Here is a 71,225-nt window from a genome sequence, read left to right as displayed (position 1 = left end):
TCAGCTCTGAACCCCACCATCGCCGCAAAACCCCATCGTGACGACATTGCATTCAGTCCTCGGGTCTTGTTAGCCTCCTCCAACCCATAACAGTTCCCCATTCTTTCCTTGATTTCATGACCTTGACACTTTTGAAGAATTCCAGTCAGTTATTTGGTAGAATGCCCCATTTCTTAGCTTGGGCTGCTGTAACAGAGTCCCATAGACTGAGTGGCTTAAACAACAAACACTTACTTCTCCCGGTTCTGGAAGCTAGAATTTGTTGGCCAGGACCCTCTAGCTGCTATTGTCTGTGCTTTCTACAGACACCACCTTGCTGTATTCTTACACGTGGAGAGATCATCTCTCTCCCGTTTCTCCTATGAGGGCACTAATCCCATTTCTGAGAGCTCCACCTTCGGGTGGACCAACTTACCTGCCCCAAGTCCCACCTCCTAACACCATCACGTCGGGAATTAGAGCTGCAGCATATGAACCGGGTGGTGGGGAGACACAAACATTCAGTCCGCAGCATGCCTCGGTTTGGGTTGATCTGATGTGTTCTCAGGATTAGATTGGAATCGTGCCTCATAGGGAGGGAAAGCTCGAGTTGATTGACACGTCCTCCTCAGTTCACCTCGTCTATCTACCTTGATCACTATCTGCCGGGCTTTCCAGCGTAGACTTACGATTTTTCCGTTCGTGATTATTAAATCCTTTGAGCCTAGGCAAAGTTCTTATTTCTGCTTGACTATTCACAGCAGTGCTTTTCGTCCTCCAAAGCAATAGTTTATCCTCAGCGAAATGCCAAGAAGACGTCCATAGAGGACCTTGGAGTTCGTGGAGGGCTCTGGGGCGTCACAGCCACTCGCCTCCCCACCCCCGGAAACCCAGCATCCCAGGACAAGGTCGGCACACCTCCCGCTTTGCTCCACCAGCTGTCTGACAACTGGACACCAAGCCCTGGCCAGAAGTGGGACCCTGTTTCCTATCATAGCCTGACAGCGCTCTCCCCAGACCCATAGCCATGTTTCACGTGATTTAGGAACAGCATATAACTGCAGGAGAGAAAGAGGTGGGTCTAAGTAACGAAATGAACAGTGTTCAAAAATCTGAGATCGCTGCCTCTCTTCGACAGTCACAGATACTGATGTCCCCAGATGTGCCCTGTAAAGCAGGTAAATCTGCTGCTCAAAAAACATGGCGGTTGGGGATTTCCACTCCCTAAATATATTTTCCCCTTTGGTGGTTTCCTTTTAAAAATAAGCGTAGGTTCAATGGATTAGAATTAGAAATCAAGGACGAGGGAAATTAAGCCAAACTGGGAAAGTCAGGACCCAATTTTGCCAGTGAATATTCAACTGGTGGCCGCTGGTGCCAGGCCCGGGAATCTCCTCGTCTGAGATCCACATAGAAGGAAAATGGGAAAGATGTTTTTTCCCTCTCTCTCCCTCGTTCTTGTTTCTCTTTGGTGACTACATAATTCTCTTTCTCAAGGTCTTTCAGAGTTATCCTTGTCTCCTGCCTATAAAAGGAGGACATTAGTCTCTTCTGTTTAGCCTCAGAATTGATTCCTGCGGGTCTGTTTATGTGATCATATCCTTATTCACAAGGGGTACCCAGGTAGAATCTGATGACAAGGTGGAGAAGGAAGTAGAGGGAGAGGAGAGGACGGACCCAACCCAGAAAAAATTAATGGATATTTGCACACAAGGTGGCACTACCTAAATCCTATATACGTCATCATCTTGCTAAAACCTCTTCGTGGTCTCACTCTCTGATATCTGCCTTTTCCTTGTGCCCAGCCCAGCTTTACCACGTATCAGGTAGACATGTCTCTGCTCAGAAATAAAACATGCATTCCAGAAGGTGGGCCAGGCGGTAGCATTGAACAAGTGTTGTTGGCTGGCTGAGCTAACCTGTAACGGGTTCTCCTGGCCTTCAAGCAGGGGGTCCCGCTATGACCTCCCAGCCAATCCATCCCGGGGAGTTCAAGGTCATATTCGACTTCTGCATGTTCTATCTATGGTTAAGAGCTTACATTATATCCGAGTCTTTGACTTATGGATTCAATAAACTTTGCTGCTTTTGAGTAAATAAAAGACACAGCTTTTCTTCTGAAAATATAAAGGGGACAGCCCAGAAGAGATAGTTGATAATGAGAGAGGGCAGCATTAAATAGAAAAAAAAAAAAAAAAAAAGAATGCTTTCATAAAACAAAAATTCGGCTATTCACACATGAACAAGTAAGTTTAGAATTCTAGTGAAAAACATCAAGAAAAGTTCAATCTGTGTTTATAAAACTCTGTTTAGGAGGCAGAGACATGTGCAAACTTTGAAAAGTAGTTTTTGCTTACAACTGTTCGCTTCAAAGCAAATTTTGGCCCCATAGGAAAGAAGTGAATTAGTCATTTAGAAATGTCATTAACACGAAACTTCTTTTGCTTTATTATGCCAGTTCATCAGGCATTATTCTGGGTTCCCCGCAAAGTCTGTGTAAATAGCCCTGCTTCGCTACTTATCGGAGCAAATTTGGGGAAGTTCTTTTTCTGCGGTCGGGCGAGTTGGAAAGCACACTGTCGGCAGAGGCTCCCAGGAGCATCTTGCCCCACCCCCACCACGAGCACATCTGTGCCCCCCACTTTGCGGGCACCCACACAGCCATCTCCACAGCAGCTGGTGGGCTGGATCCAATCGGCTAGTGTGGGCCAAACAGAATGCGTGATTGATGAAGAACCCTCGAGAACAGACCTCGAGTCTGGGAGCCAAACGGTTCCTTGCACCGACCCAAAGGATAAAGGTGGCCAATCAGTTTTGGGGGCAGAGGCAGCATCCCACCAACATGCAACGCCTTTTCTTTCTCGACACAGCCCCGGTATTGTCCGTGATATAAAGCTGTTCAGTGTCCCGCCCTGCCACATACAAGGCCCGGCCCTGTCCTCTGTGAGCGAGTCCCATATTAATTTTGAGAGCAGGAGGTGCCATGTGCACGCGGACTGAACGCACTCCCCATCCAACGTGCGGAGGAAGGCATGGAGAGAAGTATCCCGATGGTTTGTGTTTGTTTTAAATTTGACGGCTGGCTCTTCTTGCTCTCGGAGAAAGCTTATTTGGGAATAACAGCCCCTCTCCTGGGTCACGTGAGCCAGTCTGAGAAGTCATACGGGTCAGGATCGTCACTGTCTGGGTTGAGAAGCGGGACTGGCGGCGGGTGGTTTTTCACTCACTTGACCTGAGTTTATGGCCCTTCCGTATCAAGAGGAGCTATTTTTGTACATACTTTCACCCCTACTTTGTTCTGATTGGAGTCTCTTCACTTCACTTCAATGAGTGAATTAGAATTATTTCACTTAAAGTTAGTAACCCAAGTAATATAACAAAGTATAAAGATTACGTTCAACAGATAGATGAGTGAACAAGGTAATAGAAAAATCTTAATACTGGCATAGAGCCATAGTAGCTGCCTTCCAAATTAAAGCCATCACTTGTTGGGGCGCCTCGGTGGCTCGGTTGGTTAAGCGTCTGGCTTAGCTCTCGTCCCGATCTCACAGTTTGTGGGTTTGAGCCCCGCGTCGGGCTCTGTGCTGCCAGCTCGGAGCATGGAGCCTGCTTTGGATTCTGTGTCCCTCTCTCTCTCTGCCCCTCACCCATTCTCTCGAAAATAAATAAACATTAAAAAAAATGTTCAAAGCTATCATTTGTCAGCCAAAGTTAAAACATAAAAGATGGCCATTCTCAATGTAAACAAATTTTGCCCCCCATTTCTCCTCTCCTGATTTCGCCACGTTCCCACTAGATTTCTATGTACATTTGCAACGTCCTGACATCATGTTAACAATTCCGTGGAGATGACATTGCATTCTTTTCCATGTTCCTAATGACTCGTCCCCTTTAGGAAATAGGTAATGTCCCGTTATACCGACATTTCATTAGTTCGTCCACTGCAGTCGCTAAACCTTCAGGTTATTTGCAGCTTTTCACCACCATAAATGACACTGCTCTAAATATATCAATACATACACCATTTCTTTTTCTTTTTCTTTTTTTAAATTACTTCCTTGAAATAAATTCCAAAGAATGAGATTACGGGGTCAAAGAGTACAAGCATTTTTATGACCTTTGACCTGCATTGATTGTCAAATGCCCTCAAAAGGCATTGTACCAGTTTTCAAAGAATGAAATATCTCCTCCCCACCTCCCCCCCCCCCCCCGGGGGTCTCATCAGCGTTGAGTTATAGGATTTCCCTGTATTTTTTTTTTTATTTCTTCCATCTCAATTGACTGAGATTAAATAACATACCCAGGGGAGTACTGTCATAAGCAGCCATGTAAGTCGCTGATTGCTTAATAATGCTTAGGACACGACAGAAAGGAAAAGAACACAGAAAACACAGGCTAAATCAAATGCTTAGTTGTGCCGAATGCCTTTGTATATTGAATATCTGTGGGCCCGGCTAAGCTTCAATACTGACAACAACAAAGAAATCAGTCCTGAGATAGTTAGAGTCCCATCGGCACACCGGAGGCAGATAACTCAGTTTTCGTTTCATAAACACGTTCACCCACTCACAAAGCTCTAAACTTTGCTTCCGAGTAAGACTGAGGGCAACGAACACTCACTTATTTTATCGATGCCTAACGCCCTGATGTCGAGCAGCAGAGATGTGACTCCGTGTGACCTCTTGCAAAGACTTCCAATTATTTCACCGTGGTTTTCTGCTTTTCCTGTGTCTCAAGCTATCTTGAATAGGGAGAGAAAAGAGAGATGAGGAGTGAAAGCAGAATAACAGGGACAAGAGTCTCTCTTCCTTTCTAAATTCTGCGTGAGGCCTGGCTCCGTTTTATGGAAACACTGTGCAAACAGAGAAATGAGCGGCTTGTCCGTGTCAGGGCACTTTCGCATGGTTAAGAGAAAAATCCCCAACTAGCCCGGAATTCTTGGTGACCAACCCAGCTGAATCTCGTTCCTGCTTAAAAATATGCCTTGGGATTTCTGTGACACGGTGGCTCTTACAGAGTAAGCGTACTATTAAAATCCACGACTGAGGGGCGCCTGGATGGCTCAGTCTGTTAAGCGTCCGACTTCTGCTCAGGTCATGATCTCACAGTTTGTGAGTTTAAGCCCCATGTCGGGCTCTCTGCTGTCAGTATGGAGCCCACTTCTTTTTTTTTTTTTTTAATGTTTATTTATTCTTGAGCGAGAGAGAGAGAGAGAGAGAGAGCATGAGTGGGAGAGGGGCAGAGCGAGAGAGGGATACGGAATCTGAAGCAGGCTCCAGGCTCTGAGCTGTCAGCACAGAGCCCGATGCGAGGCTGGAAACCAGGAGCCACGAGATCATGACCCAAGCTGGGATTAAATGCTGAGTCGGACACTCAACCGACTGAGGCACCCAGGCGCCCCGATAAATGAAAACATTTTCCAAAAGTCCTTGATTGACTGGAATGTGACCATGTACTTACTGCCTGTGTTGGAGGGTCTAAATGCACCAGCCTCGTGGGAAGCATACGCCTTGTTATCTGGGGAACAAATCTGCTTCAGCTGGGCGGGCTTCCCTTCTCTCCTCAGCTCCACCACATGAGAGAAACTTGGCGTTTTGTAGCTGGGAGGGCACGAGAGGCAAGAACATGCCGATTCAACATTTTAAGGCTCCACTCACCTGGATCGTGGAAAAGTAGCAACCAGGAAGAGGAAGTGTGAGCGCATCTAACATTAGTCAGTTACATCCAGTCCCACCTCCCAGCTCCCATCACTGCCACTCCGGAGGAAGAGAAGAGCCAGGATGGGGACTGGAGTCATCGATCGGAAGGGCAGAGGGCGGAGGGCGGGGAGGAGGAGAGCATTTGGACTCCCCCGCAGATGTGAGGGCGAATGGATCAGCATGAACTCTCGTGACCGGACCAGCACACTGCCGACGGCCACACGGCTATGGATTGCCACGGTCTTGCATGCTGCTGGGCGATGCCATTGATGGTGACCCCCAGGTGGGGACACACTGGGATCCAGCTGGTGTCCTCTAGCTCTCTGCTTGGGAGTTGTGTCTTTCCAGGCACACCAGGGCTGAGTTAGGGGAAGAGTGGGAAGGTCAAGTACCGAGAAGGATGAACTAGAGAAAGGCATGGTAATTTGCTAGAGTGGACCCTTCATTTAGAGTGAGGAATTGTGTGAGCGAGGGCCTGCGGGCTGGTAAATAGCTTGTTCAACTCCAAGGAGAAGATCCATCAGTGTCAGTGGCCAATTCAGAACATGGCAGCCAGATGATTTCCATTTCCCCCCTCCCCAGCCCTCCCCATCTTTCTCTCTCTCTCTCTCTCTCTCTCTTTCTCTCTCCCCACAAAACTTTTTCATTCCCAGCCCTCTCCCATCTCCTGTTACCTTGAATAATAAAATCCAGGAAAAATGAATGCCGAAGCAGCCTGGCCTATAGAGAGATCACCACGTTGGCAGGCAAGGCTAAGTTTCCAAGTGCTTCTTTTCCAAACTGTGTTGGAATACATGTGAATCTGACACGTACAATCGGCTGGAAAGTCATCCAGCCCTGAAGCTATGGCCCTGGGTAAGGAGGAGGCTGAAGGAGAAGAGAAGTGCCCACCCCACGCCCCCAAATCCACTCTTCCCACCCTCCCTAGTAGACGCAGATACGCCTTCCTCTATCCCCAGACAGCACATGCACACATCTGCTGAGGGCTCACCCCCACCGTATACTAATTCGTTTCTGTGCCGTCTTCCCAGCTGGGCAGTGAGTTTATTAGTGTATTCAGGCAAATCTGGGTTCGCACACCAAGTCCGGTCTCCTCAAAGCTATGGGACATTGGGCCAGCCACCTCGCTTTTCCGAGACCTTTGTTTCCTCATCCGTAATGAGCCTGCCTCAATCGGGTTGTTGTGTGGACCGTATGAGCTTCTACAAAATGCTTGGCCCAAACGTCTTCCTTCATTCACCGTGTAATTCCCAGCCCTTTGCACAGGAACGAACAGATAACACGCTCGTCAAAATACATCTCTGTCTACCCAGTGCTTCTCAGGCACCGTGTGGACGGACAGGGGAATTTTTTTTCTTGACCTTGAGAAATGCCATGGTTCTCTGGCCACAGCAGCTTGTCCGTGTCTGGTAGTGACTCCTTATTCCAAGTCCCTTTCACGTGGCACCCCGAAGCAGGGTGGGGACGTGCCAACCCTCTCCGGGTAAGCCAGCTAACCTCGGGGTTTCCCCTGGTGTCATTCATTTGTTCTCTTATTGTCTCAGCATGCATCTATTGAGACCCACATGCTGTGGTTGCTGCCTCGGGTGCTCGTGTGGGCACCAGACACGGTCCGTGTTTTGTAGCAAGTTATGGTTCCTGGGATCCCAGTAAGGATGAGCGGTGTCGAAGGTTAAAGTATCCTAGTGTGATTCAGGGGTTTCTCTCTGTGCCTATCAGGGAAGGCTTCACGGAGGAGGTGTACCTTGCGCACAAACCCGGTTCTGTAGGTACTGTCATTGACCAAGTAACCCATTGGGGCAGAGGCCGCTCTAGGCGGAAGCTAATCAAACTTGAGCGTACGGGACCCTCACTGGCACGGTCCTTTCCAAGGCTTGGGAAGGGTCCTACCAGCTCGTTCATGTGGTCATGCGTTTGCACGTGCACGTTAGATGTTTCAACCACAGTCGATCAAGAACACCGTCTCTGTCCACGCCGACTGCTCCCCGTGTCTGTGGGTGCTGGAGTGGCCGCGAGCATTTTGGGGATGCAGCTCAGGGGCAGTTTCATGGGGTGGGGGTTATGTGTAGTCTAGTGGGATTTACCTGTGTGCTTTGCAGTCACTTCTCTGTCGTGATGGTACAGCAAAGACTCGGTGCCCCGGAAGAGACAAGCCCCACGCGCTCGGGGAATCCAAAAAGGCTGTTTATTACGCACCGGTGCCGGCCCAGGGGAGTCACCTCCAAAGGCTGAGGCCCGAACCTTGGCATCAGCCTCCTTTTATGGCTGGGAGGGTAGGGGGCTAAGAGGCAAAAGGAAAAGGTGGAGGGGGGCCCTTATCAGAGGTGCTCTCCGGGCTTTTTGTGGCCACAGCAGGCAAACGAGATTACAGAAGCCAAAAGGCTGGAGTCTCCAGCCCGGACATCTGGCCGGCCCTTTTATCTTGTTTCTACCAGCTTTTCTTCTCAGTGATGCTGCTGCTAGTCGCCTGGGTGAAAAAATGGAGTCCAGGAATACCCTTGCTGCATACCAGGTGGGGCTTCCGGCGGGGTACAAGAGGTCACAAGACTTGCAGGTCAGAAATCAGAAGGCCGGGGCGCCTGGGTGGCTCAGTCGGGGCAGCATCCGACTCTTGGTTTCAGCTCAGGTCACGATCTCACGGTTTGTGAGATTGAGCCCCGCGGAGCCTGCTTGGGATTCTCTCTCTCTCTGTCTCTGTCTGTCTCTCTCCAAATAAATAAATAAACTTAAAAAAAAAAAAGGCAAGAAATCATAAGACGATACAGACACATGCGTTGGTGCCCGGCCCCAGCACCGGGTGGTTGGTGGAGGAAAGACAAGGGTTGAAATGGGTAAGGTGAGAAGCAGTCTGTGCAGAAGTATCACAGAGTTGTGTCCAGCAGTTAATTTTTTTTAAAAATAAATATATACAGGGGCGCCTGGGTGGCGCAGTCGGTTAAGCGTCCGACTTCAGCCAGGTCACGATCTCGCGGTCCGTGAGTTCGAGCCCCGCGTCGGGCTCTGGGCTGATGGCTCGGAGCCTGGAGCCTGTTTCAGATTCTGTGTCTCCCTCTCTCTCTGCCCCTCCCCCGTTCATGCTCTGTCTCTCTCTGTCCCAAAAATAAATAAACGTTGAAAAAAAAAATTTAAAAATAAATATATACGTATCTATACAGACAGAGAGATCATAGTCTGTTTCTGGATCGTGCGATGTTGATGGTATTTATCAGCCTTTAACTTTTGTAGTTTGCTGTGATTTCCCAGGCGACGCAAATAATCTCAGTCACGTCTGATTTCGTATTCCTATGTTTACAGTCCTTTTCTGATCTCTGGAAGCTGGATGAGCCAAGCCTGCAGTCATGGCTCATCCTGGGGGGGGTTGGGGGGTTTGGGGGGGGTAGGGTGCACAGCAGAATTCCACCTTTGTACTTCATCCCAAAATGCTCTCATACAGACTCACCCCCGGGGCCGCCGGGGTCCTGGCTCAGGCCCCAGGCCTCCTGGCGGGAGCCGGTCCCAGAACCCCTGTTCCCAGGGGGCAGCAGCTGCTGGGTCCTTGGAGGCGCTGGGATCCGACAGCCCGGTACCTGGGAACCGGGGCCTGCCCAGCGGCCTTCCTTCCTGGCCGCATGGCTGCCTTTGGCCAACAGCTGCCTGTGTGCGGCCCCTCTCCGGAGGATCTGTGCGCCCATTCATCACAGGCCTCCTCTTGGAAAGGCAAAGAAGGTTGCATTATACGAGGTAAAGCTTATCGTTTGTATCTGCCAAGACTCCCGCATTTCCCCTGCCTCCCGCCTCCAGCGCCTCCCCCTCCCCTCTTCCTTCACCCTCTCTGGTGGGTTTTCAATAGCGTGTGCTTTTTTTTTTTCTTTCCCCTTTCTTTCTGGGCAAGACAGGGTTGTCTCTCTGGGTGGAAAAAGGCAGTGTGTTCGTGGAGTGCAGCTGCATTTCAAAGGTACTTTGTTGGCCAGTTATGAATTTGCCTTTGCTAATGTGGGGAAACAGGGAGATTCTTTGGCTTTTTTTCCCCCCCAAACTGAAATTGATGTTATTTCTTTGCCAGTGGTACCCAAGGATATGTTTTGTTTCATTTCCTCCCCTTTCAGACTGAGCCCTATTTATGTTTGGAGCTGGGGCAGTGCCACTGAGAATCATTGTCATTACCACCAGCGTCTGAGGCTGGCCAAATTCAGCAGCTGTGGTTCCATGCCTACCCTCACCAAGGTTTATTTCCTTGACAACATGTTCTTGTTTGGACCAACTTTCTGAGTCTTTCTCTCCGTGTGTGTGTGTGTGTGTGTGTGTGTGTGTGTGTGTTTCCCCTCCTTTCTGAAATCCCCCTTACAGTGCATGGGGCTTAAAATTAAAAAGGAAAAGTGTGTGTGTGTGTGTGTGTGTGTGTGTGTGTGTGTGTGAGAGAGAGAGAGAGAGAGAGTTAGTTGGGGGCAGTGAGCAGGGGATTGGAAAAAAGATAAAGACTCTAGGAATTGGAAGATGGGTGCAGGGGCTGGAGTAAGGGGCAGGTGGTGGGAAGTTTTCCACATCAACAACAGCATCAGAGTCGTTATGATTTGGATGGCCAACAGTCTTCTCCACCCCCAAGCTACGCAAGACTCACCCTCGGCCTTACCCACCCTCTAGCGTTCCAATGGAATTCCTAGGTGGCCCAGTGGGACCCCTGACCCCTATATCCTGTTCCTTTCTCCCTGCTTTGCTACTTTTCTCCTCGATAAAAGGAGAGAGTGAGAGATAATTAACAAAAAACATGGCCCCAGAACAATGACACAACTGGCCTTGGCCGGCCAGAAATTCATCCTGGTTTTCTAGGTGAACTTTCTCCCATCAATCTTCCCTTTAACCTCCATGTTAGTAGAAGCAACAGGAACCCCCCTCCCCTCCCCCGAGCAAATGCTCTCTTTTGACTGGGAACAAAAAAGGGGCTCGGCACAGGCTGAGGTGAAATCTGGGTGGTATGGGGCACCGCACAATGGGGCCGCTGTTCCTTGGCCGGGCTGGTGTTTTACAACAGGGGAGGGACAGGCGTGAATGGTCTGATGATGGAAACAATCCCCCTGATTCAGGCCTACAAACGCATCTTCTGTTCCACACGGAGCCGGACAGAAAAGAGAAAAGCCCACAAAGAAAAGGGGTGGGGGGAGAATTCAAACAAAACGCGTCAGGCTAAAACTCTCTCCTATCCTACATATCCTAGAAAGGAAATCCACCGCCGGGGCCCTCAGGATTTCTCGGCCGCGTCTGAGTAGCTATAGCTGGGCTCTGATTTATTGACGAAGCTTAAGCGACTCACTGGAGAAAGGCTTGGGGGTCCTTTGTCCTCGAGAGAAAGTACAATAGGCCACAAGGGCCAAGATCTCTGGGGATGCTCTTAGGCCCTGCCTTCCTCTTGCCCTCTCCTCCCTGCAAACGCCAGCAGCAGTAAAAACGGTCGGTGGTGTGCCTAGAAGAGCTGGTGACAAGGCCAGGCCACTTGAGATCTCCTTAAGAGGGTATTATGGTCGGGGAAAATATTTGTGCTGTGAAGATGGCACACTCCATTTGGCTAATGGCTCTCATCTGGGCCGGCTAATCGCCCCCTGCCCGGCTGTCGGGGGCACAGCCGCGGCCAATTCATGGCACCCTCGGAGAAAGCCCCCTTTCTGCGGCGACCAAGGCGGAGACATTGTGTTCACCTACTTGAGCAGAGGGGAAGGTGACCACGAGGGCAGGCCCAGTTGTAAATTACCATTAAGACAAAAACGGGGCCCGCTCTGCTCCGGGACCCCTCCGATAAATTATGGCTGGACTGTGAGGGTGAGCAGGTCCCCTGAGGGACTGGGTGCTGGAGGGTCCCTCCCCTTCAGAGCTAGGAATGGCTGTGGGGAATCGGGAGTCTGAGCCCATGCGCTGGAGCCCCCAGGAGGTTCCATGGTTTGCCTTCCGGGAGAGGCAAGAGAAAGACACTCACACCGCTGCTGAGCCACTTAGCTCAGATCCTGTGTGGCTTCATGGCCACCTCTTTCTGCCCTTGTCCAATTGCCAGGCCCCAGCCTTAGCGTCCACCAAATGGAGATGAAAGGAAAGGAGAGAGGGAGGGAGATGGTGAGAGAAGGTGAGAGAAGAGAGAAGGAAAGAGAAAAAAGGAAGGGAAGGGAAGGGAAGGGAAGGGAAGGGAAGGGAAGGAAGGCAAGGGAAGACAAGGGAAGGGAAGGGAGGGAAGGAAGGCAAGGGAAGGCAAGGGAAGGGCAGGGAGGGAAAGTGAAGGGAAGGGAAGGGAAGGCAAGGGAAGGCAAGGGAAGGGAGGGGAGGGGAGGGGAGGGGAGGGAAAGGGAAGGGAAGGGAAAGGAGGGGAGGGAAGGGAAGGGAAGGGAAGGCAAAGGAAGGCAAGGCAAGGCAAGGCAAGGCAAGGGAAGGGAAGGGAGGGGAAGGGAAGGGAAGGGAAGGCAAGGGAAGGGAAGGGAAGGGAGGGGAGGGGAGGGAAAGGGAAGGGAAGGGAAGGGAAGGCAAGGCAAGGCAAGGCAAGGGAAGGGAAGGGAAGGCAACGGAAGGGAAGGGAAGGGAAGGGAAGGGAAGGGAAGGCAACGGAAGGGAAGGGAAGGGAAGGGAAGGGAAGGCAAGGGAAGGGAAGGCAAGGGAAGGGAAGGGAAGGGAAGGGAAGGGAAGGGAAGGGAAGGCAAGGGAAGGCAAGGGAAGGGAACAGGGAGGGGCAGAGTGATTTTCATGAAAAATGAGTTCGTCACCCTTGATTTGAAGTCTGAAGAAGGGAGTTTTATATAAAACACGGAAACCTCAAATCGGTGCTTAGCCATCAAGCCAGAATGATGCCTCCTTATGGGCGTCAGGCACTTTATAACCTGGCTCGTTATGCTATTGACCTCAGTTAACTTTCAAAGTAATAGATAGATTTTTTTTTTTTGCAAGTTTTCAAAAATGGGAATCTCTCTTCCTCAGTTGTGTTGCACATAACGTTGTCTTTAAAATTTTTTTAATGCTTATTTATTTATTTATTTTTGAGACAGCGCACTCGAGTGGGGGAGGGGCAGACAGAGAGGGAGACACAGAGTCTGAAGCAGGCTCCAGGCTCCGAGCTGTCAGCGCAGAGCTCGTCGCGGGGCTCGAACTCACAGACCGCGAGATCACGACCTGAGCCGGACCCTTAATTGACTGAGCCACCTAGACGCCGCACAACCTTGGTGTTAAGCAGAAGATACCACATTGGATTGGACTTTCTTTTTTGACTCAGGGTCAAGTGAAACAGAACGTGCGTGCAAGTGCTCCGCGAACCCTTAGGACAATGCCGCTGTGGGCCATTCCTCCACCTCCCCCCCACACCCCCTGCACACTCCGGGGCCACGGTGATGGGGAAGTTTCGTGTCTGCTCTTTATAGCTTTAGCTTCTCTGTGCCCCTTAGGTGGCCCTTTTGCTTGCCGGGAGCACCTTGCCTTCATTCTACTTTGCATTCTCTACTGGCTTGTGAAATCAGATAACCATGTCTGTCCACAGGCCCCTGAGTTAAGTGTCAAAACTCTGGCTTTGGGACCCCTGGACAAATTATTTCACTTCTCTGCACCTCGATTTCCTCATCTGTAAGGCGGAAATGGAAACAGCACTCACTCTGGGGCACTGCTGAGAGGAGTACACGGAGTAACACAAAGCAAATGCTCAGGGCAGGGCCTGGAGTATAGTAAATACACAATAATTATTGGTTGTTGTTAAAATGATAATTTAAGGGGCGCCTGGGTGGCTCAGCCGGTTGAGCGCCCGACCTCGGCTCAGGTCATGATCTCGTAGTTGTGGGTTCGAGCCCCACAACCCCAGAGCGTCGGGTTCTGTGCTGATGGCTCGGAGCCTGGAACCTGCTTCGGATTCTGTGTCTTCCTCTCTCTCCACCCCTCCCCTGCTCGCGCTCTCTCTCTCTCTCTCTCAAAAACAAGTGAACATTAAAAAATTTTTGAAAAAAACACACACGATAATTTAATATTATGAAGCATGAAAGCACTTTCCTCTGAATAGCAGGCATGCATTTCAGTGCTCGTGTTTTGTACAACAGGAAGGTTTTAAAAGTTTTGCCGGCTTATTTCCCATTTCCTGGTGTGGTTCCGCGTGGTAAAGTGCCTAGAGAGTGAGCTCCAGAAAACTCAGATCCTGAGTCTCAGCCCTCGGGAGCCAGACCAGCCTTACTAGCTGAGAACATTTTAAGCGCACACATTGCAGATCTCTCTCTCTCCTGGGTTTCACCTTCCCTCATCCTCTTTCTGCATTTCACTGACAGGTAAGAGCAGGGACAATGACAACGACTGTCCCTCATTTAGCACTTAACCGACATGGAGCATGGCGTTTCATGTTTTGTCTACATACTGGTTTTTGCAGCCTCACCGGTGAGGTTTTTTGTTTTTTTTTTAATCTATGAACTGATAAACGAGCTACAAAACGGAGATGAACTTTGAAAACATTGTACCAAATGAAGGAAGCCAATCACAAGAGACCACACGTTATACGATTCCAGTGATACGGAATGTCTGGAACAGAGAAATGCATGGAGGCAGAAAGTAAATCAGCGCCTAAGGGCTGTAGATGTTGGGGTATACCAGAAGTGCCAGACACGGGGTTTCTTCTGAGGGTGATGAAAATGTTCTAAAACTGACTGAGGGCACGGATACACCATTCTGTGAACACACAAAAAGTGCATGCTGAATTGTACACCTTGCATGGATGGATGGTCTGATCGGCGAATTACGTCACAACGAAGCTTTTCAAAATATGGAAGGGATTATGGAAATAGATCATCGTCATAGGGCAATCATCAGAGCCGCAATTAATTGGGCAGAAGGTGGAACTAGATAGAATCTCAGACTATCTCCCCACAGGATACTAATTATACATGCAGGGAAAATGGTGACTTCGCAGTGGAGAGACCCGGCAGATACCAGTCTGGCCAGGTAGTTAGGGTTCACGCCGGAGGGGTGGGGGGTGGACGCCATGGGCCTCCCGATGAGATACCCCCCGGGGGCACACAGCATCATCCCTGGGGTCTCCCTGCCAAGAATTAATATACTGAGTCTGGGCAGAAAGCAACATTGGACAGACCCAGGCTAAGGTTATCCCACAGAATAAAAAGCTTATGCTTTCAAGAGACTCTTAAAAACTGAGAACAAACTGAGGGTGGATGGGGGGTGGGAGGGAGGGGAGGGTGGGTGATGGGTATCGAGGAGGGCACCTGTTGGGATGAGCACTGGGTGTTGTATGGAGACCAATGTGACCATAAACTTCATATATTGGGGGGAAAAAAAAGCTTATGCTGTCAAACTGATAAAGACATGAGAAACAAGGGAAGACAGAGCAAAACAGACTAATGGGGCGACAGCTAAATACGATACATGTGTCTGGATGGGATCTTGGACCAGCAAGAAAGAAGAGAGATCAGCGGGAGAGGAGGACTGGAGGATAGGGTGCGTCAATGGTGATTCCTGACTGGGAGACGCATACAGTGGTTGTGTAGACAAGGGTCCTCGATGGGGGGGAGACACCCCCGGGAGAATTTATTCACGGGGGTTGGGTGTGCGGTTGCTTTCAAATGGCGGGGAAAAAACCCTGACGATGGTGTGTGTGTGCACGCGCTCACACTCGTGCGTCTGTAGGGACAGCGAGAAAAACACAATCGACGGGATAAACGAGGTAGAATGTTCACAGTCCAGGAATCTCATGAAGCAGATACATGGGTTCTTGGTCCTGCTCTTGCAACTTTCCTGTAGGCTTGAAACCGTTGAAAAATAAGTCATTTAAAAGAGCTATGAGGTCATAGAACGGGCTGTGTCATTCACCTACATTGTCTCCTCCCCGCCACGTATCTAGACGGATTACTGAAATGGACTTTTTTGTGTCTCTTCTCTACAAAAACCCATCACAGGTGTGTGTGAGAAAGAGAGAGAGAGGAGAGAGAGAGAGAAACAGAGAGGTGGGGGAAGAGGGGGAAGGGGGGGAGACAAGCAAGCAGGGTTCATGAAAAAAGGTCTACTTTTTAGACCCTGACGATACAGCACTAACACAGCAAGAATGCTGGGGCTTCAAGCGTAAGAACAGGGTCCCCCATCCACCCAGACGCTTGCTCAGTGTTGCCGGAAGCTCTTCCGGAGGCGATACGGTATATTCATCCCAAGGTTCGAGATAAGATGCCAGCTGGAATCCTCTCCCACCCCAGATAAAGGAGATACTAGTCACTCCGACTCGCACAACTGTGTAAGTGGCTAACAACAGAGACTCTTCTCAGTACTGGGAATTTTTTTTACAGGGAAGCAAAGAGAAATCGGAGTGGAGAGAGAAGCAACTAGAAACGGGGAGGAAGCGCAGGGGGAAAAAATCAGCGATAAAAAATGGTGTTGGGAGACCATTCAGACCCTAGTTCTCCCCCCCCCCGCCCCCACTGGTTGTGGGAACCTAACAAAGCCGCCCACACCACCACCCCCCCTTTAAAAAAAAAAACCAAAACAGCACCAACAACTTCTATTTATAGCATGCTTGGTAGGTACCAGTCTCTGTGCAGAGCACTCCATACGCATCACCACACTTAGCTCTCTTCGTCACCCTAACGGATGGGGACACTCACCAGCTTTTTTTTTTTTTTTTTAACAGATACGTAACATCAGGTTAGGAGAGATTAAGAAACTTGGCCAAAGTCACATTGCTCATGAGTGACGGAGTCAAGATTCTGAGCCAAGTCAGCTGGCTCGAGACCTGAAGTTCATCACCATCACCACAAAGCTCTCCATGCTGTCTTCCCAGCAATGGTTTCCATCTGTAGAAGGCTCTGCTGATTGTTACCTAGGCACTCAAGCTACACTAGGAAGAAAGCGTATTATTCGTGGTCTCAGACTGAACTAAAATCCTAACTCCTTGGCCGGGAAGACCAGTTCATTGGTCCCACGGGACCTCAAGCGTTCACTCCCCACCCGCTCCCTGCCCAGCTCCCCCCCCCCACCCCAGCTTCATCACTGACGTTGTCTGAGCCACGCTTCCAGTAACATCTGAAGCTTCACCCTGTGCCCCACCCTGGCCCCCCGTTGGAAGACGGAGGACTCCAGGGTTCTCAGGCCGGTGGAGAAGCGACTGGCAACTCCGTGATTGTCATAAACCAGGTGACTCTGTGGTACTGACACAACCGTGGTTTAAGCTATCTCCTCCAAAGTAGTATGAGCGGGATGGAACCTTCCTGGAGCAGACAGAACCTTGGAAAGCACCCCTGCCACCTCCTACGTCCACTTCTGCTAATGTGACATCTGTTCTCGGCCTGAGTCTTATTTGTGGGTACTTGTCTTCTTGCTATAATTTTGTAAGACTGGCTTTGAAAATCTCTCTGTTTTATTACTTTGTGTCGAAACAGGGATTGATTGATTAGTTTGGCACAGCAGCTACCCTAAACTTGCCAGCGGGGAGTTTGTGTCCCCTCCTTAACTTGGAACGTCCTCACCCGAATTTCTCACCAACCTCCTTCTGAAACGCCTATGAGATATATGCTGGGGCCACCCCACCCATTTTTCAAGTTGCTTAACTGCTCTCACATTTTTTATTCTATTTCCCTGTCAAAGACGCCTTCTGGGTAAATTCTTCCCTGCGGTAAACCATTTCTCGTCAGTCGCTTCCAGTGTGGAGTTCAATTCCATCTCTTGAGTTTTGTACTTCGATAATCATAGTTTTCATTCCAAGGATTTAAAACAATTAAAAAAAAAATTGTCACCTGTACTTCTGATCTCTGCCATTGCCCGTTTCTTGATTTCTTATCCTTCATCTCCGGGAGATCCCAAATCATATTATTTGAAAGCCGTGTTCAGATTTTGTTATGACTGATGTTTCTTTGAGTTTATTTTCCACGTTGTTGACTTAAAATAATGATTTTGGGTTGTTTTTTTTTTACTTTTTCTTAGCATTCAATTTCTTCATTTGAAATATTAGTTCACAGGGTCATCTTCAATGGGGGGGGGGGTTCCCTTCCTTGTCTTCTGTGCTCAGCCCCCAGCCCACACCATCACTCACTCACTGGACCCTCGAGCCTCAGGTCCTGGGACCAGAGCCAGAGGCTACATGGCAGCTGAGGCTATGGGGACATGGAATCTGGAGCATGGCTGGGAGCTCCCTCTGCTTCCTCCCACTTCCCTGGGTGAACAGTTCACCGAAAGCACTAGCCCAGACGGCTGTGGCAGCCTTCTTCAGTCTCCTTCACAGCCGGAGGAGCCCCAGCCCAGTGGTCCCCCACCACACCTGGGACACCTTGAGTCCCTCTTCTCCACGGGAGTTAAACTTGGAACTGCCGTTCCTATATCTCAACCCAGAGCCCAGCACTCCTGGGTGCTCACCCCCACCTCCAGGTTGGGTTTCTCTCATTTCTGGTCCAAGGACATGTAACCTAATTTTGGTATCCATTGTGTCTTTCTAGGTTTCTCTTCTTGAGTCTTCTTGCCCTATCACCTCTGTATATTTGGAATGGAATAGAATCAAAGAGCCTTTGAAGCATGAGGTTATAATGCTCTATTGCTGGGATTGCCATTCACTCTCGCCTTTAATTTTTTCTTATTATATATACCGTATTCTTATAAATCATCTTAAATCCTTTCTGTTACTAGGAATAGTATACATACTGTATTTGTTTTCTAGGGCTACCATAACAAAGTACTACAAACCGGGTGGCTTAGAACAACAGAAATCTCTTTTCTCACAGTTCCAGAGACCAGAAGTCTGAGATCAATGTGACCGAAGGGCCATGCTCTCTCTCAAACCCAGAGAGGAGATTCCTTCCTTGTTTCTTTTCTATTCTGGTGTTTACCAGTGTCTTAGCTCAGGCTGCTCTAAAAAACAAAAAAATGCCATAGACTGGTAGGTGTTTTAACAACAGACATTTACTTCTCATGTTCTGGAGGCTGTGAAGTCCAAGATCAAGGTGCCAGGTGATTTGGTTCTTGACGAGGGCTCTCTTCCCGATTTGCAGATGACCTCCTTGCTGTGTCCTTATGTGGTAGACAGAAAGAGAAAGAGAGAGAGTGTGTGTTCTAGTCTCTCTTCCTCTTCTTATAAGGCCACTAAGCCCAGAATGGGATCCACCCTCATGACCTCACCTAAACCTAATTACCTCCCAAAGGCTCCACCTCCAAAGATATCACATCAAGGTTGAGGGCTTCAGCATATGAATTTGGGGGACACACAAACGTTCAGTCCGTAATGGGTGGCAGTCTTTGGTGTTCCCTGGCTTGAAACCATATAGCTCCAAACTCTGCTTTCATCAGCACATGGCATTCTCCCCGCTTCATCTTTGTTTGTCTCTCCTGCCATTATGAGGACACCAGTCACATTGGATTCAAGTCCACCCTAATTCAGTATGACTTCATCTTATCTTAATCATCTACAAAGACCATATTCCCAAGTAGGGTCAACTTGCAGGTACTGGGGGACTTCAACACATCATTTTAGGGTGGGAGAGGTGTCCATATTTCAACCCACAATGCATGCTTTTCCTAAAAGGGAAGTCTCACCTCCTCCAAAGGCTCAGAAGTTGTTTATAAAGAAGAATTTGGAAGGAATATGGGTAGTTTCCTGGTTGACCCTATGGAGAGGCTATGCCCTTTAGGTTTTTTTCTTTGTGTCTGTTTTTTAATTTATTTATTGAAGTGAAATTCACATGACATAATAGTAACCATTTTAAAATGAATGTTTCAGTGGCAATTAGTACATTCGTAATGTTACGCAATCACCACGTCTACCTCATTCAAAAACATTTCCATCACTCCAAACTGAAACCCTTGCCTGTTCCTTTCCCCCACCAGCACCTGGCAATCAGCAATCAGCTGCCTTTAATTGTGCATTTAGGAGACATTCAACAAAAGTTGGTTGAGTGAGTGCCATGTGCCAAACCTACTTAAAAACAAACAAACAAACAAACAAACAAGTTACCTAGGTCCTGAAACTGTGACATTGAAGTATTCTCATATTGGATTTTATTTAATGGGATAAAATGTTACCTGTTTCTTTCCCTAGTGTGTTTTGGGTTTTATTGATAGCATGAGGGATAGGCAAAGAAGAGAGAGTGTCTTTTCAGCAAATATAGACAAAACTACATGAAATTGATCTATCATCCCAGGTACAATATCCAGACCAAGTAGACTATTAACTTTTTTAAAGCAAAAGAAGAATATTTTAAGTTTCTGTGAACTGAATTGTGTCCCCTCCCCCCCACCAAATTCATATGCTGAAGCTATAACATCCAAAGGGATGATATTTGGAGATAGGGCTTTTGGGAGACAATTAGATTTAGATAATGTCATGTGGATGGAGTCCCCACAATGGGATTAGTGCCCTTAAAAGAAGAGACACCAGAGAGCTATCTCTTTCTGCCTCTCTCTGCCATGTGAAGACATGGTGAGAAGGTAACCATCTGAAAGCCAGGAAGAGAGCTCTCACCAAAGCCCATCCATGCCGGCACCCTGTTCTTGGACTTCCAGTCTCCATAACTTTGAGGTGTAAATGTCTGTTGTTTAAGCCCTCAGTCTGTGGCCACCTGAGCTAAGACCTAAGTCTTCAAAGAATTGAAAAAAAATCACTAACTGTTTTCCACAACAGCAAAAATCACCCCAGAGGACTTGGGTGAGCAAAGGGAAAACACTTTTAAAAACAGGTAAGTGAATGGGGACATGAGAGCAAGATTAATGATTTCAAGTTAAATCAATCCTGACAGAAGTAGAAGTTAGGAACCTGGAGTTTCAAAGGGGCCCCAAGTCACCAGAAATAAAGGTAAGATTGGGGGAGAGTAGAGAGTTAATGGAAAAGTCTACAAATTCTTTCTCCTTCTTGCCGTGGATTCTCAGGTTTATTTCCTTAATAAGAGATACTAAAGGCAGTAAGGGGATGAAAGGCTGAGGAGCACAGGGGGGCTTCATTTCTGTCTCCAGGTAACCAATGAGAGTCCTTCTCGGGGGCCAGCTGTGCCCCTGTCCCTCTGGATTCTGCTCACAGTTAGAGGGATTTGTGTTCTAGAACACAGCAAAAGAACTGCTTTAAAAAAAAATTTAAAACATTCATTTTTGAGACACAGAGGGAGACAGAGTATGAGTGGGGAAGGGGTAGAGAAAGAGAGGGAGACACAGAATCCAAAGTAGGCTCCAGGTTCTGAGCTGTCAACACAGAGCCTGACATGGGGCTCAAACTCCCAAATCGTGAGATCATGACCTGAGCCAAAGTCAGACGCATAACCTACTGAGCCACCCAGGTGCCCCAGAACGGCTTTTTAAAAAAGCACAGAGGGTACCAGGAGATACAGGAGGCCATATGGAGCAGTGGCAAGGTTGTGGAACAGGAGTTCAAAAGACATGAATTTGAATCCTGGATCCTCTAGTTTTTTCATTGTCTGATCTAAGCCTCAATCTCCTCGTATATAAATTAGAGGTAATAATGTGCACCTCGTGGGGTTGCTGTGAGAACCAAGCACATCTGCCATGGAGTAAAAGCCTCCTTTGCACCAAGTGATTTGTGTACATGAGTTCTAATAACAGAACATCCTGGTTTTACCACCAACTTTCTTGGTGCTATTATCTCCCTCCCTGGAGAATACGTGTCTCTGAAGAGGATAGAATTACATTTCAGGGTGCCATTCGGAAGATATCCCCTCCAGAAAACCTAATCATGTCCTTCTCTATGCTCTGAAATTTTTCTGACTGCCCAGGATTTGCAATTTGATGCTGCTGATTGAGGATACCATAGGAAACACCGTGTGCTGCAGCGATTGCTGTAATGGAGTCAGATAAAGTATTTTTCACATAAAACAAGAACACTAAGTAAAAACTCAAGATACAGTCACCATTGGAAGCGTAAGAATATTTCATTTACATGTACTGAACAACAGAATAGCAAGATATATATAAAAGGAAAACCAAAATAGATATAAGAAAAACTATAGCTTGTAATATACCTATAGTTGATGAAACATTGCCGGAAGAAAATAAAAATTAGGCAGATAATTTTAGCAATCATAGAGAAGATAAAATTAATGCGTATAAAAAAGAACCAAAAGGGAGAACCAGGAAACACATATTTCCCTCAACCTTATGAATACAAAAAAGCTTTCACAAAAGATGACAACATTAAAAAAAAAACATAATACCTGAGTAGCAAAGAAACTTCTGAACACAATAACACAAGTGAAGATAAAGTTCATGTAACTGATCCTCAAAGGGTTCAGAATATATTTAAAGAGAGAGGAAGAAAAAGACTGGTTAAGCAAAGATGATCAAATGTGCATACTGGGGACCCTGAAGGAAAGTATGTAGAAGGAAAAATATGTTTTTGCAACTTTTCTAGAAGTGTGAAATTTTTTTTAATAAAAGGCTAAAAACAAGAAAGTGGATGACTGGAAATAAGAAAACCGAGGGAACCAATAAAGGAAATAAAACGTAAATGAAAAACAAAACGAACGGTTTAAGAAGTATAACTTAAATGTAAACACCCTTAAATTTGGTTAACCGCTGACCTAGCTGACACAACAACAACAACAACAACAACAGAATGTGGGTACTCAAAGAAGAGGAAACATCTTCCAATACTCCAAACACCCCAAGGAAGGGATGCTTTCACATCAGGCTCTAGGCTTTCGACCAAGGAAGAGTATAACAAACAGGGATCTGTGAAGAATGGCTTCGTGTTTGGGTAAAAAAGTAGAGGTGACATTGTTTTTTATATCCCTACATGAGGGCACCACTGTAGATTTCAGTCTAGTGGAAAAATTTTTTTTCTTTAAAAACTTGTGAGTTTCGTTAACTCCTCAAAATTACGTAAATGATGACTGTTTTCTTTTTTGCCTTAGGGGCAAGAGAAAAGATCCTTGCCTTTGCCAGTCTCTGCCTCACCAGCTGCTAGTACGACCTTTGTGACATTATCACTCCCCAGTTGCAACTCTTAAAGGGGTCTCACTGCCCTTAGAATGAATCACAAACGTGTTAGCATGGCGGCATTGGTTCGCTGGGGCCACATAACACAATGCCACATGTTGGGTGTCTGTTTCACGCCTCTCTCCTTGGCTTGTAGGTGACCATATTCTCCCTGTGTCTCTACTCATGGCATCGTCCCTACACATGCCTGCCTGTGACCAGATTCTCCCTGCTTATAAAGACACCAGTCATTTTGGATTAGAGCCCACCCTAACGACCTCATTTTAACTTGATTAGCTTTGTCAACACCCCGGGTCCAAATAAGGTCACACTCTGAGACACTGGGCGTTAGGACTCCAACGTATCCTTTTGGGAGGAACACAATTCAACCCACGTGAAGGCCCACAAATCCATGCACTGCGTGCCCCCTCCCTTCCTCTCCAATCTTAGGTCTCCCTTTGTTCATTGGCTCCATGGCCTCCAGCCTCGCTGGCCTTTTTCTCTGTGCCTCCAGTTACCAAGTCTTCTCCACATCTTTTCCTCTGACTGACACCCATCCTTCAGGGCTCAGTTAGGATGTTCTTTCCCCGGGAAGCCTTTGGATAGCATCAATCCATCTAGAAACATTCTTCCATAGCACTTCTGAGAGTCTGTCCCTACATGTGGCTTGACATTTGACTCCCCTACCAGAGTTCTGTTTTGTTTATCACAATAATCCAAGTGCCCAGCACACGGTACATGCACTGAATGAATGCTATGAATGTATAAATGACAACACACAGTAATTCCATTCACCTAGATTATATTATTATGTTTCCCCCTCCATCCACAACTTTCCATTTTTTATTTCCCTTTTAACTAGGTATACTCCTCATAAACTTTTCAACTTTTTTTTTTTTTTGGAAGCAGGTATCAGATGGGCTATAAATGAATGATAAAGCCAATAAAAAGATATTTTGTCTATCAAACCATTAACAGAGTTTTCCCAAAGGGAGGAGTTTGGGATCAAGTGGTGGGAGAAAGGGAACTTCTACTTTTTGTTTTCTATGCAAATTGTTTTTTTTTAATGTAGGACAATTCCAGGATTGTTTTTGCAACTAAAACGAAGCGAAACCGGACAGTATAGGTAAACTATTCTCAACTATAAAAATACAGGATGTAGGCGTGGCTGGGTGGCTCAGTCGGTTGAGTGCCCGACTTCGGCTCAGATCATGATCTCACGCTTGTGAGTTCGAGCCCTGAATCGGCTCTGTGTTGACAGCTCAGAGCCTGGAGCCTGCTTCAGATTCTGTGTCTCCCTCGGTCTCTGCCCCTCCCCAACTTGCGCGCTCTCTCTCAGAAAAATAAACATTAAAAAATTAAAAAAATACATAACGTTTTTTGACAAAGAGAGTTTTTAATTTGGAATGATGTTATCCAATTAGATATTCATTTAAGGCTTTTGTTCCCATAGAATTTTTTTTAAAACATTCTTTCAAAACAAAAGAGCTATTTATTTAAAGCCCCGAGAGATTGGGCATCAAAGTTATTCCAGTTCTCTCTTTCACTGCCTCTCTCCCTCCTTCTTCCTTTCTACAAATATTTATTAAGCACATACTAACATCCAGGTGCTGCATGAGGTACCACAGACACAAAGATGAGAAGATCAATATCTAGCCCTCAAAGCGTTTATACTTCCTCACCTTCTGGAATTACAAATGCACCCACCCGTCCACATTTTTATACATATAACCTACTTCCCAACTTGGAATCGTTTCTGCTACAAAATGTTTGCAATGTGTCTATGTCCACCTGGGGCTGAATTCACATGATTTTATTCTACTTTGGATTTTATAAAGTGCTTTTACCTATATTTTATATGATTCTCCATTTTACCGGTGACACAATTGTCAATAAATAATGCAAAGGCTCAGAGCTAATGAAAAGAACAGCCGAAGAAGTCAGGACTTGGGTTTTCTGACTCTCAGGGCTGATTATTCCCTGATATGTGGTTCCAGAGTTCTCCAAGTGCGTGTCCTTTCGTTTTCTGACTGGGAAGCCAGGCTCCAAGCTCTGGAACCGATTCGCTTTCTGACAAGGTGTAAACTTAGCAGCAGACGTTGTAACATGAGGCTGAACTGAGAATCATCCAAGAAACCCGACCAAAGTACCAATGCTATGACTCCCATCTAAACTGGGGAAAAATAGAAGCCACAGAAATGTCCCCAACCCAAGAAAGGTTAGTAGAAATGCAATTTCAAGCTGAAGCAGAAACAGAAGTCCCTTCCTTTGGCAAGCTATGAAATAATCAGCCTGGCTCATAATACGGGAATCCTAACTGGTGTCTCAGTGTACCCCTGAACAGGTTTTGAGGGCTCCAGGATATCATCACGCACTTAGGTGGACCGGCTCATCATCTCTGCTTTATACAAAAGGAAATAGAGCCTCCCAGAGGTGTGGTTCTTTCTCAGGTCATAGGGCCAGTCAATTACCAAATGGAGAAACTGCATTCGTCCATGCCTGGGTGAGGGAGGCCAGAACAGAGAGGAGTTTCCTTGATTTTACAGACATATATTAAATTAATTACAGCAATCCCCTCTAAATATGTATGAACTGTATTGAGAATATATTTGCAATATCACCTAGCTATCATCTGGCTGCATCTGCCTACAGAGTGTGACGAACGTAGCCAGGGACATGGGTAAACGACACCGAAGGTGATTCCACGGCTACTTGAAATAGTGGCTTTTTTTCATAGAGGAGAAATGTTACAACCTACGGAGGTTATTTAATTTGTCTCTCAGTCTGGCTTCTCCAGGAAAGGGACCCAGGGAGTAGGCTCCCAACCCCTAACACCTTCCCCAGGAGCCTTCATTCTCACCGCCCAGTCTGGCTTCTCCAAGAAAGGGACCCAGGGAGTAGGCTCCCAACCCCTAACGCCTTCCCCAGGAGCCTTCATTCTCACAGGGCAGAGACCTCAGCAAAAGCAGCCTTGAGCAGTTGGCTGGGCAACACCCCCACCACCTGGACCCGCCCACCTCCAAGGGGGATGATGTTTTGCTGTCAGCTGCCATCTAGGGGGTACCCCAGTGAGGGGGGAGGCAGCAGCCACAACCTTCCCCCTGGGGGTTTGAGCTTAGAGAACCAGAGGCTCCAGCCAAACAAGCCACATACCTGCCAAGTTGGTCTCCAGGAGATGGGTCTTACTCCCCCAGCCCTGGACGTACCAACCTCTTGACCATACTGATTTCCGTGAGCTTCTATCTCTCAGAGCCACGTGTGATGATGGGCTGCCTTAGTTGGCCCCACATCCTTTTCTCATTCTGTTTTGTTTTGTTTTGGTTTGGATCTGTCTGTAGTAGCCCTGGCAAGTCTCCCTGAATCTGCTCTGTCAATGGAATCTACCAAATCACCTCCCTTCGGTTTGGTGAAATCCAGAAACCAAAAGGTCTCTGGGTCCATCTTGAGCAAGGGGAGCTTCCGGAAACACGTGTGCCCAACGGCAGAGAGCTACTCTCCGCAGAGGCTCAATGTTGGGGAGCAGGGAGAGAGCAAGGGACAGAGAGGAGGGACGTCCTCACTCACGCTCGCATCCGAACAGATTTTTTTCAATCGCCAAGGAGCATCCATTCAGTTTCTCTAATCAGCTTCAAAGGCCTCGTAGGGCTGCCTCTTCCATTGTGAGGCTGGTAATTCTGTGTCACAACTAATTACCGCCTAATAGCCGTCGTGGGCGCAAAGTCTTGGGTTTAAAAGCAAAGTTGATTTCTTCCTTCATTCAGCCCTCAGCTGCCCCTGAATGGTGGAGATTACATGAGGTAATACGGCAGTGATTTCTACCTGCTGTAGTTGATCAGCTCATCTCCAGCTGAGCGAGCCGCTCCCTCCCCCTCGGACAAAGATTATTTGTCATTAAAATGCTCAAGCTCGCTCTGCTCTCTTTTTACAATCTGGATGTTGCCTATACTTGGAGAAAGGTTTTTTTGAAGAAAGATTAGCAGGATTAGGAAAGGTTCACATATGTTCAGCCTCACTCTTGGTATTCAAGACATCACAACCCTGCACCACCCAGGAAGCACAAGAAAACGCAGTGAAGGCAGAGGTGGGGGAGGGGAGAGAGGGGGTGGAGGGGGGGGTGCGGCTGGGAGAGAAGCTGTGTGGTTTTCCCCCAACAATACAAAGCTGGAGTCAAATGCAAATCTGGGGATGTTTGATATTGGGGGATTCCCAGGCAGTTCACTAGAATTTTTGTTTTTAGCACTGTTTTCCTTTTACTTCCTGTGTGATTTCTTTCTCACCTTGAGAAACTGGCCAGTGTAGGGGGGAAGAAGTGTCAGAGGTTGAACTCAGTATTTTGACCTTTTGGCAGGCTCTAACGCCTATGCCCAAGCCAACTGCTGTCCCTTGGCATTCCTCTTTGTCCACTCTTCCTTGCCCCATTTGCTTTCCAGAAAGCAACAAATGAAGCCACAGTCATGGCTCCAAGGCCTGTGAGAAAACCCATCCCTGAGTTGGAATATTGCACTGAATTAAACTTCCGACCAATCCAAACTGACCACTCCCTTACTCCCCTGGGATATCACACTGGCACCAAGAGGAGGTAAAAAGGAATGAAGGATGGCTGGGAAGTTTTAGAATCTTCCCAAATCTCCCCATAAAATAGAGCAACTAGAACAGCAAGCTAAGAGCAGGGACAATATCTACAACAAATCTAGGCAATGAGGTAATCCCCCAAACACCAAATACTAACAGGTCTGGACAACATCTACAGTACAAGATCTGTGTGGTAGGAACATCAGTGCTGACAGACAGAAGGAAAGAAGACGTGGTCCTGAAAATGCTGAGTATGGGGGAAATCAGAGAATCATGAGTAGGTGTTCACTGGAGGGCCCAGCAAGTCAATCCGAGTGTAGCAGCTGAAACAAGGAGAGGGTTCTGCCCACCCAATATGTGGTTAAGTGCAATAAAGATCTGAGGGTGTTGGAGTGTTCGGGGCCCTCTCAAAGCGAACGAACTCCCTTCTCATACAAAGCCTTGCACAGAGGACCATCAGAGCAAAAGGATAGAGGCAAGAAAAGAAGAACCAGATAAATTGGATGAGGAAGGGGGAGGAACAAAGGAGGTAGCTCTCAGAATGTTGGGAGATTCTTGCTTGTATCTTTGTAAAACCAACAGAAGAGAGAGCTCTAGAGCCTGGGAACTCGAGAGACTGTCCTGGCATACCCTTGGCTCCTAAGAGTATAGAGAATGAATGACAGAAAAGCACTGTGGCGAAAACCCATAAAACAGTTAATTGAAGAGTAGAAAGGTAGAACAAAATTCCTACAAACAATGGAAACAGGCCAGGAAAAAAACCTTACCAAATATGGCAAATATTCCAAAACAAGTGAAACAAAAATAAGAACATGAGAGATGCCATGAAAGCACAAATACCTCAGAATTGGAGCGGGGGGGGGGGGGGGCGGACTCAGAAATAAGGTGATTGGAGAAAAAGAAGTTTGGAAAAAACAGGTGGCAGCATTGAGAAAATAACTACAAACCAAAGGGGAGAAAAGTGACTGGAGACACACTGACATACAAAATGGGAGAATACAAGGGACAGAGGAAGATGTTAGATGACACCGTGGGGTTACAGTCAACAAAATCCAAGCTGTCGGAAACTCTATAGGGCAAATAATCCAGTTTCTGTAACAACAACGATAGAATATTTGGGAGAAGAAAGAGAAGGAAGGAAGGAAGAAAGGAAAAGAAAAAAGAAAGAAAGAAAGAAAGAAAGAAAGAAAGAAAGAAAGAAAGAAAGAAAAGAAAGAAAAAAAGAAAGGAAGGAAGGAAGGAAGGAAGGAAGGAAGGAAGGAAGGAAGGAAAAGAAAAAAGAAAGAAAGAAAGAAAGAAAGAAAGAAAGAAAGAAAGAAAAGAAAGAAAAGAAAGAAAGAAAAGGAAGAAAGAAAGGAAAGAAAGAAAGAAAGAAAGAAAGAAAGAAAAAGAAAGAAAGAAGAGATAAAGAGGCAGGGAGAGAGGAAGGAAGGAAGGAAGGAAAACCTATAGATAAAAGAGTTTTATAAATTATTTCAAGCAATTGCACAAGAGGGACATTTTTTGGATGCTGATTCAAACAATATGTTAAAAATTATAGGACAACTAGGTAAATAAGAACACTTAAGGATATGAAATAGTGTGTTTTTAGGTATGATAAGATACTATGATTACATTTTTTAAAAATGATGATTATCTATTAGATGCGTATAATGAAATGTTTATAAATAAGTACTTAATACCTGGGCTCACTTCAAAATTATCCAGGAAGAAGGGTAGTGGGTGAAGGCATACATGAAGCAAGGCTATCCTGTATTGATACATGCCGAAGCGGATCAAAGAGAACTTCCTAGTTCTTCGTAATTTACTGTCTATTTTTATAAACATGATTATTACCATAAATGCAAAGATTAGTGAATAAACAAATGATAAGGAAGGCCTTAGAGCCTGGCACCCACTAGGCAAGAGTACACATGGTTCTATCCTGAGAGCTGTGCCACCTGTAGAGGGTATCACGAGGTACAAACACACTTTATAACCTGTCCCCTCAGACTTTCTTCCACTTTCGGTTTTGTAGCGTATTCACCCCTAAGTTCACCTGGAGATACTGCTCCATCACTTCCTAGAATGCAAAGTCTACAAGGGCAAGGATTTTGACAATTTCATTACCATTGTCACCCCAAGAATTAGAATAGTACTCCAGCACAGAGCAGGTCTTCAGTAACTATTTGTTGGCTAATTGAATGAATCACCTTGCCTAATTCCAGCATGTGATTTCAAGTTCCAACTACTATTTCCGTATCTTTTCTTGGACAAAGGAGGGAGGACCTAAGTTTGGGATAACTCCTGAACTGGCCTCTCTGAAGCATGAGATGAACAATGTCTGATCTCGTAACCATGGAAGGCTTTGGGCAGCTACCGAGCTGGTGAAGCTGCCGTGGAGTGCAGAAGGACGGAGGTGCTTTCACTTTGCAGGGGATCAGTATCCAGTATTCAGCCCTTGGGTATTACTTAAAATGTAGTATTATGTATGTCGGTCATTGATTGGAATCAATAAATGTAAATGTTATATATTATTTATTTATATTGATATTTGGTTTATTTCATCAATGAGTTTATTTAAAAATTAAGGGTAATCCTTACATCTTTTCCACCGATAAATTGTGAGTTGGGGTAGAAAACATGAAATTTTTCAAAAACAAATAGACCCAGTTCCAATCCTGGCCTTCTAAAAGTTAACTATTCACATATGGAATATGTCTATTAATCATTTTGAGCTTCAATTTTCTTAATAATAAAATGGAGTTAATAATATCTCTCTACAGACCTGTATCCCTCCTGACACAAAAGATCTTATCAACATTTTAGAAATCAGGATCCAGTAATATATAGAAAAGATAACGCATCACAACCAAGTGAGGATTATCCCAGGAATGCAAGGTTAGTTGAAGTTTTCAAAAGAAAGTGATATAATTCTCCATATTAACAGATTAAAAAGAAAAAAAACGTGATTATTTTAAGAGATGCAGAAAAGGCATCTGATAAAATACAACATACATTTCTGCACACAAGGAATAGAAGGGAAGTTTCTCAAACAGATAAATGGAATTTGTAAAAAAACAAAAACAAAAACACAACAGCTTAACATATTCTAATGGCAAAAGAATAACTACTTTCTCTCTGAAATCAGGAAACAGGCAACAATGCCTGTTTTCACCACTCTAATTTTCCATTGTACTGGAGATCCTGCCCAGAGCAATAGGTCAGGCAAAAGAAATAAAAACCATTCTTACTGGAAAGAAAGAAATAAATCATGTTCTTACAGATGACATGATCATCTGCATAGAAAATCCTAAGGAATCTACAGAATGGCTATCAAAACTTACAAGTGAATTTGGCAAGGTTGTAATATATGAAGACAGTATACAAAAATCAGTATACAAAAATCAACTGCATTTCTATTTATTAGCAACAAATAATTGGAAATTGAAATAAGAATACCATCTACAGTAGGATCAAAAAAAAAAAAAGGTAAATGTTTGGGGATAAATCCGGCAAAAGATATGTAAGACCTGTACGCTGAAAACTACAAAACACTGGTGAGAGAAATTAAAGAAGTCCAAAATAAGTGGAGATATACCACATTCATAGATCAGAAGACTTAAGATTGTTAAGCTATAAATTCTTCCCAAATTGATCTATGGATTCCATACAACCCTAATCAGAATCTCAGCAGTTTTTTTAAACATAACAATTGACAAGCTGATTCTCTTTCTATCTCTCTATCACTCTCTCTCTCTCACTTTGAGCTTTCTGGCCACCAAAGTATAAAGGGACTACATGACAATTTACATCCTGGTAATTACCAGAGGCAAACCGACCAACACATCAGGGGAAGCAAGTCTTCCTCATGTAAGAATTTTTTTTATCTAATTGAGAGGCTATCTTTCAAAAGTAACCCTGTAATCTAATTTAGTGGCATCTATTTAACAATGACCTTGTTCATTGAGGAGGGCACCTGTTGGGAGGAGCACTGGGTGTTGTATGGAAACCAATGTGACAATAAATTTCATATTAAAAAAAACAATGACCTTGTTAAATATTGGATGGATGGATGGATGGATGGATGGACGGATGGATGGATGGACACAGAATGAAACCATCTACATTGGTTATATGACTCCTTACAAAAATGCCTTTTGGGGATGCAAGCTATAAACTCCCTCTCCAGAAAAATGAATATGTACGCATAAGTTTACATATAATTTAAGGGGCTTCCAAGAATTCCTGCAGCTCATTCACAGATCACCTTGGGGGCTAACAGGTCTCCATTGAACATGTGGCTTTTCATCAACACTGGAGGAAACAAGTTAGTGTAGCAGAAAAATACTACCTGAGGCCAGCAGATGGACCTATTGGAATCCACTTATGGACTGATTATGCAAAATCAAAGTATATAACCTTGTGAGCTTCAGTTTCCGCATCTATAAAATGTGGAATAAAATCCTACCTCATAAAGTTGTTGGCAAAATTAAATGACATCCTATATTTCCAGCACTTAGCATGCTACTTGGCAAATCCCAAGCACTCCAGTAAATTAATACCCCAAATAACGGCCATTTACTAAGTGCCTCGACATGCCAACTTCTTTATTTCATTTAATCTTTGTCTCAATCCTGTGAATTTGGTCACATCTTTACTCCAGTTTTATACATAAAGTTGAATCAGGGAGGTTCAGAACTTGCCCAAGTTCACACTGTTAGTAAGTCATAGAAACAGAACATTGGCTCTTCCAGGAACAGGGATGAGATCAGGTCACATGTATTTCCCAAGTCCACTCCCTCTGTTTGTCTTCAGGCCCACACCTTTGACCCCAAAAAGGGCAGGGAAGAGGAGGAGCATCACATGGGCCAGAAAAATTCAGTACCAACTGTCCAACCTCTAGCTACTGACTTACAATCAGGGAGTGGCTGACATATTGAGAAAAGTCTACTCATCTTGTGTCCTTGTCAACCATCATTGCTTTAGTAGAATGGCTGACAATCTGTCTGGACACCGGGGAAGCTTCGGGTACCTCCCACAACAAAATAACTTGAATTTTTTTATGCCATGTCAGCAACCCAAATGCCACATGGTCGTTCACAGTTGCATCTTGTATTCTGCCCGGGATCCATTCTCTTCCAGTTGCCTGTACCCCATTTTTTCTTTTGAGTATGTGGCCTTCTCCTGCATAGACCATGTGCTTTGGAGAAAGTGAGCCCAGCCCTCAGTTTCAAGAGCAAGCCCTGGTTGGTGAATTCGATCAGCACGTCCCATCTTCCTGGCCACTGTGAGCGGCTCATGAAACATAATCTAAGTTGAGCTAATGGGAGACTAGAAGCAGTTTACTGGGAATCCGTGAGGAAAAAATTCCTTGCTCTTTCCCTAAAACTGCCAGGAGAAACATTCTGTCTTCTTGCTCACAATGAATAAAGATATTGTTGGCGGCCATCTTACAACCCGACAGAAGGCAGCCTTAGTGGAAGACGGAGACGAAGTAGAAAGAAACAGGGTCTCTCCCATAATTGAGCCACAGGATCAAGCCTAACCCAAAGTTCACCCCTCCTCTGGATTTTCATTTTTATCAGCGAATAAATTCTCTTTACTTCGTATTTTTTTGTTGTGGTTAAAAACTGTGTTTGCAGTGTTAAGTATATTTACATTGTCGTGAAACAGAGCTCCAGAACTTTTCATTTTGCCTAATTGAAACTCTGTACCCATTAAAGTACTCTCCTTTCTCCCCCCTCCCCAGCCCTTGGGAACCACCATTCTCCTTTCTATTGCTATGGATTCGACTATGTTAGATACCTCCTATCAATGGACTCATAAAGTATGTGCCCTTTCGTGACTAGCTTATTCCCCTTAGCATAATGTCCTAAAGGTTCATCCATATTGCAGCGTGTGACAGGACTTCCTTTTTTAAGTCTGCATTGTGTTCCATTGTATGGATGTACCACATTTCATTGGTCCATTCATCCATCGATGGGTCTTTGGGTTGCTCCCACCTCTTGCCTATAATGAATAGTGCCATTATGAACATAGGAGTGCAAATATCTTTTTAAGACCCTGCTTATAATTCTTTTGGGTGCGTACCTAGACGTAGGGTTGCTGGGTCCCATGGTAGTTCTGTTTTTAATTTTTTGAAAAACTGCAATATTGTTTTTCATAGCATTGTACCATTTTGCATTCCCCCCAATACCGTACAAGTATTCCAACTTCTCCCCAGCCTCACCAACACTTGTTATTTTTTGTTTGTTTGTTTTATGGCAACCATCTTAACGGATGTGAAGTGATGTCTCATTGTGGTTTTGGTTTTCCTTTCTCTGATGATGAATGATGTTGAGCGTCTCTTCATATGCTAGTTGGCCATTTGAGACCATCTTTGAAGAAATGTCTTTCCAATCCCTTGCCCATCGTTTTTTAATTGAGTACCCTTTATTTATTTAACCAGTCTAAGTTGGGTTTCCTGACCCTGGTTGCTAAAGGGTTCCCAGTTGTGTCCCTTGTAATGTTTTCCATGGCAAGTAACAGAATTTCTGACTTGAGAAGCTCAGCTCCTGGTGGAAAATCTATGTGTGACTTTTAACGCTTGACTGTAGACAGTTACACAAGATTTACCCAGTAGGCCCCGTGTGGGGAGAAAGCTCCCCTCTCCACACCAGACACGTTGACAGCCAGAGGGCCCTGTGGCCTCTGACAGGTCACACATCTGCACCCCCATCCCGGTGCCTCCTCCTAGGCTCCTTGGACAGAGTCTCCAGGCTCCTTTTCTGACACCTTCTTATGGCGATGGAGGGGAAGCCTTGAAAACACTTTGCCTCCCTCTAACTCAGTCCCCAAAACTTCTCCAACTTTAGGTCTTCCCTTTTGTCCTTCACCTCCCACCCCTGGATCCATAAAACTGCTGGGCTCCCTCAACAGTGAGAGGACCCCATACCTGCACAGATCCACCTGACTCTAGACAGGTGCACTGTCCGTGGGAAAAATAAAAAAACAGGGCAAGCCAGTGCTGCCTCTGGTTTAGACTCCTGCCTCTACTATACCCTTTCAGTAAGTGCTTCAAGGCTTACCTCTGACACTTTTGGCTTGTTGCTCTCATTGGCTACTCTGACCCCTGGCAGCTCTCTCTTCCAGCTCACTAACTCAAGCAGTGAGAGGACTGATTCAGCCACAGGACATGAAGTCCTTGGGCACAGTGAACTCCAGGTTCAGTTCTTTAGTGGTCTGGTTTCTCTTTCTCAGGTTTTGTGTGGACTCAGCCTTCCGCTGTGAGCTGGCTTCACCCTTAGGTTGTTAGTAGGATGGCTGGTACAGTCCCAGACCCAAGAACATCCTGCTGAGGATCAGGGGCTGTCTCATAGAGTTGGGTCTTTTTAAGAATGAGGAAACCTTCTTCAGTGCCCCCCCCCCCCACCCCACGTCCCCGAGCATTGGTCGTATCTGGACCACACGAATAGCATCAACACCCAAGGGAAATAGTGTGATCCCTGATCCTCCAGCTGTCCTGTGGGAGCGACCGTTTCCCCTTAGGCCTGGTGGAATCAAGCTGTCTGGGCAGAATTAATTGTATTTTTTTCCGGATCTATTTTTTTTTTTTTTTTTTGGTTTGATTATAGGGGGACATCAGGGCTTCCTCTACTACGGCTTCCCACAGCATGCTTCAGGTTCTCAAAGTATTAGTAGGCATATGACTTGAGGGCACATAAGTTCAGGAAATGCTGGGTTAGACAGAGTCAAATGGGCTGCTTTACTGCAGGACTTCTCAGAGCCTTTGGTCAATTTACTAAAGGGTGTTGGGAATTAGCACCGGGTGTTGGGAATCTCCAAGAAGGGAAAGGAGAAAGCGATACTCCCCACTATGTTTCTTAGAAGGGGCATTGCCTGAGGCTGATGTTCTGCAAAACGTGCTGGAAAGACCTCTTTAGCGGGCTCTGTGTTCACGGGGCCCAGCAGTCGTGTCTTTGGAGGCGGGGCTGCGAACGTGCAGTCATGTGGCCTCAACTCAGGAAGCCCCAGCAGGGAGCAGGAGTGCCAGGTGGGAGGTCGGCTCCCTCTACATGTGAGGGATGGGGGTCCAGGTGAGTGGCCCGAGCCCCCGCCAGGTGAAGGGCAGGCCGGGCGATTCCCGAGGATCAGTGGATGGCTCCTGGCAGAGCTCCTCTCAGAAAGGGTGCTGCAGGTGCACAAGGGAGCCCTTTGAAGAATCTCTTGGGCACTGGGAGAGGCCCTGAGTACCTTCAGATGATAGCTAAATGGACTTCCCGTCGGGGCCAAGCCTATGAACTGAAGAGCCTTTGCCATATGAGATTTGCGGTCACCCCCCTCATCTCCATCATCATTTGTCATCAACGATGAACTAAGTGCTCATTGTGGCTGCATCCACGACCCCATGCGCTCTTCGTCACTCTAGGACATAGGTGGCCTTGCTGGCCACGGAGACGAGGAGGATCCAGCCCCTGACCCTCACGATTAACCCCCGTGTTCTACCCCAGCGTCCATGCCACCACTGAACTTCCGGAGACCGTGGAAGACAGGATGCGGCATCAGCTGTCCCCCTCCTCAGCTCTCCCCACAGGCTTGGAGCGGCCTCCCCTGGAGACAGAGGGATGACCCGGGGCCCCAGTCTCCGTGTGGCGCCGACCCCAGCCAGGGTTCATGAAGGTGGGAATGGTGATAGAGCGAGACCTTGCCCCGCTGCCTATCTGTGCATTTCCTCGTGGGGCTCTGGTTCCACGCCTGGGGGAGGGCAGTGGAGACTCAGATGAGTACTTCCTGAGAATGCTGCACCTCCGTGTATTGTTACAACCCCCTCGAGTACAAGGACATGCCGACGGTCGGCCTCCGCATGCCCGTGAGAGAAGAGTTCACCTGTCGCATGAAGGAGCCCTCATTATAGTATATTGTATTAGTAATAGCTACCACCTAGCTTCTTTTCCTCCTCATCCTTCTAGTAATTTCTCAATGGAGAGGGGTCAAGGGCGACACTGCTCCCCACTCTCGGTCCATTGTGGTCCAGTGGGGTTGAACATCTGCCCACACCCCTCTCAGGGGTGGATGTAGGATCCCAGTGGCAGGTCTAAAACAAGCGTGTCCCAATCTGGCCAGTAGGAGTCAGCCCTGGGACACTTTGGACGGGGAAAATTCTCTTTCTCCTGGGGCGGCTGGGCTGGTGGGGTGGGAGCCTGGAGTTGCCTGCAGAGAAACAACAGCAAGGCAAGCCAAGAAGTCAGCTTTCCAGAATCCCAGGCATCGCGGGAGGGCACCAGGGTCCAGCCACGCCTGGAAGGAGAGCTAAGCTGTCTTGTCGTGAGCCCACGGGTCCCGCCTTTTGCTTCAGTTGCTTTGATTGGGAATCGGTCATCTACTAAAAAAGGAATTCCGATTTTGTACTCTTCAGAGTCCCTCAAGCTCCATGAGGATAGCGATCGTGGACCCTGTTTTGCCTGTCATGATACCCCCGGCGACCAGCTCAGTGCAAGGCCCTTAGTAGGCACTGCGCAGTATTGTTCAAGGGCTTGAATGAAGTCCCCTTAGAGTAAGCCCCCTTTCTCATCTGAGGAAATGGAGATGCCTGAGCCGGCATTTGAACCCAGGGCTTTTGGGCTCCAAAGCCATGCTCCAGAATCTCGTGCAACCCTGCCTCACAGCTGTGCTTGCTGCACGGTTAAGCCACAGTCACAGGGTTGGCTCACAACGCATCAAGTTCACTGCCCTGAGCCCGAGGAAGAGCTCACCCAGGGCATCGTCACAGCTGGCCTGAAGTGGCCCTGGGACGCTGTGGGGCCATTACCTTCGCTCTTTCGGTCCACCGTGTGCATTTGAGTCTTCGCATCTCAGAGCTGCATTTGAATCCTGGCTCCGTTATCCACTCGCCAGCTCGCTTTCTTCACAACTCTGTGCCTCAGTCTCCTCATCCGTATAAAAGAGATAGATGAGGGGCGCCTGGGTGGCGCAGTCGGTTAAGCGTCCGACTTCAGCTCAGGTCACAATCTGGCGGTCCGTGAGTTCGAGCCCCGCGTCGGGCTCTGGGCTGATGGCTCGGAGCCTGGAGCCTGCTTCTGATTCTGTGTCTCCCTCTCTCTCTGCCCCTCCCCTGTTCATGCTCTGTCTCCCTCTGTCTCAAAAATAAATAAACGTTAAAAAAAAATTAAAAAAAAAAAAAGAGACAGATGATACTACCTTATGGTCATGTTCTTTCATTCACTCAAGAAACATTTACCAGGTTTCTGCCATGTCCCAGAAAGTACGATTGGAAGCTGGGGAAGGAGACAGAGTGAACATCTTCACAGTGCACGGCCTCCTTGGGTGGGTTTCATGCATCCCGGGCTGAGAACCACTGTGGGAAAGACTCTAGCATGATGTGGCGAGGTTGTCCAGGCACGTTTCATCGGTCCCAGGCAGCCGTGTGCTGGGAGAGGTTTTAACAACTGGCTCTCCAAGGGGAAAACAAAACAAAACAAAACAGCCCTGACAATTTCCCTGGCATCGATGCTCCCATCCTGGCTGGTTTCAAGTTACCCACGTGACGTCACGTGGGGTGGGAAGAAAGATGCCCTTGATTCACTCTTCAAGGCCGGCCAGCCTCCTCTGGCACCAATGGGTCAGAAGAATCTGTGAGAAGGTAGAAGGTCCCCTGCTGAGGATGAGCCAAGGACTCCTTCAAGAGAACAGTAAATGAGGACTGACCCAAGCCCCTGGAGGAGCAAGTAACCTGAAAATATTATTGCCATGGCACCCTTAGATTGCTGGCCCTGCTCTCATGCCCGGAATTTGCTTCAGAATAATGTGAGGTAAGAGGAGTGGGGCTGGGTGTAGACGGACCACGAGCTGATAATTGCTGAAGCTGGCTAATGGGCATCTGGGGCTTCCCTGTATGATCCTCTCAGTCTTCATAGGTTTTGAAATTTTCCGTGATAGACAGCTCACATTTCTTTCTGTTCTCAGCAAAGTGCTGCCCAGGACTCTCCTAAAAGTCACGGTCATTCCCCCAACCCCAACCCCAACCCATCCTCTAAAAATGGCTGTGAACCATGGTGACCCAGAGGCATGTGGGCACGCTGCGCGATCTTTTAAAAATATATAAAAGGAACAATAACGCTTAAGGAAACCCTAATGAGAAATCTAGAATATGGTGAGTATTGCTTTTGATCCCGGATTCATGAGAAGGGACTACAGTGGCCCTTGAACGTAAAAAGACCAGGAGGGAAGGCTGGTGATGAAGGTGTGGGCAGAACTGTCGAGGGGCGGAGGGCTTTTGCGGTTGGTTGGAACAGGGGGCGGCAGGGTAGGGCCGTTCCAAGAAAGGTCCAAAAAGGGCAGAAAGTTCTGGCTGCACCACTAGCTTACCACGTGGCTTCATGCCAGACCCATCACCTCCTGGGATGTCAGCTTTCCATCCGTAAGGAGGACAGCTGGGGTCTAGCTGATTGCTAAGGTTCTTCTAGCCTTGACCCGCTGCGACAAGGAAGACATAGCCAATGACACATCCAACCAGCAACACCAACAAATCCAGCAACAGCCCCTGCAGGTGTGAAGCACTAAGGACAGCCTGGCCAGAGAAGGACAGAGGACACGGGCTCACAGGGAGGCCACCGAGAAGAAACCTCCTCTGAGCTGCTGCGGGAGCCCCCCAGCCAGCAGCACAGACGAAATGGGCCAAGCGGGTCCTGGGCGCCAGTTTTAACCTAAAGGTAAGAGTGGTCGAACTCATGGCTTACACCAGAAAGATCCCGGCTCTCCAGGGATCCAGAGCCTTGGCCCAGGGCTATATGAGCCAGAAAGAGGTCTGCCTACAATGTTAATTCTCAAACCTTCGAGCGCAGCTCAATCAACCTGGGAGCCCGTTAAAAGGAAAGGGTCCCGGGACCCACACCCAGAGGCTCTGATTCGGTCCATCAGGAGAAGGTCCCGGGAACCTCCTTTTTTGGACAAACTCCTCAGACAGCTCCTGAAACAGGCGACTGGTCCAGGAACATGGCTCTGGATGACAAAGCCTAGATGAGAGGCCTGGCCAACAAGGCCTTGTAGGGAGAGACAGGAGCACCATTTTGCTTTGTACCTCTGGGCCAAACGACCTGGGTCGTCTGAGATCGTACCTCCATCTGTCTCCCTCTGTGGTGGCTGGTAGTGGGGGACCCGAGAAGGACAGCTGTGCTGCCACGGTGGCCGTGAGCTGGACCTCGAGAGACAGGGTGAGGGGAGGGCTCTGCTGGAGAAGAAGACGAAGTAAAGGAAGGTGGTTCCTTCCCTGGCACCCTGTCTCTGAGGAGAAGGCTCCCTTTGGTTTTGCCCCCACGTGTTCCAGAAACACTGGAACATAAGACCGACGATGATGGGGAGGCTGGCTAGGATAGCCCCCACCTGGGGGTGTGGAAGCCGGCGTCCAAAGATGGCTCCCGATGAACCAGGTCTCCAGGGAGTCGCGCTCTTGTATAGACCCAGCTCGCGCTGAGCCGGGTCTGGCCGCTCACTTTAACCTGCTCAAGGCAGAGGACGTGACACAGGGTAACTTGTGAGGCTGAGCCTTAAGGGATCTGTACCTTCAGCTTTCGCCTCTTGGAGTTCTTCTCCTTCTTTTTATTTTTTTATTTTTTTATTTTTTTTTATTTTTTAACGTTTATTTCTTTTTGAAGGACACAGAGACAGAGGATGAGCGGGGAGGGAGCAGAGAGAGAGGGAGACACAGAACCCGAAGCAGGCTCCAGGCTCTGAGCTGTCAGCACAGAGCCCGATGGGGGGCTTGAAATCACGAGCCATGAAATCATGACCTGAGCCACCCCAGTGCCCCCGGGAGTTCTTCTTCTTGGTGGCCCAGGAGGCAGGAACTGAGGCCCCAGCTAAGAATCGACGTCGGACCTGCCAGCCGTCTCAGCATCTCAGCCAATGCCAAGTTTAGCAGAAGCACTGCCTGGGAAGCCCACAAAATCGTACACACAATGCACTGTTATTGCTTGAAGCTGCTAGTCATGCAGCTATGGATAACCGAAGTAGGGCTTCCCACAGAACTTACAGGTCACATCTAAATTCGGGCTTGAGGGGCGCCTGGGTGGCTCAGTCGGTTAAGCCTCTGACTCTTGGTTTCAGCTCAGGTCATGAGCTCACGGTCAGCGAGTTCAAGCCCCACATCGTGCTCTGCGTTGGCCGCACGGAGCCTGCTTGGGGTTCTCTCTTTCCCTCTCTCTCTCTCTCTCTCTCTGCCCCTCTGCCACTCACACTGTCTGTCTCTTTCAAAATAAATAAATAAACTCAAAAAAAAAAAAACCCAAAAAGAATAAATTTGGGGCTTGAGCAAACCCAGGATGGTCATCTGTCGATCTGTTGTGTTCCCGTGCTTAGACCTGTATGCAAGGCCACACTCTTTCCAGAAAGAGTGTTTTATTCTCCTGCATATAGCTCTGCTATTGACTCCTCGGAAAACAAACAAACAAACAAATAAACCACTGTGATCTTTCCTACCAACTTGGCAACTAATCAAAATTGAAAGACAGTGAGAATTAGGAACTTTTGATACAGGCTCGTGTTCACACATACTTACCGCTTCGCGTAGAATAAATGAAATTACACGATAATAAATTGTTCTGATTTTCACAATAATAACATATGGCCAGGACTCTGTACGGAACCATCCAGTTATTTCGGGGAGTTAGGAAGACTCTGGAAGGCATATGTTTGTAGGGCTCAGCAGAAAGACATAATTACTATCTTTGGGTTGCCTGGTTTCCTATCCTTATAATGAGTAAGATATTTAGAGTCCGAACTGTTTATGTGACATTTCAATAAGTAATGCGGAGATTTGACAACATTTCCATATTCCTCTTTTAAAGTCTGAATGGCTCTGCCTTAATCCAAGCTCCTTGGCATTATTACTGTTTGTTACACTAACAAGTAAGATTATGAGAATTCTAATGAAGGCTTCCAGTGACAAACTCTGTGATTAAAATGCCATTATAACAGTTGCATGCATTTATGTGCCTGATTACCATAATCTATTTAGCACAAGTAAATATACAAACAGAAGGAGAAAAGCAAGCCCAGGAAGCTTCAGCTAAAGGGGAATTTGAAATGCGAGGGAGACAATGTAAATATGTAAATGTCTTTGTGTATTCTTTTCATCTCTCTCCTTTCTCATCCTTGCCTTTTTTTTTCTTTTTTTCCTGTTTGCTAATGAGAAGACTATGCCATCATATGTGGTCCCTACTCGACCAGGCTGAGGTGCATTTGGGGGCCATCTGCTGGGCCCGGCATCTTAAACAATGCCACCCAGAAAGCGCTGGATATATTCGCAGCCACCTTTGACATCGCGGGATAGAAGAAATGGTATCTCAAAGACTACAGGCTTTGATGTGTTCAGTCCCAACACTTAGTTCAGCTGTTACTCCATTAATGCAAGGCCTGGTCGAGCATGGCCGTGCTGGACCCTGCCCTCTCCCCCCCTGCCCTCTCCCTTCCCCCACAAACACCACATTGTCAACAAATTAACAGCCATGAGACCAGGTTTCTAAATGACTCTCTCTCCGTATCTCTGCCGGCTTCATTATTTTTTTTTAATTTTTTTTTCAACGTTTATTTATTTTTGGGACAGGGAGAGACAGAGCATGAACGGGGGAGGGGCAGAGAGAGAGGGAGACACAGAATCGGAAACAGGCTCCAGGCTCTGAGCCATCAGCCCAGAGCCCGACGCGGGGCTCGAACTCACGGACCGGGAGATTGTGACCTGGCTGAAGTCGGACGCTTAACCGACTGCGCCACCCAGGCGCCCCATTATTTTTAATTCTTAATAAAATGTCAGGCAGGAGAGTGCCTGGCACCACTCGGGAAGGGATTTTGAAGAACTTTCTGAAGAGTGGACCGAATGCTTGGGTTTAAAAGTAGAAAAACGGTAACAACCCCGTTTGAGAAGTAACTGAAATCCCAAACGTGTGGGGGGAAAGACGTGGCACAAGCATGTTCTTTTTTTTTTTTTTCAAAGGAGGGGGCAATTTCTCAAACAGAAACACGTGGTCATTCATCTAGCCTTAATGCAGAATGGTGGGTTGTGTAAAAGTCCATAGAAAGGCACAGAAGGGTGCAGGTGTTTTGCAGAATATGAGACAAATAGGAAAGCTTCGGGTTTAGATGAACAACTGAGGCCCCAAGATATTATATTATAAATGATCTATTACATTATAAGTGATCTATTATATTATAAATGATCTATTATATTATAAGTTATATATTGTAAATTATATATTATATTACAAATGAACTATTATATTATTATATTATTAATATAATATATAATATAATATAATGTGTAAATATATGTTATATATAATATATGTTATATATTTATATATTTATATATTATTATATTTATATATAATAAATTATATTTATATATTATATATTTATATAAATATTATATTTACATTTATATAAATATTATATTTATATATTTATTATACTTATATATTATATATTTATATATTTATAAATATTATATATTATTTATATATTATATATATATATTTATATTATATTATATTAATTATATTGTATTATATAGATATTTTTGTTTTTCTTTCCCAACAATTGTGAGGCATATCAAAAAATCCTGGAATACTCCCAGGAATCTGGAATACTTACAGCTAACATTCTTTCAGCTTTTACTATGTCCCAGGCCCTGTTCTAAGTGCTTTCCATATATCATTCAATGATCCCTCACATTAACCTTGTGAGGAATGTCTACTATAGATGAAGAAACTGAGATACAGGAAGGCTAAGTAGCTTTCCCCGGGATGGCCCGAGTTTTACCAAGCGAGGATATTAGAATTCTAACCCACGCAGCCTGAACCCAGAGCCTGCACTTTGATAGAAAACTCAAACATTGTAGCCTCCATAGTTTAAGAACCATGGATCTAACTAGCAGGCTGTATATCCTAAAAATGATACAGTGTAGGGACCGATGCATAGTGATCTTACAATCTGATGCTAGCTGTGACCATTAATAAGATAACAATAATCACAAGAATAGTATCATCGTTCTTAGCCGACACAGTTATTTCCACCTGCATACACTTCCAACACACGTCCGTATGCATTTTTCAAATGAAAAGACGTTTAAAGAGGGGAGGCCGGCGGCGTGCAAAGAGGTAAGAACGTTGATCGCTAAGAGCGACACAGCTCATTGTTTGCCCAGCCAGCTCCACACTTACCTGCACATATGGTAGAGCCTGGAAGCCAGCATGCTAACACCATATGTACCAAATAATCACAGGGGTAGGTTAAACAGACAGCTTTCCCCCTAATTTGACCAATTTAGCATTTGGGGAGTAGTCTGTCCGTGCCTATCTGGGGAATTTTTGAAACAATGGATTGAGAGAGAAATTAGGGGAGGCAGACAATATTTTGGAATCAACCTCATAAACGTGAACAGCTGCGAGACAGACAATCAGCGCCGTAGATGATGGGCTCTTCCTTGCAGACGCAAAATAAATGTCGGCGTCCCCCGGGTCTAGCAGCCCGTCTACTTGCCCACTGATTTCCACTCACGCGGATGCGCTGCTGTGCCTCCCTCCGGCCCGCTGGCCCGGCTCCCTGGACAGCGTCCCCATGTGGCCACTGGACGTCCCCACAGACATGGGCTCCCAACTCACCGTATTCACACACCAGCTCTCCCCCATGGAATCCCCGTCTTGGTCGATGAGTTGTGGCGACACCATCCATCAGGCTACCCGGTCTTAGAAAACTAACAAGACCCTAGGCTACTCCACACCCCACTGTCCATATGGAGTCAGTCCCCAAAGCTTACTGATTTGGTCTCCTGAGAATGCCTTCCAGCTGTCCCCTTTTCTCCATGTCCCTGCCACTGCCCGAGGTTGGCATCCACATCAGTGTGCCAAGGTTGCCATGACAGGGAGCCTCGAACAACAGAAATTTCTTTTCTCACAGTCGTGGAGGCTGGAAGTCCAAGATCAAGTTGTCAGCATGACTGGTTTCTTGTCCTCGGCTTAGAGATGGCCGCCTTCGGCCTTCGTCTTCACGTTATCTTCTGTGTATCTGTGTCTTTGGGTCCTAGTGGATCGGGGCCCAACCTAATGACCTCACTTTCACTTAATTACCTCTTTAAAGATCCTGTATCCAAATACAGCCACATTCTGAAGTCCTGGGGGTTAAGGACTCCACGTAGGAATTTGGGGGGTGGGGAACACAATTCGGCTCACAACAGGATCCTTATCCTCTCTCACCTGCACTACCATAAAACCCTGGCTTTTCCAAGGTTGCCACAGCTAGAAGGCCCATATTTTCAAAACTTTCTAATGAGGACCCTGCATGGCTTTTGCTATCAGAAAAAAAATAATCGGTGCATTATTAATTCACTCACGATTAATAAATTAGTTCGGAGAAAACCGTAGCGGTCTCCTGTTAACCAGGGAGGTGTCCTTGAGCGCTCTCTATGTTCTGCTTAAATCCTTTCCTCTTCTGTCATGTGTCCCGTTTGCCATCCCATGGCCTTCCCTCTGGACTCTTACATTTCTCTTCTACAAAGAAGGCTTCCGCAGAGCTCTGCGTAGCAAACTGGCTCCCGTTCCCGAAGCCTGCCCCTCCTAGCCTTTCAGAATGTCTAGAACTCCCCCTGGCAGGGTTCTGGCCCTCGGGAAACTCGCCCCTCACCTTCTGAAGTTCTACACGTCTACGCTGATCCCCATCCTTGACAAAAGCAGGTGAGGGGGCCTCCTGGTGAGCTCTGCCAGGCAAGGTCCCAACAGGAAAGAGCACAGCCGAGATAAGATACTTTGCTGAAGGTTAATTTACAAAGGGACTACTTAGGACGACGGGGCCAGGGTGTAGGGGGACCTCAAGAGGTGGTGCAAGATTTGAGCTAGGAGTGTTTATGTTGTCTCCACCCTTTGGCCCAAAAGGACAAGGGAGAGACAGGTTACCAGAGCCCGGAAGGAAGAGAATAGGGCAGAACAGACTGCCGTAGGAGGAACAGTGACTTCCCACTGTAGCGCCTCCAAGGGGGGAAGCCTGGGAGATAAATGCCTCCGTTTCCTTCCTTCCCCGAGGCTGTCAGAGCCCGACCAGAGGAAGCCAGGAGCAGAGACCGGGGTGAAGGTAGCGGAGAGTGGACCCAGAGAGACAAAGGCTAGTTACCTTTCCATCCTCCTAGGAGATGGAGAAAGCCAAGAAAAGATCTCAGGCCAAAGTGCTAAAGTGTCTGGGCTCCAACCTGAACCCACGGGGCATCCTTGGGGTAGAAATTATGCTCTGGAGTTGCCTTGAGCCAGAAGTAAGAAGGTCTGTGCCATCAGCCCTCTCCACAGATCTGCAGCACGGTTGCCCCATCTCCAAGCCGAAGTCTGTGCCTACTTTGCAAGCTCTTCCTGGGTTACCAAACAACTTACCACAGCAGACAGTTGGCGCCTGGGTGACTCAGTCGACTAAGCGTCCACCTTTGGCTCAGGTCATGATCTCAAACTCACTGCTCATGAGTTCGAGCCCCACGTCCGTCAGGTTCTGTGCTGACAGCTCGGAGCCTGGAGTCTGCTTTGGATTCTGTGTCTCCCTCTCTCTGCCCCTCCCCTACTTGTGCTCTCTCTCTCTCTCTCTCTCTCTCTCTCTCAAAAATAGGCATTAAAAAATTTTTAATGAAAAATAAAAGTAAAAAGGAACAGCAGACAGTTATTTCCTCATGGTTCTGGAGGTCAGAAGTCTGAAATCAAGGCATCAGGAGAACTGGGTTTCATTCAAAGGTTCTAGAGGAGGATCTTTCCTTTCCTCGCCCGGCTTCAATGGTTTCAGGTGCTCCCTGGCTTGTGGCCACATCCTTCCTGTCTCTGCCTCTCTCTCTTCACATGGACTTCTCCTCTCTGTCTGCTCTCCTGTCTGTGTCAGATCTTCCTGTGCCTTGCTTTGATAAAGACACTTGTCACTCGTTTAGGGCCCACCTGAATATTCTAGGATGGTTGCAAGATTCTTAATCACAGCTACAAAGATGCTTTTTCCAAATAAAGTTACATTCACAAGTTCCAGTGATTTGGACATGGACATATATGGGGGGGCACCATTCAACCCAAGGTTGGCCTCCCCCCACAGTTTCTCATGCTGAGTCCACTCCTTTTCTTACCAGAGATGCCCATCTCCAGGAAACCTGTGCCACCCACTTCACATCAGCTTTCTGTCAAAGCTCTGCCTGCACCCTCCCCCCTTCCATTGTGTTGGCCTCAGTTTCCACCTCTCTGCCTGGGTCGCCAACAACTACGCTGGAGGTGTTGAAAAGGACTTCTCCAGAAACAGTACTTTGGGGCGTCCACAGCTAGAAAGCCCATATTTTCAAAATTTTCTAATGAGGACCCTGCATGGCTTTTACTATCAGGCAGCAGACGGCTGCCTTGGAATTGGTCGTAGCAGCTAAAGGGATACTTTTGAAGCAAGTCCCACATCAGCAGCCATAGAAAAATTTAGTTGTAGCATTTAACATAGTGATTCCTAACCGGCCCCCAAAATCCATTCTCTTCCATCTCTGTTAGTGTGAGAGCTCCTCATTGGCTGTAATTGGTGGCCCCTGGCCCCTCACCTGAAGACTACATTTCCCAGCCTCACTTGCCTTTAGGTGTAGCCATGTGGCTAAGAGAGGCCAATGGGCTGTGAGCAGAAGTCCCGCCTGCAGCCTCCGGGCCTTACCTTCAAGGAAGGTGATGTGGCTTCCACTTGCCCCTCTCCTTCCTGCCGATGGAGCCAGGACTGCCATCAACACAAGAGAGAGGTTGCAACAGAAAAGAGGAAGACAAAGCAACAAGATAAGGTGGCTGGAGCAGTCATCTGGGCAGAGGGGCACTATACCCAGACTCCCACGTGATACAGAGCTGCCCTTCTCCCGTGTGAGCACAGCCGGTTATAGTGACATGGGTGTTCATGGCTAAGTGATTTATCAAAGCGGTGCCAGGGCATGGAGGAGCCAGGCCAGAGGAGAAAGCCAAGAAAAGATCTCAGGCCAAAGTGCTAAAGTGTCTGGGCTTCAACCTGAACCCACGGGGCATCCTTGGGGTAGAAATTATGCTCTGGAGTTGCCTTGAGCCAGAAGTAAGAAGGTCTGTGCCATCAGCCCTCTCCACATTCAGCAAATCGGCTCCAGGCAACTGAGCACGGCCCTGCAAAGATCAGTCAGAGGTGCTGGCCATTGAAAATGAAGCTCGCCACAGCCTGAAAGGTGCAGAGAAATGGTAGAAAGGGATCTGGGCAAACATCGACGCTATCTGCCCAGGAGCCTTTGCTACATATCATGAAAAGACACTACCAGGAAGAGTGAAGGGGCCACCAGGACCCACACCATCCTCTACAGAAGCCTCCAGAATGAGTCCAACCACCACCACCACTTCCTGAACGACACGGTGCGTGACCACACGTGCTCACTCGCCCTTCCCTTAGAGCCTCCTCTCAAGAGAGGGTGGCCTCCTAACACTGCAATATCGCAAGTCTCCCGTCTTGTTATGATTCTGCCCTGGGCATTAGTTAGGATTCAGGCTCAACTGATATAACAAAGACGTTGGCAGCAGGGAGATGTCTCTTCTGACATCCAAGAGTGCCCCACTTGGCATTCAAAAGTCCCTTTGGTTAGGATCCAGTTTAGCTGTGTCAGAAAACCCAACATAATGATGGACTTAAGAAGGCAGAGGGGTGTTGCAGTCATCTAAGAGACCAGAGAACGGGTCCTGGGGAGGCCTGGAACCCCACAGTATCAGGAACCCAGGCTCCTTCTGTCCTAATGCTCTTTCCTATGTGGCCCCATGGCCACCTCATGACTCCAGCGGCTCTTCCAGCCCTGACCATCATGTCGGGATCCCAGACAGCAGGAAGTCAAGATGAAATGAGAAGGACACACTCTCTCACTTGGAGGATGCCTCTGGAAATTGCACGTACCACTTCTGTTTACATCCCCTTGGCCAGAACTTGGTCACAAAGGAGGCTGGGAAATGCAGTCCTTATTCCGGTGGCCACGTGTCCAACCAGAAGTCCTATACAGAAACCGGAACAGATCTGGAGGAACCATCAGCAGTGTGCTGGGTGGGGGGCAGCAACTGTATCCCACACACCCCACTCTAACCACCTCACACAGCCATTGAGAGAATCAAAATAAATTATACTAAGAACCATGGTAGTAATTACTTTTGTTAACGGGTTTGAGAGCAGAGATGCTATCTGTTTTGTTCACTGCTGGTCCCCTGCACAGGACAGTTCATGGCACAAGAAAGGAGCCCAGTAAAATATCTGAATTATCATGCCCAAAGCATAAAGATTCCTCAGCCGGTATGATGCATTGGCACACTTGGACCGTTCTACCCAACTGTGTGGAAAAAGTCATTAGTACATCTTGAGAAGGATTGGAAATGGTACCAGATGTTGAAATCTATTAGAATTTGTAGCTTGACGTTTTAAAGGGGGAAATGACATTTTATTATTCTATCCTGCAGAGTCACAGTGGTCCGCCCGTCACCTCTTCTGACATCCAAATTAGAGATCACGTTTTCTCTGGACTCAGGAAAATAAAAACTCAACATTTAAATGAGCTGTCAGCCAGGCTGTATCTCTTCTACATCGCAACATAAATTTGGATGCTACTTAAGTAACAACGCGGTAGCATCTAACAAATTTACAAAAGGCACAGGCTACCTGACTTAATGATACCAATTCTAGGGATTTATCCTTAGGACATATATGCAAATGATAATTTACAAGGTATTTCACCGCAGCATTGTTTGTAACAGTAAAAGACCAGAAACAATCTCAATGTCTTTCAACAGGGCGATGGCTAAATAAGTTACAGTACACCCATATTACAGAAGGATGAACTTTTTAAAGGAAGGAGCTTTTAGTACACTGAGAAGAAATGATCTCCAAGATCACTTAGATCGCTCAATATTAACTGGAAAAAGCAAGGTGGGGAAAACAGCACGTACAAAATTGTATAAAGAGGGGAACATACATTTTTATTTTTGCCTGCATTTGCAGCGACTGTCTCTGAAATGATAGAGATAGTGACTAAGCAAGGGAACAGGGTGGCTGGGGGACAAGGGCCGCAATCTTTTCGTTATATTTAAAAATTTTTTTGAACTCTGTGAATATATTACCTATTCAGCGAACAAACAAAAATAACAATAACTAATTAGCTTCATCTTGGGGTCTTAAATATATTCTTTAAGGTATGTCCGTCTATATCTCCTTGCCTCGTTGCCCTCCAGATAGAAGGCGTACTATTGATTTGGCAATTATATATGAAAAAAAAAAGGACTCCCCTGCAAGTTTCTGGCAGTGACTAAAAGTCCCGTCTTGGGGACACTTGGAAGAAGCTGTCTCAGTGCAGGAAGCTCCTTGATCTCTCGTCACCTGGGGCTTGAACTGTCCTAGCTTGCAGTGATTAAAGGGGAGCAGAAAAAGTACCATCAGGACGCAGGTGTTCTCAGATTCTGATGCTGTGATGCTTGCTTCTGAGGCGGGGGAAACTACCTTCATTGAGATTAGGAGAGGCTCCTTGCACCTCTGACCACCTTGGTGAGGGTGTTTGAGAAGAAGGTGTGTGTTTGTAAATATGTGTGTTGGTGGTGTGCTGGCCTAGGGGTGTGTGTGTGTGTGTGTGTGTGTTTCTGGAATACACAAGAAACTGTAACAGTAGTTCCTCTGGGGACCCGAGGGAAGGAAGTGCCAGGGACACTTGCTTTTAATCAAATACTCTTTAAACTGTTTGGAGTTTAATTTTAGGCATATGCTACGCAGCGCCTATTCAAGCATGTTTTAAAGAAGAGAGAATTGCGGTTTATATGATGTGATTTCTTTCTCTTTCTCCTCCTCCTCCTCCTCTCCCGTCCAGCCCCCCTCCTCTTCCTCTCCCTCCTCCTCTTCTTTTTCTTCTTCTAGTCAAAACTGTACCTACCGCTTAAGCAGAATGGCCTCTTTGCTTAGACCTAGCCTTAGAGTCAACCCAGAAGTGGATGCTCTTTGGGGTTGGAAGTGGGGACAGAATAAGAGAACTAAATGGCTAAAACTCCCGCATCGTCCAAAATCACAGACCCCAAGTTCTGCCCTGGTCATGGTCCCAGACCAGGAAGGCTCTCTTCACACACTGAACACAGCCAACCCACATCTCAGACGTGGGTTCTTCGGCTTCCCGCACATCTGACTATAAGCAAGGAGGAAACCAGTTTTTCCCAGTACGCCTGCTGGGAGGGAGCGACTCTTTAGAGAAGAATCTGGTGCTGCTGAGAGCCCAGCGGGAGCCAGGAAGGGAGCACCTACCGTGCCTTGTTGGGCAGGAGCCTGGACCCCAAGGTCCCTCCCACCACAAGGGCACACAAGGTAGAAACACGTTTTCAGAGTTTCCGGTTCTGACCAGCTTTTCAAGGCTGAACAGGCAAAGGAGGGGAGAATCTAAAGGGGATGGGTTGGTGCAGGTCTATACTGTTAAAGGGGTCAGGTGAATCTTGTATTGATGTGGAAGTTCCGTCCAAGAGGCACTAAGAAATCAAAGAAGGCAGTAACAAACCCTTACACAGTCTGGAAGGACGTTGCCACAATGTTTGACAGTGACTTGTCGCCGGGGGGAAGAGGGCTGGACTATTGGCGACTTTTGCATTCTGCCTTATTTCAAAGTTACTTTTGTTTTACAACGGGCTTGCATTTGTGAAAGCGTGTACTAAATTTTAACAGATGGTCAAGGGGGTAAGAGTGGGCACCATGCAAGTGGCTGGGGAGGTGTTGTGGACTCTCCAGGAAATAGCTTTGTCCGCCCCAGAAAGGGGCTGTGTCTGGGGCTGGAAGACCCAAGGACCCTGGGGAATCGGCGCCTGAGGACGACCCCCCAAGATACCTAGAGCAACGCTCCCCAAACTCTAATGTGCCATGCGTCACCTGGGAAGCTTGGTTAATGTAGCTTCCCTCTCACTAGGTCTGGATGGGCCTAAGGCTCTGTACGTCCAACAAGCCCCCACCTAAATGCTGGTGTGGTGCATCCTGGGACCACCAGGGTCCAGAGAGAGGTGGCAGGGGGCGGGGAGTCAGCCTGAGGTTCCTGGCTCTCAGGAGCCTGGCATGTGTCATTTCAGTAACAAGGGAAAATCAAAACTCAACGTAGACATGCTGGAGGGGAAGGAGAAAAGAGAAAGGAGGAGAAGAGACTGATAGAAGCCAAGGAAGAGCGCGCAAAGGGAACGCGGAAGAAGAGAAGCGGCACACTCAGGCACCTGTCTCCCCACCCGGTTCTCCAAACCCAAGAAGGGGGTGGCGCGTGCGGTGCAGGCGTCAGGGCTGTGCCTCGGGTCCCCAACCGGGGGGGAAGGTGCGGCCCGGTGCCCACGCCTCGGCCCGGTCCCTGCTCCGCCCGCGCTGCGGAGCCGCGTGAAGCTGGGGGCTCGGGCCGGGGACCCCTGGTTGGGGAAACACACCCCCCAGCCCCGGGCCGGCCGCGCATTCGGGCTGAGCCGGGGGAGGGCGCCGGGCGTCGGAGGCCCTGCCCGGATCCCTGGCCGAGCCAGCTCCGGGTACCCGGGACCTCGCCGCACCTCTCGCCCCGCGCTCCCCTCCCTCCCTGCGGGGCCGAGTGCGGCAGGAAGCCGGTGGGAGCCCATCTCCCGCCCCCGCCTTACGAGACGACCTGTTTGCCTGGGGTCGGGGGCTGTCTGCCCCCCCCATCCCCCACCCATATGACCAGGAGTGAGCCGCACGGTCCTCATCAGGCATTTTTGAAACTGGTCTAATGAGGGGGGAGACTTGTACCTTTGCCGCTATTGTTACTGTTGTCTTTTGTGGTGTGTGCAAAGTCCAAGAAAACTCTCAGGGTAACTGTCTTGTCAGAGGCCCTTACTTGGATTTATTGAGCTCTCTTGGGACCTGTCCCCACTCTGGGGCTCAGAGATGCAAAGTGAGTTCTAGCACCGTGAGGACCCTCCAGGCGCTTCCCGGGCGGGGAGGGAGCCAGTGGGTGAAATGCAGTGGGGTGAACCCTGCTGGAGGTGGGGAGAGCTCTGAGTGCCACAGGAGCTCAAGTAGCTGGGGGTGGGGGGGGTGGTCTTCCTGGGCAGATCCCTGAGAGGGTAGTATGGGGCACAGACAGACGGACAGGAGGAGGGCAGGGGTCGGGGAGCCGTGGGCGAACGTGGGGAAAGGGCAGAGCCCCGGACAGACAGACGCTCCGGGTCCTGAGAAAGGGGGAGAGGGAGCGGGAGACCCTGAGAAGCCGGCAGAGATCCGGTTAGGACCCGAAGGCCGAGGTCAAGGGCCGGGACGGGATCCTGAAGGCTACGGGGAGGCGTCGAACTGCTACATTTTCCCGATGCAGCAAGGAAGGTCATTTACCCCGTGTTTGGAGCTGAACAACAGGCACTCGGAGGTGAGAGGCCCCGCGCCCTGCGCGCCTGCAGCTGCCCCCGCTGTAGGCCCCACGGCGGTGCGGGGAGCCGGGAGCGCACGCAGGTCCTGCCTCTGAATCCGCCGCGCGCTGTTGGCACCTGTAGCCTAGAAGACTCTCTCCTGCGCTCCCACGCCCGCCTCTTCCTCTTACCCAGGGTCTTAGCCCCAGATCGGATCAGGGGTTTCTAGGTCCCTCCTGCCCTGCCCGTGCCACCCTATACCCGAGTGAAGCTCACCTCACCTCAGGGCCAGCTACCCGATCAGGGACACTCCCACTCGTGCTCCCCAACTTGTTCACCCCGATCTTCCTCGAGCTGGATTTCTGCATGGGGGGGGGGGCAGGGGTGGTGGAGGGGGAAAGGGGAGGCGCCTAGAGTCTCAGGAAAGAGGAGAGGGAGCAAATGGAAACCCAGGACTGACGCATCAAGGCCCCTGGGACTTGGGATCCAGTGGGTTAGAGGTGGAACCCAGACCCTGCCTTGATCTCTAGCCTTCAATATCTTCATCTGTAAAATGGGAACAGCGGGCCTCCTTCTAAACACCGAAGGGCCCCTTGCACAAGTTGGGTGAGATAAACAAATGGGAGCTATGAAGTTAGTTCCTGGTCGCCCCTCCGTCCTACCTCAACTTTGTTCCACGGTGAACTTGGGACACTGGGTTGACTTCAATGTCGCTGATCCTTAGGGGCAGATGGCAGCCATTGCTACCTCAGTGGAGGTGGGTGATTCAAAGGGTGGAGCTCTCTAGGGAGAAGGGGCTATTATTAGTTTGGGGGGTTCTCTGGGGGGATTTTTGGTTTGTCATTTCCCTTTGGCTTTCCCAGCACCCCTTCTCCCAAGCCCCTGGGCATTCCTTCCAGATTCTACCCAGGCTGAGCCTCTTCTGACTGGGCGGAGTTCCTCCATATTCTCAGCGACTCAGGGCTCCCATAACATGAGTATTAACAAAATAGAGAAACTTCCAAGGGAGGGTATCATTTGACTTTCCCTCGTTCCTCCAAATCTCGCAGCAGACATACCTTTTGAGGTCAAGTAGCTTCTAGAAACCCATTTTAGGGATGAGAATCTGAGACTGAAAACAGACAATTCAAGATGTCTCGGATGCCCGCCCTCACGCTCTCTGCCTGGACCTGCTTCTCTGCTCCCAGGACCTTGACCAAATGGCCATACCGCCCTCCAGGGTCAGTTTTCCCAGTCTGTAAAATGGGAGTGAGCAAAGTAAGTACACGACCCTCCCAGGATCAGCGAGAGATTAAATGAGATGAAGCCTGTCAAGGCCCACTAAGCGTCTGGCCCAACTTAACTCGCCTTGAGGTGGCCATTAGATGGGAGTCACTGCCCTTGTCATTCATTCTAAAGGTTCCCATATTCCAACAGTCCAGATTACAGACCTCATGGTCTGCCCTGTACACAGAACGTTACATGTATTTTACGAATCGTGTCTCACACCAGCCCGTGTGCACCTCTGCAGGCGTGTGCATTCAGAAGTATTTAGCAAGCACCTTCCACGTGTCCTGCCCGGTGCTCGGCGCTGGGTCCCCGGACAGGGATACCGTGGACGGCTCCGGGGTCTGAGTTTTACAAGGAAGACAGAGGCCATTTGTCTGCAGAGTTCTCCTGAGGGGGTCTCAGCGTCCCCCCCCCCCCCCCCCATCGTCGCCAAACGCCACCATTCCTCATCCCTCCTGGTTTCCGGGCCTGGAGCGATGGCCCAACGGCTTTTTAAAATTTGCTTTCTTTTCCGGTGCCCGCAGCCTCGCCTCCTCCCATCGGTCCCGGCTCAACCCCAAGCAAGGCCGCTGCTGTCCTTGGCAGTCTGGCCGAGCCGCTGCCTGAAAGTGTGCAGGAACTTTTGAAGGGAAAGGCGAGACCGCGAAAGAATGGCCCGGGAGGGACCCGGCAAGCAGTGGGAGGTCTGAGCCCTTAGAGCCCCGCGCGAGCCCGCCCCGGCGGATTTGGCACAAACTCCTCCCGGGCCGCCCGGCGACTGAGCAAAGGCCGGCCGCGACGCTCACCCGGCCTTTTGTGGGAGGGAAGCACAAAGGAGAGGGAAAAACACGTCTTCCGTTTTGACGGAGGAGGCCGACAGCTTCTGGACGCCCGGGCCAGCCAGGGACTCACGGAGCCGGGCCGATTAGCTTCGGCAAAGTGAGCACTCAATTTCCCGGAAAGGGGCTGCGGCGTGGCCCAGGACGCACCCAGGCCGTGCACGCCGGGCGCCCGGCTCAAGAGCAGAGCAAATGCCAGGGGGCGTCCGGACGCACGAGGGCAGGCGCCAGGGGCCGGGCTCCCGTTTTGTATTCTTCACGGAGCGGGTAGATGGACTCGGAGACCCAGAGAGATGGGTCCGGCGACCGTTTTGCCCTGGACTAAAGTAGCGCAGGGGGCCACACGGGGCCCCTACCTCCTGAGCGACTTTCTGGCAACCACGGAATGTTGGGGGGATGCTGCCGGGAGAAAGGGTCCTCAGCCTAGGGCTGCCAGCCCAAGCTCCGGGCGTCGGGAGTCAGGACCGCGAGGTGCCGCTGCGCTGCCCAGAACAGCCACCACTGCCCGGGGCTGGGGCCTGGAGCGTCCGTATGGGCGTTCACGCGGGAACCTGGCCAATAAGCCAGCTCTCCTACCTCTGGACTCTGCCTTCCCTGTTTCTAAGTACGCATGGTGCCAGAACGGACCCCTCAACTAGAGCAAGCGCGAAAAGAACCCCAGGGCGCGCACTCTGGCGCGGACAGTGGCCGGTGACAAGCAACAAAAGAAGGAACCGGGGCTCCAGGACACGTGCCGCCGCCGCCGTCTGGACTAACCTCAGCGTCTGCAACCCAGGCGGGCGCACAGTGCGCCTGCCGGTGTTTATTAGATACACTGGCGTGCGCACAAGTCCACACCCCGGCTGGTGGCCCGCAGCTCACATTCCCACGAATGTCCTCACTGCCTGCGGCCAGGGAGGCCCAAAGGAACGATCCTCTAAATACTCTAGCTCTTTCTGCTCCCCCCTCGCCCCCCCCCTCGCAGCGTTCGACCATGCGACAGATTCTCCTAATTCAACGGTTATGGGTCATCCTCCGCAACCGTTGGACGACATATCTCCACGCTTCAGTTCTTCATGTTTTAAATACATATTTAACGGATGGCTGCAGAGCCAGCTGGGAAACACACGGGTTGAAAAATAATGCTCCAGAAAGCACAAGATTGGGGCGAAGGCGAGAGCCCGCGAGGTTTCTATCAGAGTCTTACCCAGAAACTGGGAGCCATCCCGTGGGTTTATTTTTGTATTCGTTTATTTCGTGCCTTCCCAACGCGAAGGCGAAGGACTTTGTTTTTCAAGCCGTGCGTGCAAATTAAAAGTTCCTAAACAACCACATAAACAGAGGCCATAACACTCCCTGGGAGGGAGGGCCGGGGTGTGTTTGTGTATGTGTGTGCGCGGTATTGACGGCTAGCGTCCGCGGTCTGCAGAACCAACCTTCCGTGCTGGAAATGTACAGATGGAAGGAATCCAGCTTAGGGAAGAGGTTAGAGACACACGGCCGCCACTACTGCTCAGGAACCGCCCACGCCGGTTATCTGCGCGGTAAAGACTTAGCAGTGTTGTCTGTGGGCTTGCTGTAGACAGGGTCTCCGGATTTTCCCATCTGTAAAATGGATGAGCGGGTCAGTGCCGCTAAACCACCTCAGCTAGCTGCTTCTGCTTCTCTAAGACCAGGTTTCATCCCTGATGGGCAAGCGTTTCCGGGCTTAGCAGCCAAGCTGCGATTGGTGAAAGGGGTCTGAATGCAGCCGCAAGGAGTTGGATCTCACTGTCTGGCCCAAAGCCTGGAGAAGTCTTTGCCCAGGCCTTCGACCTTTTTCTCTCTCTCTTTTTTTTCTTTCCTTTTTCTTTTTCTTCTTTTTTTTTTTTTCAGACAAACCAGCGTTTCCCTCCTACCTCGTTTTCCCATTTTGTGGAGAACCACCATTGGTTCCAGAGCTAAGACACGGAGGGCGGGCGCGGCACTTTGGGCGCTAGACTCTGCCCTTCTGTTAGCGCGGTTACTGTGCGGAAACACCTCCTCCCTGTGTCCACGCCATTCCCGACTTTACGAAGAGTTGAGATTTCTTTCAAAACGCCATTCTGGAGCAGGTGCTCCAGGTCCTTCCCTGCCCTCTGCCTCGCGAGGCCCTGCCCCCAGCTGGGGGCGCTACCAGCCGCCCGCGGAGAAGCGTGCTTAACTTGTGCCTGGTTGTCGTTTACCCTTGGGGTTCCAAATGCCCCCGTGTTGATGAAACGCTTGAGATGGGGGGGGGGGGGCGGGCAACGAGAACCCAGAGAGAGAGGGAGATGAAAAGCAAAGGAGGAGACTCCAGCCCCAGCGCCTGAATCGCCAGGGTTATTCGTGCGCATCCCGAAAGATCCCATCGCTTTGGGTATCAGGTTAGTTCGTCGGCAGAACCCCCAGCCCACGCCATCCTCCAGCCTGACTCTGTGGTCACCGTATTTTTATAGAAATTTGACAACGCTCCCTCTCTATCTCAACTGCATTCTGCCCTCGGTACTTCCCCGGCAAGCCCTCCCCACCCCTCCTCCTCCTCCTGCTCGCCTCGCACACCCCCTCCTCGGGTTCCTCCTCCAGTCCCTCCCCAAGAATCTCCCGGCCGCCGACGCCCATTGGCTGTGCGCGGGGAGGAGGCGTGTGCAGGCCCGGCGAGTTTCATTGAGCGGAATTAGCCCGGATGACATCAGCTTCCCAGCCCCCCGGGCGGGCCCAGCTCATTGGCGCGGCGGCCCCTCCAGGACCCGCACATTGTTCCCCGCCCCCGCCTGGGCCACCGCCGCCGCAGTCGCCGCCGCCACCGGGCTATAAAAAACCGGCGGAGCCCCGAAAGGTGCGGATGCTTATTATAGACCAACGCGACATCACCGCCCGGAGCCCAGTTCTCCACTGCGGCTTTTGGGAAGGAGCTCCTCTAAGTGCATCCACAGTAAGTGTCCCCGCCCCCCCCCCCCCAGCAGCCCCAGGCTGTATCCCAGGGACAGACGCCCCTCAACTCGCAAGCGACCCAGGAAGCTCGGTTAGAGAGGGCCCCGATCCCGCCCCTGCCCGCCGGTTCTCCTGAGTGGCTTCGCCGCTCTGACCCTCCCCACACTCACCGCAGCACCCCCTTCCCCCAAAAGCCAGAAGTCGAAGCGACCACAGCTCCTTCTGCCCAAGTCCCGCTCGGCTGGCAAGCTCCCCGCGGTCCCCGGACGCGACGCACGTTATCTAGGCTCGCGGGCGCCGGGTGCCTGTGTGTTTGTTGCTCGGTGTCGATGGAGATAAGGTCGATGCATTTGAGAAACCAAATAAATACTTCTCTATTTAGATCACCGTCCTCCCAAAGAAAAACCCTCACTTGCCATTCCAGCCCTGGGGATTCGGCCTCCCGATTCCTAATTGAAGGCATCCAGAAGGCCACCCTCTCTGAGGGGCTCCAATGCTCCCTGGAATAAAACAACCTGTGGATGAGAGCTGAGGAAGTGGGGAGAGAAAGAGAGAGGTTACTTCGTGCGCACCTGCCTGCCGCTAGAAGGAAGCGAGGTGGACACAAAACGACCGGCCACCCGCACCTGGACCGCACGCTGCGGTGCAGGCGGGAGCAGCTTCTCTCTCTCTCTCTCTCTCTCTCTCTCTCTTTTTCTGAGTGCCTCGACCTCGATCTAGATCTCTCTCTTCTGTTTCTTCTCCTCTCCGCAGGAGGCGTGCGCAAAGCTCCGAGGGCCGAGGGAGGGAGGGAGGACCCCGCGAGAGCTGCGACTATCCCTCGGGGCCATGGACTCGGACGCCAGCCTGGTGTCCAGTCGCCCGTCGTCACCAGAGCCCGATGACCTTTTTCTGCCGGCCCGGAGCAAAGGCAGTGGCGGCAGCGGCTTCACGGGGGGCACGGTGTCCTCGTCCACGCCGAGCGACGGCCCTCCGGAGCTGAGCGCAGAGCTGCGCGGCGCCATGGGCGCGGCGGGCGCGCACCCCGGGGACAAGCTGGGCGGCGGCGGCGGCGGCGGCTTCAAGTCAGCCTCGTCCAGCACTTCGTCGTCCGCATCGTCGGCGGCCGCGTCGTCCACCAAGAAGGACAAGAAGCAGATGACGGAGCCCGAGCTGCAGCAGCTACGCCTCAAGATCAACAGCCGCGAGCGCAAGCGCATGCACGACCTCAACATCGCCATGGACGGGCTGCGCGAGGTCATGCCGTACGCGCACGGCCCGTCGGTGCGCAAGCTCTCCAAGATCGCCACGCTGCTGCTGGCGCGCAACTACATCCTCATGCTCACCAACTCCCTGGAGGAGATGAAGCGACTGGTGAGCGAGATCTACGGCGGCCACCACGCGGGCTTCCACCCGTCGGCCTGCGGCGGCCTGGCGCACTCGGCGCCCCTGCCCGCCGCCACGGCGCACCCCGCGGCCGCCGCGCACGCCGCGCACCACCCCGCGGTTCACCACCCCATCCTGCCTCCCGCGGCCGCCGCCGCTGCCGCCGCCGCCGCCGCCGCCGCGGTGTCCAGCGCCTCCCTGCCCGGCTCCGGGTTGTCGTCGGTCGGCTCCATTCGGCCCCCGCACGGCCTGCTCAAGTCTCCGTCCGCGGCGGCGGCGGCGGCCCCGCTGGCGGGCGGGGGCGGCGGCAGCGGGGGCGGCGGCGGCTTCCAGCACTGGGGCGGCATGCCCTGCCCCTGCAGCATGTGCCAGGTGCCGCCGCCGCACCACCACGTGTCGGCCATGGGCGCCGGCAGCCTGCCGCGCCTCACCTCCGACGCCAAGTGAGCTGCCGGCCGCCGGCGCGTTCTGGCGAACGGAGGGACCCGGGGGCTGCGGGGAAGCGAGGCCTGGCCGGCACTGGGGCCCGGGAGCTCAGTTCCCAAGATCACAGGACGTTGGGCTGGGGGTGGGGGTGGGGCGCAATGATGAGGACGTCAGCACTGGGGAACCGAAGCAACTGGGGGGCGCGCACCGGACAGTGGGGAGTGACAGGGCCGTGCGCTCTGGGTGCAGCCCTCTCTGGCTTTAAACAGCGCTGCTCCGAAAGAAACCATATTGTAAAAGAAGGCACTGCTGTGTGCACCCCTCCCTCGACACCCCCCTCCCCCCTCCCACTTCCAAAAAAAGTGATTCTTAAATTGGTGGTTTCTTCTAGGATGCGGGCCGCGCGCTCGGCCCTGGCAGCCCTTCGTTACATGGGGGAGGAGGAGGAGGAGGGAGGACCGCGTTGGGGACTTCTCTCCTTCCTCCTTTCTTGGCGGGTAGGAGACTTGAGAGAAGCTGTATTCCAGGAGCGGCCGTCAGGCCTCGCCTTCAAGGGTCGTCTCTGGCCCTGAGCCAGGGGCTACGAGCTAGCTGAAAATCGGCACCCGGTACCAGAAGCGTTGACAGTCTCGTCCAATGTGGGTAAACCCACAACTGTCTGAGAACTACTGCGGTTCCTGCCTGTCGCCCCTATTGCTTTTGAGGGTGTGGTGTTGTTGTTTTTTTTTTTTAAATAAATCTATGTTCCGCATTCAACAATACAAGCAGGCCTTCTAGAAAGTCAGACTAGAACCACTTGTGGATTGGAATAATCTCAAACTGTCGACTTTGGGGGCGGTTTTTGTTTTTGTTTTTGTTTTTTTTTAGTTATTTTCGGATAGACTCTCCCTCCCTGCCTCCCCATTCTTTCCGTCTGTAAGCACTAAGTGATTTGGTTTATTGCCCGACTGGGGGCAGTCATTCTGATACCCGAGGGTTTGACGGAACTCAAAGGCTGTTGCTGTGAATGTGGTTGGAGTTACCTGGGAGTTCTGTTGGCTTTTGAGGTTTTTCTTTCTCGGGTGTGTAAATATATTATCAGTAATGAGGCCAGTGCTGCTGCGAAGCTGTTTGCTCACGTGACTGCCAGCCCCACCGGAGTCTGAGCCTGGCCTCCTCTATGTCGGTTTCTTTTTGCCACGTTTAACACGAATGACAAACTCTCCCACGTGCTTCTCGCGGCCTCCGAGAACTGCCTGGGCGCCTCCCGCGCGTTGCGGTACCGGGCTTTACAGCGTCTGCCGCGTAACATCTCTCCTCCGCTCGCGGTCCTGCAGAGAGTGTATCATCTGTTTTATTTTTGTAAAAAGAAAAAAAAAGTGCTAAATAATATTTATTACTTGTTTGGTTGCAAAAACGAAATAAATGATCGAGTGTTGAGATTTTAAATAAAAGTGACAAGTCCGTCGGCTGTTTGCGAGCCGCGTGGGTGGGGGGAGGTGCAGGGCGCTAGCCCTCGGAGCCGGATTTGGGAACCATTTCGTGGGTTCCACCCTGGAGAAAGATTAAGGGGTCGTTGGACTATTCTCCCCGCGCCAACCCCCACCCCCACCAACAGGGTGTTTCTCACACGTCTCTTGTTAATTTGATTTTCCGACGCCTGATCCGGAACTTTTTTTTTTTCTTTTCCCTGCGGTTGAGGATTGAGTTCGTTGAAAGTGAACATGTCTCTCCTTGCGCGGAATTTGGGGCCTCCGGGGCAAGGGCCTGCCTTGGGCTGGCTGGGGTCCCGGCGCTCAGGCCTCCCGTCCTACCAGGATTTTTTTTTCTTTCGGCTCAGAGGCAGTCGCCCACCCCCCATCCCTCTGGGGGAGGGGGGACTCCTTGGGCTTCAGCTGCAGACCGGCCACTTGGGGCCCCGGGTCCGGACAGAGCGCCGCGGGAGCGCGGGGCGCGGGATCCGCTAACCCTTCTCGCCCTTCCTCGCGCTGTGCACGACCCCACCCAGGCGCCCACGCCGGCCTTGAACTGCAAAGTGTTAGGTGCTGGGAACGGCCAGCCTGGAGTGAGACTCTGACCAGCGCGCTTTGGCCTCCATGCTCTTCCCCCCCAGGGCCACCTCTGTCTTCTTGTGGCCACTGGGATCCTCACAACCCAAAGTTGCGATACAAACTTAGGTCTTGGGTAAAAAAATAAATAAATAAAGAGATTCTGGGTAAAAAAGAAAAAGCTTCAGCCTTCCTGGTCAAGGAGGATAGACCACTTTGCAGTGTCTCAGCCTGCGGGCTTCAGGGAGAACGCGCCCCCAGGAGAGCAGCGGCTGGTGCGGACGCAGTGGGTTCCCTGGCCCGGGGCCCTCTTGCCTACAACGTCTTTGGTGGCCTTTGGCGGAAGGTCCCTGTACCTGGGACACCTGGGGGTGGAGAAGGTTTCCCCGGTTGTAGGCTCATTTTTTGAGGTCCCTGATCCCGACCCATGCCGACTCTCCCTGCCCAGGACTAGGGTGGGTCCATCCCCCAGCTTGGGGACAGGTGCTTTTGGTGCCCAGCAGGTGCATGGAGCTGCTGGCCTGAACCGCAGGCGGCTAGGGGTCCCGTGCAGGAGGACTCCTTTCGGCTCTGCTTTTCACCGAAGCCTGAGAGGAGGCAGAGCAGCTGGGGAGAAAGAAAGAGGGGGACAGGGTTCCTGGGCCCCCCCACGAGAATCCAGGAAGAGAGTAGGGCTGGTTCTAGTAGCTTTTATTTCCAAATCCCGTTTGAAATGAAATTTGTTAAGAATTCAAAACTGGGTCTGGCTCCAGCGGGGGTCGCGGGGGGTGGGGAGAGGATTGGCTGGGACTCTGATGGTGGGGACCTGAGAACCCAGCGCCACTGGGGCTGGGTGGGGGCTGGGTTGCAGCAGCGGCTTCCTTCACCAACCCTAAGCCTTGGAGGGTACCCGTGCCTGTGCCTGGTGTACGTGGTGGATGTAGAGAGGCACGTAATAGGAAAGGAAATAAATCAAGTCTCTTCCCCTCCCCTCCCAGACCCAAGTTCACCCAGCCAGGGCTAGCCCTGGGCCCCCCAGGAAGGAGGGGTTGGATCCCTGCCCTTCCTGGAGTCACCCCGCCTAAACTGCGTGCCCCATCAGGGATCCCGGTCTCCACGGTCACCACGTGTGAGAGAGAAGCATCCTCAGACACTGCAGAGGCGCACACAGGTGAACTAGAGTGGATATTGCTGCCCAGGGCAGGTGACTCCTGGAGGGAGGGTGGCCCTGGACTGGCGGGGACCTGGGGGGGGGGTACTCCGGATGGGGCCTGGGCTTCCGAGTAACACTGGAGAAGATATTATGAAAACCCTCAGACTTCCAAGGACCCTTCATTGGGGAGAACCCCCCTCCCCCCCCAGTGAGAGAGGGGAAGGGAGAAGGAGGTAGAGTAACAGTCCTGGCCTGGCCCGGTCGCTGGGCTCTGTCCCAGCCGGTCTCCTCTCTGGCAGCATTAGACCAGAGGTTCCCTCCTGCGTTGAACCACAGCTCAGCTTCCCCACCCTCCACATGGCCCCTGGTTTCCCAGCTCTCAGCCGCAGAGCCAGGGACTTCTGTCTCCAGACCCCAAGGTCTCTGAGATAATCCCCAGTCGCCCACAAGAGCTCAACTTAAGGGACAGAGTCCCCTCCAAGGTCTCTATGCTCCAGGGCCCTGTCCTCCCTCCTCACTCTACTGGGCAGGAGTCACAGAAACGATGATTCCCTGGACATACTGTTGGAAGGCTTGCCAAAATTCCTTGGGTGCTGCTGGCTGTCTGTCTGGGGGCACCCAGAGAGTTGAAGCTCTACATTCTTGGGACAGCAAGCTGAGGGACAAAGCATTCCCTCAGACTAATGTTCGTCTAGGTCTGGAAAGGTGTTGCTGAGACCCAAGGTGCCACGTCCAATAAAGATGGCTATAGGAAGACCTAAGCACCGGGGACACCCATGGCAGTCCGGGGGCGGGGGACAGCCCAGCATGTAGGACCTCTCCTTTCATTCCCAGACTGGAACCAATGAAGGCCAGATGCTCTGGGGCCAGCGCATTGGATTTTAAAGCCCCTTAGACGCTCTAAGTGCGGAAGAATTGTCTGTCTGCTTCCCTTTGAGGCAGAATGGACCGCCTGAACTCCTTCCATTACGTGAACACCTTGTGCCCCCCCCCAGAAGTTCATCTAAAACAAAGGATCCTCTATACCCGCCCCCCTCTCATCGTAAGTCCCTCTTTTAGTACAGACTTTGGACCACTTTCTGTTTCCCAGTGGCTCCCAGTACTAGTAGGGATTCGGAGTGGGGAGGGATCTTTGACAGGGGCCCTACACCAAGGGTCTCAAGACCCCTGGCTGGTGACAGACCGTCCCCCGGCCTGACGGTTCTTAGGATAAATGGTTGCTTCATTGAATCCCACCCTGGCTAGGGAGAAGGACCTTTGGAACAGCGAAGGTTGGCATACTTCTCCTTGGTTTGGAGGCTGCAGGCAGCCCATGGGCTAGATCCTGGGGCTAACCTCCCTGCTCCCTGTCAGAGCCAGGGGTCTCCCCCCCCCCCTCGCCGGCAGGACAGAGATGGAGACCTAAGGGGGCTGGGACATGGGGGGCCAGATCTCTAAGGATTCCCCAGAGCTCTCATCCCTAATCCCCATCTCTCTCTTAGGGACCACCTCATTGCAACAGGACCTCGAGGTCGGTCCCAGGTTCATGGGAGGAGGGGCCTCTGCATTGAGGAGCACATGTGGCCTATCTGGGAGCAAGGAGGCTGCGCCAGGCGTCTCTGGGGAGTTGAGGACACTAAGACAGGCAGAGGAGGCTGGAAGAGGAGACGCCAACGGGTATCACAGGTTCTTTGGTACAGAGCACCGCGCTGAGAGCTGTAGTGTGTTATGAATTCATTGAATTCTCACCGTAGCCCTTCGGCGATGGTGTTATTACTGCATTTCACAGGTGAGGAGACTGAGGCTCAGGGAGGGTGTGAATCGCTCAGGAGCGTAGCCAGTGAATGCAGGCGGCAAAGTTGGGACTCTGCCGGGCTCCAGAGCCCACGTTTCCGAGCTCATCTCACCCATCCGCTTCGCCCCCCCCCACCTCCCCCCCGCATTAAGGCCCCAGACTCTCTTAGCCGATGCCTGGGAAACCCTCGCAGCTCCCGACCCCACTCCCCCCACCCCCGCCCCCCCCCACACGCCCCCGCTCTCTTGGGTGACGCTCCCAATGCTCCCTCTTTGTGCCTGGACCCATCTGTCCCTGATGCCCCCATCTGGGCGGCTGGTGATGGCAAAGCCTTCGATAATTAGCTGGCTGGGGTGGGCGCGGGGCGTGGGCGGAGGAAGGGCCAGAGCAGGTGAGCTGAGCGGTCCCTGTCTGAGGGCGCCCGGCAGCGCCGACAGTCACTGTGCTTCGTGCCCACACAGCTGCCGTAGCCCTGACCCAGTGGTGCAGTCCACACCCCGTGCCGTGTTTTCGGAAAGGAGTCGCAAACTGGAATGCCCGCTGCCTGGCATGCCGCTTCTAGGTCTCAATGTCCCCTATCAGTACAGGATTCCCAGGGAAACACCTGCGTAGTCCCGCTGCCCGACATCCCCAGGTGGCGGTGGCAGCCGAGGGGAACTGGGGCGCTCTCCTCCCGGGGGACTTCGAGTACCCTTTGACCACACGCCGAGGGCCCCACAGACAAGCATGTGGGCCACGTTGGCCTGAGGGCTCCCAGTTTGCAACCCCTGAACGTGGCGCAGTTAACCACACGGCCCAGCCGGGCGCTGGGTTTGGAGGCTGCGTCTTTATTTGGGGTCCTCAGAACCGTGCCCCGGCGCCCCCGGATCTCGCGTGGGCAAAATGGGTAGGCGCAGACGGGTGGCCTGGTCCCCGCGGGACGCGCACCCCCGGCCTCCGCAGGCCCGCCCCGCCCTCAGGGTGCCCCAGCGCGGCCCACACTGCCGGGCTTGAAGTGGCTGCCTTGGACCGCGCGCGCGCGGTGGCTCTCGTTTGGGACCTTTGCTTCCCAGGCAGCCCCAGCGCCTCTGGGCCCATTGGTTGTGGCAGGGGTCGACCCCCAAGCCCCCACCCCGGAAGGGAGGCAGCCCGATCGAGGAGGAGGCGCCTAAGATCGCTTGGGGGCTGAACAGCGTCCGACCTGAGGAAGCTTCCGGGCCCCCAACACGGGGGAGGTTCAGGCACCCGCGTCCATCACGGAGTCTCCGCTTGCAGGCTCATGCCCGCGAGTTCGCTCTCACTGATCCTCGGTCCTCGTAAACCGGTGAGGCTGGAACTTTGCAGCAGCGGCCGGGAGCCCTCTGGCCCTGCTGAGCTCTGGATGCTGGATGAACCAGACAGACCCAGGGGAGCGCTGTTTACCTCTTCCCTCCCTGATTGACCTGAGAACCGAAATGCATCCCTGTCCAGGTGCTTCTAGGCGTCCTAGGAAGCACCAACCTCCCTTCCCTCCAAGCCCAGCTGGGTCCTCTGAACCTGGGCCCTCAAGGCCAGAGTCCTGGAGCCCAGGGCAAAGGCCAAGCAGAAACCCACCTAGGGGCCATGAGCGGGGCCTTGCGCCATTGGCTCATCTTCAAATCTTCTTGGCCTAGAAGGTGTCTTGTGGAGCAGGGCTCGATTGGCCTCTCAGAAGCCGAGGGGGAGCTCTCTGAGCCGGTTTCCTCTTCCGTAGAGCCAACCAGGCCCTGTGATCACCAAAGGTCCTTGGCAGCCCAGGGGCTAACTCAGGTGCAGAGCCCTCTGGGTCCCCTGATCCATCTCCCGCAGAGGCTCTGGGAACCTCTGTCCCACAGGGACTGTGCCACGAGTGAAGACAGGTCCTCTGGGTGCTCTGTGTGTGAGCGCTGATGGAAGTGATAGCTTCTCTTCAATGAAGTGTAGAAATGTTCTGGAAGTGTCTGTCGTCCTTGATTGTGAGGCTTCCCCAAGGTAGAAGCTTGCTTGGAGGTCTTTGTATCTACATGTGCCTGCTGGATGCGAACCTCTGAACAATGGGACTCAATGGAGGACGCAGGGAAGGAAGAGGTTTCCGGAGTGATGGGGACTGAGACAGGAGTGTAAACCACCCAGGAATCATGCACTGATGGGGGGGCATTGAGACCTAGAGACTGATGGGGCCTTTTTGTTGTGCCAACCCTCCCCCCCCACGTTTGTATTCAGACTTAGGTTACAAAACCTCCCAGAGCCCCTGGTGAATGGAGGCCCTGGGCCCAAGGGCCTGGCCAGGAGGTGGCTGCTGCTTGATCTGGACCCTCAAATGTGAACTTGGGCCCCCAGGAGGCATCCATGAATTTGTAGGTCACGGTGGAGTGGGTTGAACACTATGGAGACCATGACTGAGTAATCGGGTATGTGGTAGTAGGCTACCTTCGCCAGGCTCCACCAGCCGCGTGACCTTGAACGAGAGATGGGGGCTTTCTGAGTCTTAGCTTCCTGATCTGCAAAACCGGCATGGTGCCGGTACCATTTTCACAGGGTGTCAGGCTTGAAAAGGAGAACCTGGGCCTGGGGCTGGTACACAGGGCATGCCTGGCTGCTAGGGTGTCCTCTCATTGAAACTTCTGGAATGTCCTAAGAGGTAAGATCCCTGTTAGTCTCTGTCGCATGACCTGGGGCAGGGGGCGGGCAGTGCTGTATGCCTCGGGACCCCAGGAGAGGCCTGGAGTGTCTCTGAGCTCTATATATGGAGTCTGGTTCCCAAGCCTCCTAGGACAGGGGGAGGTCCCCATTCTCGTCCTCAGATGCCAGGGTCTGGTACTCCATTGATCCTCACCAAATAGTCTTTGCATAGTGGGAAAGGACCTACCCTCCACGGGGAAACCCGGAGCCAGTCCTTTTAAGGACAGAAGCCAGGATCAGGGAGGAATTAATCGAAGGGAAAGTTGCCCGTGAAGCCGAGGCCCCAGCCTCGCAGCCCGCCCCTCCCTCCCCTCCCTCAGAGCCAGGTCGGCTGGTCCTTCTCTCCGTGCCCCTCAGGGGTCAGCTGGAAGACGGAGGGTTCTTCCTATTCCGGAATTGCAGCTGGGAGCCACAGGGAGAACAGTAGTGGGGCCTCTTGGGAGTTGGGCTGGGGAGGGGGCCCCAACTCTGAACTCGCTCAGCTGTTGAGGCCAGTGCAGCCAAGGAAGATACTGGGGTACCAGTGGCTCAGCCGGGACAGGAAGGAAATGACTTGGTGTAGCCCGGGGTTCCCGCAAAGGACGAGAGCGCAGGCGCAGAACCAGAGGCTGTTCAACCACGGTCACCTGGACACCCCCCTCAGTCTGGGGGCCACCCTCTCTGCCTTCTTCCTACGTGCCCCTCCCCTCCCCAGCCCGATTAGGGCTCCATCACCACCCCCCCACTAACAGATCTGCTCCTCCTTCCCCCGTGAGGGGGGGGGGGGGTGTGTAACCTATTTTGTGTGTAACCTACCAGCTCCTCCTACCTGTCCACCTCTTTCTGTTTGCTTTGATCGAGGTGAAATTCACATATATAAAATTAACCACTTTAAAGCCATCGACTCAGTGGCATGCAGAGGGCTGTGCAAATACTGCCTTTATCTAGTTCCAAAACACTTTTGTTACTCCAGAGTAACACCCTGTGCCCATCCTGTCCCAAGCCACCACCACAAATCTGCCGGACGTCTCTGTGGACTGACCTATTCTAGATGCTTCATTTACACGGAATCATACCATATGCGACCTTTTGTGTCTGGTTGCTTTCACTCGGCATGTTCTAAAAATTGTTTTTAACGTTTGTGAGAGAGGGAGAGAGACCGAGAGAGACAGAGACAGAGAAACAGAGCATGAACAGGGGAGGGGCAGAGAGAGAGAGGGAGACGCAGAATCCGAAGCAGGCTCCAGGCTCCGAGCGGTCGGCACAGAGCCCGACGCGGGGCTCGAACTCACGAACTGCGAGATCGTGGCCTGAGCCAAAGTTGGACGCTTAACCCACTGAGCCACCCAGGTGCCCCCACCCAGCAAGTTTTTGAGGTTCATCCATGCTGCAGCACGTGTTAGTACTGTGTTCCTTTTTAAGGCTGAGTAGTATTCCTCTGAATGTATGCACAACATTCTGTTTATTCACCTGTCAATAGTTTCATTCACTTCTGAGTCACTCCTCACATCCTTTCCACAACCTATTGTGGGAAAAAGAGATCTGGGCTAGGAGTTTGATAATCTAGGTCTCTGAGCAGGATGGGTGTTCTAAGGCAAGTGGCTTCACCTTTCTGGGCCCCAATCTACTTATCTGTAAAGTGAAAAGTTTGGCAAGGGCCATTTCAAGTTATAGTTCTCTCTGACTTTTTACAAGTCCAGAGTGCTCCCCGGCACTCAGAGAAAGGATCCCAACACCTTTTCTGCCAGCCACATCCCTGGGCCGAGGACCCCACTGCAAGTCCTGGGACTTGCACAGTGCCCTCCAGTGGATCCGACTCCCCTCACGTCTTTGCCTTTGGGTCTTAAAGAGGCCAAATCTTAATGAGAAGCATGGCAGGGGTACGTAGTGTTTTGTGAGTCATTCCCTTCTTGAGTATCCAGCCAGACTCTCAGCGACTTTGGTTTGGCGATGAAATGACCAACTTACTTGTAGCACATACAGGTCCTCGTAATGACATGGTTAAGAAGCAGACAATAGGGCACCCGGGTGGTTCAGTTGGTTAAGCGTCCAACTTTGGCTCAGGTCAGGATCTCCCAGTTGTGAGTTCGAGCCCCATGTCGGGTTCTGTGCTGACGGCTCAGAGCCTGGAACCTGCTTTGGATTCTGTGTCTCCCTCTCTCTCTGCCCCTTCTCCTCCTACTCTCCTTCTCTCTCAAAATCAAATAAACATTAAAAAAATTAAAAAAATAAGAAGTGGACATTGAGCTAGGTCATGAGGTTTCAACTAAGGGAAAGTATACAATTGATATCCTAACTCTGTTTCCTTGGTCTTTTATTCAGTACACATTTACCGTCCTGTTATCCTATCTGCTGCTTTGGGCAGGTTGGAAACATACCGAGAAACAGTATGGAAACATACCGAGAAACAAAAAGCTTACTTTTTGTTTGAAGTAAGCTTCAGGCTCAGTTGAGAGCCTAGCAGGGAGCCCAAAGCAGAGACCAGAGTGAGGCTTGAACTCATGACCCTGAGATTGAGCTGAGATCAAGAATCACACACTGAATCAACTGAGCCACCCAGGCGCGCCCAAAGAAACTGACTTAAGAAATATGCACTTTCAGGGCGCCTGGGTGGCTCCATCGGTTGAGCGTCCGACTTCGGCTCAGGTCATGATCTCGCGGTTCGTGACTTCGAGCCCCGCGACAGGCTCTGTGCTGATAGCTCGGAGCCTGGAGCCTGCTTTGGATTCTGTGTCTCCCTCTCTCTCTGCCCCTCCCCTGCTCATGCTCGTCTCTCTCTGTCTCAAAAATAAATAAAACATTAAAAGAAAAGTAAAAAAACAAAAAAGAAATATGCACTTAGAAAAATTTTTTTTAATCTTTATTTATGAGAGAGAGACAGAGACAGAGACAGAGTGTGAGTGGGTGAGGGGCAGAGAGAGAGAGGGAGACATAGAATCTGAAGCAGGTTCCAGGCTCCAGGCTGTCAGCACAGAGCCCGACGCAGGGCTTGAGCTCACAAACTGCAAGATCATGACCTGAGCTGAAGGCAGACGCTTAACTGACTGAGCCACCCAGGTGCCCCAAGAGATATGCACTTTCGTAGCGTTGAAGAGCTTTGAGACCTACCCTGATTGAAGGGGGGTGGTCAGCTGATCCTGTCCGAGTGGAATTGAACTTGGAGGTGGGGGAACTTTAATGCAGGGAAGGTACCATTATTTCAAAGATGTTTTACATTTCTGTTTGGAATATGGAAGCTCAGTAAATTGAGATAATTGTTTTCACCTCCTTCCTTTTCAGTACTCCAAACTTACCCTGGCATTTCCAATCCCCTTGCTCTGCTCATTTTCTTTTTCCCCATACTGTATTATTTACTTATTTATTTCACTTTATCGTCTGTCTTTCTCAGTGGAATATAAGCTCCACGAGGCAGAGATCTTTGTTCATCCTGATCACTGACGTAGAACACTGCCCGGCACATAGTACGTACTCAGTAAATACTTGTTGCGATGGAATGGGTGCAGACGATTATTGCCACCAAGTCCTTTCCTAACGAGCAGGGAAGAGACATGAAGCTTTGCTGGGATTCCCACAGAAGAAAACACTAGCAACATTTGCCCCTGTCAGAGTGTGCTGTTGAATTCTGTCTGCCTTCCTAAAAATGCTTTGCTAGAAACAGCTATGTCGTGGAGGCTGGTCTTATATTGGTCCTGGGAGAGGAGTCAAAGAAGGGGTTTTCTGAAATAATTTATCAGATAGGATCAACAAACTTACCAATGCTGGAACACTTTGCAAACTTACTAATGCCGGAACATTCTCTGCTGCTTTCTTCACTTCCTTGGGTGAGTTCTAAGCACAGTTAGGATCCAGACCTTGAGGCGTAAGACTGACCCTTAGCGTTATACAGATTCCTTGTTGGACGATTTGTTCTAATCCTTTGGGAGGCAAACTCCTTGGATTAAAAAATACATAAAAAGCACAACCAATACTCAATTTGCTGAACCTTTCCGATGGGAGCATCTCCCAAAGAGGAAAAGTATTTTGTGGCAAATTAGCAGCTCCCACAAACCACCACTGTCACGGTCACAAGCAGAATGAGAACACGTTGGAGGGGGAGGGACAGGGGTTGCAACGTTTCAGATTGGACGGCCTGCCTAAACCTTAACATGAAATATCCTAAGGAGGAAAAAAAAAAAACCCTCAGTGGTTGTATTTATTCCGAATGCAAAACTGTCCCCTTTGTTGAGGTCGGCTGAACTAACTCGGCCAGGAGAACAATGTCGAGTCTGCTGGCGGGCCATGTGCTAATGTGCTCATGCATTACAGGCCGCAACAGATGGCTGTGAGAACACTGGGCCGCGCCTGCCTGGGTCAGGACGCAGAGCCCAGTGCTTCCCAGTTCGGCCCAGTTATCAAAACACTGCTTCTCTATGGAGACATG

At 50.1% G+C, this 71,225-nt stretch overlaps 1 protein-coding gene across 1 annotated transcript; it reads left to right on the top strand.

The window, feature by feature from the left end:
* Positions 1-57,214: 57,214 nt before the first annotated feature.
* OLIG2 (oligodendrocyte transcription factor 2) lies at positions 57,215-61,304 on the top strand. The gene is made up of 2 exons (XM_027041698.2): positions 57,215-57,445; positions 58,198-61,304. The coding sequence occupies exons 1-2, from the start codon at positions 57,356-57,358 to the stop codon at positions 59,254-59,256; spliced, it is 1,149 nt and encodes a 382-aa protein (XP_026897499.2). The 5' UTR covers positions 57,215-57,355; the 3' UTR covers positions 59,257-61,304.
* The last annotated feature ends 9,921 nt before the right edge of the window (positions 61,305-71,225 follow it).

Source organism: Acinonyx jubatus, chromosome C2, assembly GCF_027475565.1.
Source record: "Acinonyx jubatus isolate Ajub_Pintada_27869175 chromosome C2, VMU_Ajub_asm_v1.0, whole genome shotgun sequence".
In the NCBI taxonomy this organism is placed as follows: Eukaryota; Metazoa; Chordata; class Mammalia; order Carnivora; family Felidae; genus Acinonyx; species Acinonyx jubatus.
Note: the sequence above shows the minus strand (reverse complement) of the source record. Positions and strands in the feature narration are given on the sequence as shown.

Bases quoted from the DNA above. Each gene is read 5' to 3' on its own strand.
- OLIG2 (XM_027041698.2), top strand. From the start codon at position 57,356: ATGCTTATTATAGACCAACGCGACATCACCGCCCGGAGCCCAGTTCTC. The intron at 57,446-58,197 runs GTAAGTGTCCCC...TCCTCTCCGCAG, and splicing joins CTCCTCTAAGTGCATCCACA to GAGGCGTGCGCAAAGCTCCG.